Source organism: Exophiala oligosperma (genome assembly GCF_000835515.1).
Source record: "Exophiala oligosperma strain CBS 72588 unplaced genomic scaffold supercont1.1, whole genome shotgun sequence".
In the NCBI taxonomy this organism is placed as follows: Eukaryota; Fungi; Ascomycota; class Eurotiomycetes; order Chaetothyriales; family Herpotrichiellaceae; genus Exophiala; species Exophiala oligosperma.
The window spans coordinates 2917343-2978290 of record NW_015622818.1 but is presented as its reverse complement, the minus strand read 5'-3'; the positions used below and the strand labels follow the sequence as shown (position 1 = coordinate 2978290).

General features: G+C 50.3%; 20 protein-coding genes across 22 annotated transcripts; 9 read left to right on the top strand and 11 right to left on the bottom strand.

The window, feature by feature from the left end:
• Positions 1–1307: 1307 nt before the first annotated feature.
• Positions 1308–3674, bottom strand: PV06_01029 (uncharacterized protein; the record flags this gene model as incomplete). The annotated part of the gene is made up of 4 exons (XM_016401611.1): positions 1308–2101; positions 2165–3155; positions 3213–3488; positions 3540–3674. 4 exons carry the CDS (start codon positions 3672–3674, stop codon positions 1308–1310), a joined length of 2196 nt encoding a protein of 731 aa, XP_016268664.1.
• A 2850-nt stretch (positions 3675–6524) lies between these two features.
• Positions 6525–8563, bottom strand: PV06_01028 (uncharacterized protein; the record flags this gene model as incomplete). Its single annotated transcript, XM_016401610.1, has 3 exons — positions 8448–8563; positions 6735–8379; positions 6525–6672 (listed from the first exon to the last, which is right to left on the bottom strand). Exons 1-3 carry the CDS (start codon positions 8494–8496, stop codon positions 6525–6527), a joined length of 1842 nt encoding a protein of 613 aa, XP_016268663.1. The 5' UTR covers positions 8497–8563.
• Positions 8564–11031: 2468 nt separating this feature from the next.
• On the top strand, positions 11032–12546 carry PV06_01027 (uncharacterized protein; the record flags this gene model as incomplete). Its single annotated transcript, XM_016401609.1, has 1 exon — positions 11032–12546. The coding sequence occupies one exon, from the start codon at positions 11032–11034 to the stop codon at positions 12544–12546; it is 1515 nt and encodes a 504-aa protein (XP_016268662.1).
• Positions 12547–13121: 575 nt separating this feature from the next.
• Positions 13122–15075, top strand: PV06_01026 (the record flags this gene model as incomplete). 2 transcript variants are annotated; one of them, XM_016401608.1, is made up of 4 exons in its annotated part: positions 13122–13262; positions 13319–13655; positions 13760–13891; positions 13988–15075. In XM_016401608.1, exons 2-4 carry the CDS (start codon positions 13388–13390, stop codon positions 15073–15075), a joined length of 1488 nt encoding a protein of 495 aa, XP_016268661.1. In that variant the 5' UTR covers positions 13122–13262; positions 13319–13387. The 2 variants fall into 2 exon arrangements, with proteins under 2 accessions (XP_016268661.1, XP_016268660.1); XM_016401607.1 differs by having other exon boundaries at positions 13122–13655.
• Positions 15076–15178: 103 nt separating this feature from the next.
• PV06_01025 (uncharacterized protein) lies at positions 15179–16154 on the bottom strand. The gene has a single exon (XM_016401606.1). It carries the CDS (start codon positions 15981–15983, stop codon positions 15387–15389), a length of 597 nt encoding a protein of 198 aa, XP_016268659.1. The 5' UTR covers positions 15984–16154; the 3' UTR covers positions 15179–15386.
• A 708-nt stretch (positions 16155–16862) lies between these two features.
• On the bottom strand, positions 16863–18236 carry PV06_01024 (uncharacterized protein; the record flags this gene model as incomplete). Its single annotated transcript, XM_016401605.1, has 3 exons — positions 16863–17072; positions 17173–17791; positions 17842–18236. 3 exons carry the CDS (start codon positions 18234–18236, stop codon positions 16863–16865), a joined length of 1224 nt encoding a protein of 407 aa, XP_016268658.1.
• Positions 18237–18994: 758 nt separating this feature from the next.
• Positions 18995–20219, top strand: PV06_01023 (uncharacterized protein). Its single transcript, XM_016401604.1, has 4 exons — positions 18995–19209; positions 19413–19783; positions 19858–20016; positions 20086–20219. The coding sequence occupies exons 1-4, from the start codon at positions 19138–19140 to the stop codon at positions 20204–20206; spliced, it is 723 nt and encodes a 240-aa protein (XP_016268657.1). The 5' UTR covers positions 18995–19137; the 3' UTR covers positions 20207–20219.
• Positions 20220–20400: 181 nt separating this feature from the next.
• On the bottom strand, positions 20401–21542 carry PV06_01022 (uncharacterized protein; the record flags this gene model as incomplete). The annotated part of the gene is made up of 2 exons (XM_016401603.1): positions 21212–21542; positions 20401–21131 (listed from the first exon to the last, which is right to left on the bottom strand). Exons 1-2 carry the CDS (start codon positions 21246–21248, stop codon positions 20401–20403), a joined length of 768 nt encoding a protein of 255 aa, XP_016268656.1. The 5' UTR covers positions 21249–21542.
• Positions 21543–21890: 348 nt separating this feature from the next.
• PV06_01021 (uncharacterized protein) lies at positions 21891–25342 on the bottom strand. The gene is made up of 2 exons (XM_016401602.1): positions 22686–25342; positions 21891–22633 (listed from the first exon to the last, which is right to left on the bottom strand). The coding sequence occupies exons 1-2, from the start codon at positions 24842–24844 to the stop codon at positions 22387–22389; spliced, it is 2406 nt and encodes an 801-aa protein (XP_016268655.1). The 5' UTR covers positions 24845–25342; the 3' UTR covers positions 21891–22386.
• Positions 25343–26594: 1252 nt separating this feature from the next.
• On the top strand, positions 26595–29102 carry PV06_01020. 2 transcript variants are annotated; one of them, XM_016401600.1, is made up of 3 exons: positions 26595–27199; positions 27516–27574; positions 27632–29102. In XM_016401600.1, the coding sequence occupies exons 1-3, from the start codon at positions 27001–27003 to the stop codon at positions 28298–28300; spliced, it is 927 nt and encodes a 308-aa protein (XP_016268653.1). In that variant the 5' UTR covers positions 26595–27000; the 3' UTR covers positions 28301–29102. The 2 variants fall into 2 exon arrangements, with proteins under 2 accessions (XP_016268653.1, XP_016268654.1); XM_016401601.1 differs by having other exon boundaries at positions 26595–27574.
• Positions 29103–30961: 1859 nt separating this feature from the next.
• PV06_01019 (uncharacterized protein) lies at positions 30962–32775 on the top strand. The gene is made up of 5 exons (XM_016401599.1): positions 30962–31367; positions 31422–31600; positions 31662–31931; positions 31981–32041; positions 32092–32775. The coding sequence occupies exons 1-5, from the start codon at positions 31062–31064 to the stop codon at positions 32716–32718; spliced, it is 1443 nt and encodes a 480-aa protein (XP_016268652.1). The 5' UTR covers positions 30962–31061; the 3' UTR covers positions 32719–32775.
• Positions 32776–32928: 153 nt separating this feature from the next.
• Positions 32929–39154, top strand: PV06_01018 (uncharacterized protein). Its single transcript, XM_016401598.1, has one exon. The coding sequence runs from the start codon at positions 33014–33016 to the stop codon at positions 39098–39100; it is 6087 nt and encodes a 2028-aa protein (XP_016268651.1). The 5' UTR covers positions 32929–33013; the 3' UTR covers positions 39101–39154.
• A 399-nt stretch (positions 39155–39553) lies between these two features.
• Positions 39554–41242, top strand: PV06_01017 (uncharacterized protein; the record flags this gene model as incomplete). The annotated part of the gene is made up of 2 exons (XM_016401597.1): positions 39554–40780; positions 40844–41242. 2 exons carry the CDS (start codon positions 39554–39556, stop codon positions 41081–41083), a joined length of 1467 nt encoding a protein of 488 aa, XP_016268650.1. The 3' UTR covers positions 41084–41242.
• Positions 41243–42063: 821 nt separating this feature from the next.
• PV06_01016 (ATP-dependent Clp endopeptidase, proteolytic subunit ClpP) lies at positions 42064–43331 on the bottom strand. Its single transcript, XM_016401596.1, has 2 exons — positions 43189–43331; positions 42064–43120 (listed from the first exon to the last, which is right to left on the bottom strand). The coding sequence occupies exons 1-2, from the start codon at positions 43319–43321 to the stop codon at positions 42507–42509; spliced, it is 747 nt and encodes a 248-aa protein (XP_016268649.1). The 5' UTR covers positions 43322–43331; the 3' UTR covers positions 42064–42506.
• A 406-nt stretch (positions 43332–43737) lies between these two features.
• PV06_01015 (uncharacterized protein) lies at positions 43738–44511 on the bottom strand (the record flags this gene model as incomplete). The annotated part of the gene is made up of 1 exon (XM_016401595.1): positions 43738–44511. The coding sequence occupies one exon, from the start codon at positions 44509–44511 to the stop codon at positions 43738–43740; it is 774 nt and encodes a 257-aa protein (XP_016268648.1).
• Positions 44512–44818: 307 nt separating this feature from the next.
• On the bottom strand, positions 44819–47254 carry PV06_01014 (uncharacterized protein; the record flags this gene model as incomplete). The annotated part of the gene is made up of 9 exons (XM_016401594.1): positions 44819–45075; positions 45132–45291; positions 45338–45646; positions 45693–45795; positions 45845–46115; positions 46171–46282; positions 46330–47039; positions 47089–47154; positions 47206–47254. 9 exons carry the CDS (start codon positions 47252–47254, stop codon positions 44819–44821), a joined length of 2037 nt encoding a protein of 678 aa, XP_016268647.1.
• Positions 47255–47700: 446 nt separating this feature from the next.
• On the top strand, positions 47701–49855 carry PV06_01013 (uncharacterized protein; the record flags this gene model as incomplete). The annotated part of the gene is made up of 3 exons (XM_016401593.1): positions 47701–48484; positions 48532–49649; positions 49709–49855. The coding sequence occupies 3 exons, from the start codon at positions 47701–47703 to the stop codon at positions 49853–49855; spliced, it is 2049 nt and encodes a 682-aa protein (XP_016268646.1).
• Positions 49856–50562: 707 nt separating this feature from the next.
• Positions 50563–54746, bottom strand: PV06_01012 (uncharacterized protein). Its single transcript, XM_016401592.1, has one exon. It carries the CDS (start codon positions 54558–54560, stop codon positions 50967–50969), a length of 3594 nt encoding a protein of 1197 aa, XP_016268645.1. The 5' UTR covers positions 54561–54746; the 3' UTR covers positions 50563–50966.
• Positions 54747–54967: 221 nt separating this feature from the next.
• On the top strand, positions 54968–56504 carry PV06_01011 (uncharacterized protein). Its single transcript, XM_016401591.1, has 3 exons — positions 54968–55351; positions 55405–55496; positions 55551–56504. The coding sequence occupies exons 1-3, from the start codon at positions 55248–55250 to the stop codon at positions 55682–55684; spliced, it is 330 nt and encodes a 109-aa protein (XP_016268644.1). The 5' UTR covers positions 54968–55247; the 3' UTR covers positions 55685–56504.
• On the bottom strand, positions 55538–58205 carry PV06_01010 (uncharacterized protein). The gene is made up of 5 exons (XM_016401590.1): positions 57191–58205; positions 57057–57134; positions 56881–57003; positions 56776–56829; positions 55538–56719 (listed from the first exon to the last, which is right to left on the bottom strand). Exons 1-5 carry the CDS (start codon positions 57378–57380, stop codon positions 56100–56102), a joined length of 1065 nt encoding a protein of 354 aa, XP_016268643.1. The 5' UTR covers positions 57381–58205; the 3' UTR covers positions 55538–56099.
• Positions 58206–60948: the final 2743 nt, after the last annotated feature.

Here is a 60948-nt window from a genome sequence, read left to right as displayed (position 1 = left end):
GACGAGCGGCACCACCTGAGGGTCTGCCACCGAGACGTGAAACGGACCTGTCCGTACAACTGGACCGTACTTCTCATGGAGGGCGATATAGTTCTGCACTCCGTCTCCGCGACGAACCATTGAAACTCGGTACAAGGATGAGAGCCTCGCCCAAAATGGGCCAGGAATGTTCCTGAGGCCTTTTCTGAAGACGGTCTGGACACAACTGAGAAGGATGAGGGAGAGAGCTCCCACAACGAGCAAAATCAATGTCTGAGTCTCCATTCTGAAAGTTTTTGGTGTGCGTTGTGCCACGCAGAAGAGCCTCGAGGGGCCATACCACCAAGGTGACTGTCATTTAAGAGAAACTGCCTTGACCGATGCCTGTGGTCCATTCCCCGGGCATTGACATGGACGACCCGCTAGATTGGGCTCATGCGGGGGTCCCTTGCGGTAAGCTCGTGTTCGGTCCCAAAGGGGTTGAACGATCCATGATCCTGGGGTGCGTCGGCCCAAGCCCAGTGCTCGCGCCTGGTACAAGCGGGAAGCGGGACAGGAAGTAAATTGTGTGAAGTTCGTGAGAGCCGTTCACGTGTGCGAAACTCGGGTTCCGCTGAACAGAACAGAGTGGCCGCCAGCAAAGATGCGAGGCCGAACACCGCACCTTTTTCCTTGTGTGGCATATTGTAATTCCCGATGCCATTCTATCGAAGCATAGAAGGAACGGTGAAGCCAACCAGGTTCCTGACTTCATCTTTGGGCTCATCGAGATGCATTGCGTGTCCAGTGGCTAAAATTGCCCATCGCGGTGCGATTCGGACATCGACGTTGTAATCGTTGTCAGTTTCACTCACCTCTACTCAGTGGTGTTGTCAGCATTCTTGGTTTCAATCCAAGCTCTTTCTAGGTGAGAATAATTTTTATTGTTGCGACGTATGGAGAGAAGGAGTGCGTCAAGTAGTTCGAGCGTGAAGGAACGACACACGAGAGAAAAGAGACTCAACAGAGACATCTTAGGCAGTAAATCATTATTGGTGCTCTATTGTCATTTCTTCAATCGCTCGACTTTGATGCCTTCTAGAACAAATGATAGATGTACAGAAGTTCTTTGTACAGCCAAGTCTTGAAGTATTGTTACATTCTGTCAATGTTACCTTGTCGCCTGGGCGCCTAACACTCAATTTGATACGCCATGCTATTGTAATCGTAACATCCTCTCCAAGTATATCTATCCATATCCATGCAGCCTATGACTTACATAGGATCATTACTGCCGATGAAGCCCCGTCTCTTTATATAGCCATAAGCGGCAAGCAGTCCAAACTGGATCATGTCTCGGATACTTCTATCATCACATCGTGCACGCTGAGCTCCGCTTGTGACGTGGCTGGAGTCGGGATACTCGATACCAACCAGGTCTCATTGAGACTCGCTTGGAAGGCGGAGGCAGATGCCTCTAGGGCTGAAGAGCAGCTCGCAAATACATCGTCCATCATATGGGAATCCTGGGACACGGTAGAGGTCAGAGATGATGGTGTTTTTTCGTATTTCTTAATGGTTCCGTCCAACGTCAAAATATTCATGTTCGTCTGGATCTGTGCCTCCCTCAAAAACTCCCCGACGTACTGTGTGTCGCATCGAGAAAGGAGCTGAATGTCTTTCTGTCTGGCGACCAGCCCATCTGCGGAAGACTGGTTGTCCGTCTTAATCTTCAGCCCGTCGCTTGATGCGATATGCGTGAGGGAGGACAAGACAAATGAAGCGCTGACGGATATTGCGCACAAGACAGTCAACGCACTGAAAACGAAGGAGAGCATGATTTGTGCTGTATGGACTTCAATCTTCCCATCTCGATGGACTGTGAATATGGCATTGCCGGTCCTAGCAAGAACTTCGACCATGAGTTCTGGAGTTGGATCACACAGTAGTCGGCTAGCATAGGGTGAGTCTTCCTGGGAGTACCGATCGTAGTTCATTGGCAAAGTCAGTGCGTTAATGATTGCTTTGCAGGCATTCAGGCGTATTGTGTTAGGGTCCGATAAGGGTTCGGGAACGCTGCCCAGGGTGTCGAGCATGTCTGCCAGTATCAAGGAACCAAGATGGTAGTGGGTGATTAAGAGTACTGTGTAATGTGTCAGCACCTCGTGCACCACAACCATACAACTAGACGTGTGTACAAACTTACGATAGTGGATCTGGTTCTCTGAACTCATGGTCAGGTATTCTCGTGCGCACATGGCCAGTAGTCTGTCAAAGACATCATGAAACCTCCTCGATTCATCTGATACTCGTCGCGCTGCATCCTCCACCGGCTCGAGCTTGTGATAGAAGGCTGCATCACAGAACTGGTTCAAGACGCCGAGATACATTGTCTTGCATGCCGACGCATGTTGCAACACCACGACAATGACATCGGCCGGGAGAGGAAGTGGGGAATCGTGTAGTACTCGAAAAGATTGATCAAAGATGACAGTTCGTTGACGAATAAAATCCCAAACTCGTCTCTCCCCTGATCTGCCTGGCAGTAATACAGGAGGAGATTGTCGTATCAATGATCTGCTACTATCGCAAAGCACTCCAAGCCAATATATTGAGTCTTGTAGGTGTTGAGTTCTTGGGTTAATTTCGAGTTTCTGCTTTGGCGGCATGCTATATTCCACAGCTGTTTGTGCAAGGGGAATAGACGTCGTACTTTGAGCCAGTGGGCGGGCAGCCGACTGTTTAAATGGGGAGGTAAGTCGCACGAAGTGGTGGAACAAGGTTTGTGTGCAGAGATCACTGATCCCCGGGTCATCATTGTTTATCGGCATTTCCGTCAATGTGAAGAGCAAAAGGGCGAGGACAGAACGCCAGCTCGGTCGAGTGAGTGCAGCATGAACGCCTTCGCGTGCCTTGTACCAGAACTGTTCACGTATTTGTTGCTGCTTGGTTCTCGACCTAGCAGTATCTCCTGGATTTGCAACATCAAGAGCACTTCGAACCGGGAGCCAACGTGCTGCATAAGCATAGATGGAATGGCGCAGTGCATCATCTAAGATCGCATCACGGGTGCTCCTTCCAGTTGAGGATCTCGAGATGGGTGAGAGGAGATCTGAGGCGGTTGATGACACGTCTTGATCTGTTGAACGGCGTTCATCAAGTTCAATGGCTATTCTCGTTACGAACGACTTGGTCCCCTGTCGCACTCTGTGTTAATCTTGAAATCTAATCAGGCTTGCTCACCAATGACCTACCGTCGTCACATCTAGGTACGGACAACAACTGTCACCGAGCCAAAGTGAGAAGCGAGACTCAAAGAGTGAAATGAAAATGTCACAGAGCAAGTCATGCAACAGCGTCGCTTGCGTCCGTCGAGTGGCAATCTCTTCCAAATCAAAGCTGAAAGGCTCTACCACAGATGCTGAGCCTGTCGAGATCGGTGACCTTGGATTCTGCGTCAGTGCTTGCCGTGTTTCTGAGGCTGGTTTGACATTTTGACGAGGATGGCGTTGGCCCTCCGCCGTATCCTGCTAGAAGGGGATTGTCAATAGCCAGAACAGGAATAGCATGGAATCACATACATGGCCTTGAGGGCTGCATAATTTCTTCCTCCGTACACAATTTGTGCATGGATCTTCGCCTTGCTGAAGGATGAGATCGCATCCAATTCTAGCCTTACGGCATGCCTTGCAGCTGCTTCCCATGCGCCGACTCATCTTTCATTGACCATGAGAAATAGGAGAGGAAGTAGCCCTGTCTTCAGCCTGCCTATACGGTGGTTGTCCGTTGCGATGCGTCGACTTCCGCCCGAGGTGCGAGTTTGATACAGAAGGGAATGACTTGGAGAATCAGCAGGGATCGGTGGTGGATGTCGACTGACTAAAGAACCACAGAAGAACTGTGGGTTCCGGTCACGTGCGAGACCTTGATACTTCTCTCTCTCTCTCGACAACCAACCACTTACTACGTACATACCAAGTTCTACGTTCCCCTGATTATCCCTCCACATTTTACCCCGTATTGACATGGTGACTATCTGGAGAAGACCGCGTGGTGCAGTCGGGAAACACTCGTTCTCGCCCCTTGCAGACCAGGCCTTTGTAGCCGGCCAAAGCTATCACTACGTCTCAATACACCGAACCTCGTATTCAGACATTGACAGTGGCGGAAGTACCAATCAGTATGACTATAAAGGTAGGTCTTCGCCTTCCCTATGCGACTGTGTCTACGCGATCATTTCAGCGTCACGTACCCTTCCAAACACTTTAGGGAGGCAACTTTTGAATTCCAGTTTTGCCATCATGGAGATCAAAGCCAGAGACCAATGGAACTGGCGGCACTTTTTTATTTGTTTCGCCGTTGCCATGAGCATGCTGGGCTTCTCTTACCCTGCATCCATCATTGGCACGACACTGGCACAACCCTCCTTCTATGTATACATGAAGCTCTTGAACAGTGAGGGACTGGTCACGAGTAAGACCAACTCTCTTATCGGAGCCATGTCCGGAGTCTTCCAGGCCGGCGGGGTCTTTGGCATCTTCTCAACGACCTATGTCATGGAGAGATGGGGCCGTAAGGCTGGCATGATTTTCTGTGCCGTCACCGGGTTACTTGGAGGCATCTTTGTGTGTGCGGCACAGAACGTGGGAATGTTCATTGCCTTCAAGTTCCTCGCCGGATTTAGCTCCTGGAGCTACGTTGCGATAAGTATGTACTTTTCTCTCTCCACGTTGGCCAATGTCAAGCGCTGACCAACGAACGAAATATAGCACCTGTCTACACGGCCGAACTCGCACCTCCTGCTCTGCGTGGTCTCTTCGTGGGCATGGACGGTCTCGGTATTGCCCTGGGTTATGCTCTCGCCACGTACATGGGCCTGGCATTCTACCACTCGGACAGTTCATCTTCACAGTGGCGAGGTCCGTACGGATTGAGCCTCATATTCACTGCTCTACCATTTTTCACTATGCCATTTGTCCCCGAGAGTCCTCGTTGGCTCTTACTTGTCAACCGAGCCGACGATGCCAAAAAGGTTGTCACGAAACTCCACAAACTTGATCGTCACGAAGAACACCATTTCGCCATGGTCGAGTTCTACCAGATGCAGAGACAGATTGAGTATGATAGGACGTTGAACCCAAGCTACTGGCAAATGTTCAAGCGGCCCTCGTATCGAAAACGTGTCATTATGACTACTGCTTACTCCATCCTTGGCCAATCCACAGCAGTTCTCGGTGAGGAAACCTCCTGAGTTTCCTGGTCTCAGCTAATTTACATGACAGTGATCAACAATTACGGGCCCATGCTATATAGCTCGCTCGGATTTGATACCGAACGTCAACTAGTTTTACAATGTGGATGGATCACATGTGGCATCGCCGGCAATCTAACAGGTATGTATTGGCCAGGCAGGTTAAATTTTGACCCTATCAGAAAGCTGATTCGAGTTCGATAGGCGCTTTGATCATGGACAAGATCGGCCGCAAACCGCTCATGATATTCGGTATCGCAGGATGTCTAGTGTGCTTGATCTTGGAAGCTGCATTGGTAGCAACTTACGCAACTCCTGTCCCGGCTGTCCCCAACAAGGCTGCTCTCCGAGCTGCAGTCGCTGCATTGTAAGTGAAGCTAGACTACTACAATTCTTTTCTGATACCATCTTCCTCCTTCTCACTTGATGCAAAAAAGAAAAGCGTCTGACGATCTCTGTGTGCTAGTTACATTTTCATCTATATCTACGGCTGCGGTGTTGATGTCGCTGGGATTGTCTTCTTTGGTGAAATCTACCCGAATCACCTTCGAGCCAAAGGCCTTGCCATCACCATGTCTGGACTCTGCCTTAGCTCTTTGGTGTATCTTCAAGTTGCACCTACCGCGTTCTCTACCATTGGCTGGAAATACTACCTGGTATGTGAATGGCTGACGATCTGGCGTTTGATTGGATTCTCAAGAATACTGCTGACTATTGTCGTTTCAGGTCTTCATTTCTGTCTGCGCTGTTGGCTTGGTTTGGATCTCATGGGTCCTCCCAGAGACAAAAGGTGTCCCGTTGGAAGAAGTTGCCGCCATATTCGGAGACCAGGACGAAGTGATGGTGTTTAGTAATGACGTTCAGCTTGGTGAGAATGAGGAAGAGTTGGTCGTCAAAGAACACCATCACGGCAGCAGGGATGCTACGGCCACTGCTACTGGAGAAAAGGGGGAGGTTACGCCGGAACATCGTGAGACTGTTGTTTTGTCTGTCTAGAGACGTTCTTAGGGCTACTTGAGCACACGGTATTTCCCTATGGAGTAGTATACGTGTCATGATCAAAACCTTTGTGCAGGGCAAGGCAAGGTACGAATTTATACTGTGAAAACCAGGATTTATGTGTCCCATTACTGCAGAATTGCACTTCAAGACACGAAAGGAGTTCTCAACTCTCAAGTGATACTGTTTTGCTTTGACGGATTCATTGAATTTCTGAGGACTCGTACAGATATGAACAAATACGGCAGTAGGAGGAAACATGGCGTGAGCGTAATTGTAAGAATATGAGAGTGTAGCAGTATAGACTGATACAACACTATAGACGATGCTCTCTAGACAACCCACTACCACCACTGCTACTGCTACCAGAAGCATGACCACTCGGCGACTCCAGATTGTATTCATCACAAAGTTTTTTCCAACCCATATGACCTACCAGATACGCAGTTGCTTGAGTATGGTTGCTTTCAATACGTTAGTTTTTGAAATCACAAAAGGGGGGGCCATGGTAAGTATTGTTACTTACTTTGTGATGGTTGGACACACACTCAAATCAATGACTCTTAGCCCGTCTACGCCACGTACACGAAAGTCGGTATCACAAGGAGAGAAAGAAGAAGAAGAAGTGTCTTCGTGTTTGGGACCCATCATGACTGTCCCGACCCCATGAAGGATTGACATGAGTTCATCTTTGACAAATTTTGTGACATGCTCATCGCTGTCCGACTCCGGACCCAAAACTTTGTCGAGCAAGTAAGGAGAGAGTTGTTTTGATTTTGCAAAAGACATGGCCTCCTTGACTGCGTTATTTATGGTTTGTCGGTCATAGGGGTGAGCGAGGTAATTCGTCTCGATGATGGGTCTAGCAAGAGGATCTTTCGAGGCTAGAGCCACGTATCCTCGGGATTGAGGGTTCATCAACATGACGGCCATACCCAAACATTCTGGGCCGTGTTTCTCGACATCCCAATCGTCGGGGATGTATCCTTGCATATAAAACTCGTACTGAGGTACGTCGGGACGTTCGAGGAAGTTGCGGGTTTTCGAGTCGAGTTTGTACATTTCATCGAAATTGATTCGTCGAGAGTCAAACTTTAGGAAGCCAATAATGTTGATTGTGTTCAACGTCGCGTCTGGTCCGGTCTGATTTCGTAGCCACTGTTCACGGGCGGCCTTGACGTATTCTTTGTTTTGTTGGAAAGCGACCTTCGTCCCCAGTGTCGACTTTGCTCCGTAGGTCATGACAAGATAGACATGGTCGATGAGGTCCTTGCCGACTCGAGGGCTGTTGACGAGACACGAAATTCCATGTTTCTCCAGTTCCGTTCTGTCACCGATACCACTGAGCATGAGCAGTTTCGGAGTGTCGATGGTTCCCAGAGACAAGATGACTTCCTTTGTCGCTCTCACTTGACGACCGTCTGAGAGAATGACTCCTGAAGCTCTAGGTTGTTGTTTTGTACTTGTCGTATTGGTGTCGAACACGACTTGTGTGACGGCAGAGTTTGTCCATAGGACGAGATTTGAAGGAGGGTTGGTCAAGTACGCAGATGCACTCGTCACTCTCCAGCCAGCGTGTGTAGTTGTAGTGACTCCTGCCATGCCGATGATGTCTCCCGAGTTCTGGTCCGGGTTCAATGGGAGACCGTGGCTTTTGGCTGCTTGCATGAGAATATCGAGACCCTCGGGCCATTCCTTGCGAGATGGAAGTGTCAGGTCGACTGGTCCATCGAACCCATGCGCCCCCGGTTTCAGCTTGACGTACCCCTCAGGGTCGCTGTCAGCGTCGTCGTTGCCACCGGAGAAGTGAAGGTTTTCGAGTTCGTTGTACCTCTCCAGGACATTCTCCCACCTCCAAGAGTCGTCATCAACAAGATCAGCCCACCGATTGTAATCGGACGCCGTTCCTCGAATGTAAGCGAGAAAGTTGGCGATGCTGGAGCCTCCGAGTCCTGTCCCACGGAGATAGTCGAGTACTCGGCCATTGAGATGTTTCTGGGGGGTCGTCTTGTAGTCAAGGACGATGTTGGGATTCACATAAGGGTTGATGAATCGCTCAGACGGTATTCGTAAATGTGCCGCCGAATTGTCACCGCCGAGTTCGATCAACAAAACCCTTGGTTTGGCTTTTGAACGTGCCAAATTTCCAGCAACAACAGCTCCAGCATTTCCTGTAGAGCCAAATCAGCCTCAGGTAACATGATTGACCAGACAGAGAGAGATTGAGCCCAAGACTTACCTGCACCCACGACGATGAAGTCAAACTCTTCTTCTACTGGAGGCGGCATGACTACTGACTCAGGTAGGCCACTGACTGAATGTTGTTTTTCGACTTCCCTTTTACTTCAACCTGAAGGATGCCGTTGCTTGCTGAATGCCAGCATTCTTACTGTACCTTAAAACTATATACTAGTTTACGGCTTGAAGTGGTATTGTTACTGGTATCAAGGCGTATTTGCTAGAGTGGAAGAGAACGTACTACAAAGTGTAAACGAGGAGCGATCTTGTGACTGGAAGGTGAGAGAACCCACTTTACTGAAGTCTTGGGCACATGAGTGCGGGAGTCTGGATCACTGCCAAATAGCTTTCGGGCAATAGCTCTTGTCGTTCGGCTTATTCTTACAGTAAAAGTTCTCCATGCCACATAGTCTGTAGTCTGTGCCCTGAAGCCTACACTGGGTAGGGCGTTGTCCTCCGGAATGGTACTGTACCTGTGGAGCCCCGCGATATTGGGGGGTGGGGACAAGGCTAATTAACTACCTAGGTATGTACAGGTAACTGACTCTCCAATTGTCTCAGTTCCGTGATGCCTTTGGTCTGGCTTTTGCTCGGAACAGAGTATTGAGAATTACTTCTTGGACTTCATGGGCACGGTGGCGTGACCCAGGGTGTCGCCAAATTCAACTCAGTAACGCCGAGGTTCTCTTTCAAATGTGGATTTCAAGCCACGAGCCCCAAGTCGCGGCTCCGGCTGGCTTGGGGTAAGGCTACTCTCTAGACTTCCGACTGTTGTAAACTTCAGCCATCCGGTACACTCCTAAGTCTGTTATACGAAAAGCAACCCTTTGCGGTTTTGTCATGTTGTGGATGATATGTCTCTGCCCATCACCACACGATTCAGAAGGCTGTGTATCGTGTCAACAGCGACCGACAAGAGCTATGGTTTTTCCTACTTGATATCTTCGTGAACCGCAACCAACAGGGTGCCCTATAGCTTTCCAGCTGGAAATCCAGCCTGGTGAAGGTACAATACCTTCTTATGGTCTTTCTGAAGCTTTTCCACTTCTTCCGTCTTGAGTCGGGCCTGAAGTTGAGGAAATAACCCCAAAGTATTGTCCCGACCAATCTTCGCGACGTCTTTGTTCCCTATCGGTAACGAATCCAGCCATGTGGCCCCCTCGGTGATGTTTTCATATGGCGTGTCAACCGAGAACAAGATGCGATCCACACCGAATTCGGACATGGCATGCAACAATGCCGTAGTTGAGAAGTTTCCGGCAGTCGTAAAAAAGACGTTTGTCTCAAAGTACTCGCGCAGCGTCTTTTTACAAGGGAGAGTCCTTCCTCGATCTTTCTTGTCGAACCAGTGATCCATTCTTCCTAGATGAGCAGGAATCATTTCGCCTAGATCAACATTTTTTGTGTGTGTTAGCTTGGTAGTTCCTCATTTCTGTCCCTGGGTCGAGATGTTTGGTATGTATGCGGCTTGCTTACCCATATGACCAATGATCAATCTCAAACCAGGAAATCTGTCAAAGATACCACTCGTGCACAAGGCCAAAAAGTGAAACCCACAGTCTCTCGCAAAACTGTACGTCGGTCCGAACAGCCACGGCCTCTTTGCGTAAAGGCGAGCAGCGTCGTCTGGGAGTGGTGGTTTCGGGTGAAGATATACTGGAACGCCCAAAGACTCGACAACCTTCCAGAACTCATCGTATCGATGGTCGTCGTAATGATACTCGCTGACACGGCCTTCGGATGTCATATACTCCTGCGTGTCGTGCAGCATGACTCCAACCATGCCCAAGTCCTTCACACATCTCGTCAGTTCTTTGGCCGCGGTCGAGGGATCGTGCATGGACACGGCTGCAAAGGCTGCGAATCTCTCTGGTGCTCGATCGACAAGTTCTGCAAGCCAGTTGTTGATCTTGACGGCATACTCTTCTGCTGCCTTTGGATCTCGTAACCCTTGAGGCCCAGGGGGGGTGTAAGACATGATGGCGTATTCGACACCATTCTCGTTCATCTCTTGCAGTCGTACTCCGTGAAGATCAAACAATGCCTCGGCAAGACCGTTGGGATCTCGTGCAAAGAACTTGAGCTTTTCTGCTGGATTCTCTTCTGGTAAGCAGACATGCTCCTCTAGAATGATCTTGCCTTTCATGATTGGTGTTCTGATTGGAGGTGATCCCTGTAATGACCGTGGATGTCGCTTCACAGTAGCCAGATACCGACGAGAAGTCTTGTTTGGATATCACAATCTATCTCTCCAACAAGACAAAGGTCGTACGAGTAGTCTGTCCTTGTACTTTTTAACTCCGAACCCGACCAGGCATAGTCCAAGGCCGAGATGGATTGCGACTGGCTTCGTTCCACGATCGACGACTCCGGGCACGTGAGTTGAGTATGGCTCCACTCCTGACCAGGGGGGGCTCAACTTCAACGGCCAATCGCCAGTATCGAAGATCATGTCGCCGTATAAAGCCTCTTGTTTGCTGATTCCGACCTTATCAGTGCCTTGGAGTTTCCATCCGTGATCGCTATATACAGAGTGCCATCCTCAATCAACAAGTTATTGCCAGCCGACATACACCACTCTCATCATGGGGAGCATAAGTTTCCAGCCCAAGGTTTACGAGAAAATCTCACGATTTCCATGGTCTTCAAACGACCCGGCGCATCAATTTGACGTCCATAATCCTGCTACGGGAGAACTAATCACCAGAGTGCAAGGTGGAGGTGTCAACGAAGTGCAAAAAGCCGTTGCCACCGCTCAAAAGGCCTTTCAAAGCTGGAGATGGCTTCCCAGACGAGAACGAGCGATGTACTTGCACCGAGTGGGCGACCAGTTATCACAACACTTTGAAGAGCTGGCCGAATTGCTCTCGAGAGAGAACGGCAAACCCATCAGCCAAGCTCGCGAAGGCGACGTTCCTTTTGTGATTGGCATTTTCCACTATTTTGCGTCTCTGATTGACAAGTTGCCCGACGAGTTTTACGATCAGGGAAGCATCTACGCCTCCGTGTTTCGAGAACCATACGGCGTTGTGGCCGGCATCATCCCATTCAACTGGCCCCCAATCCATGTCGGGGGAAAATCCGCGCCGGCGTTGGCCATGGGCAACACAATAATCATCAAACCCGGAGAGCAAGCACCATTGACAGCAATGCGAATAATCGAGATTGCTCAGGAAGTCCTGCCAACGGGAGTGATACAAGCACTTCCAGCGGTCGGCACGGCTGTTCCGCAAGCTCTCGTCACACACCCGGATGTGCGGAAAGTGTCCTTTACCGGCTCGACAAGGGGAGGAGCGGCTGTCAGCAAGCTCGCGGCAGACTCAATTACTCCTCTTTCGCTTGAACTCGGTGGAAAGAACGCCATGATCATATTCGACGATGCGGATGTTGATCTGGCGGTGAGAAATGCGTTGGATGGCGGGTTCTTCAATCAGGGAGAAGCGTGCACAGCCTCCTCCAGGATTTTAATACAACACGGCGTTCACGATGAATTTGTCAGTAAACTCGGCGCTGCTGTCAAGCGGCTCAAGGTTGGCCACGGTGCCAACGCTGATACCCACGTAGGACCTTTGGTGACCCAGGTCCATCAACAGAAAGTCGAAGAATATATCCAGATTGGCATCAGCGAGGGCGCAAAGATAGAGGCACAAGCACCAAAGCCGACGGATTCGAAGCTGGCCAAGGGCTTCTATGTTCAGCCTACCTTGTTGACCGGTGTGACTCGGAATATGAGAGTGGCAAGGGAAGAGATATTCGGGCCTGTGGTCACAGTCAATGCATTCTCCACGTACGAGGAAGCCATTTCGATCGCAAACGAGGTTGAATACGGTCTTGTCTGTGCAGTTTTCTCCAAGGATGTGACGAAGGCGACCAAAGCCGGACGGGAGGTCGATGCTGGTATGGTTTTCATCAACAACTACAACCGTATGGCTTTAGGGACACCGTTCGGAGGAGCAAAACATTCCGGCTATGGCAGAGAGCACTGTATTGAGACTCTTCATGAGTACAGTCGCCCAAAGAATATGAGGGTACCTTCGGGCATTGGGCCGGTGGCCGGGTGGTCAAAAGTCACTGAGCTTCTCGAGAATTGTAAGCTTTGACCTCTGGTTGAATGTAGTATCAAGGGCCAGTTCTAGACCTAGCCATAGTTCACTTAGTTTGGTATTGAATTCCATGCATTTGTGTGTCGTGTCTGCCAAGCTGCTCGAACTCACAAGAAAAGGCGTTGTGCAAGCAGGACTACTAACACCTCGTGTTAGTGTATCGCGCACCGTGCCCCTCACAGAGCGGGGTGGCATGATTGATCACATCTTCAAAATGCCGATGCGGAATGGGGGTGATAGATCGTGCACGACTCCTGGGTCCAAAGTTGGACGTTGAAGGAAGAAGGAACAAACACCAATGGCGAAGGACGCGAAAGAAGGACGTCCGTAATGACCGATCACGTGACCGGAGTTGGGTGGACACCTTCGACGTCGACTCTCGACTTTGTGGAGATGGCGTACCCTCTAGACTCTTAGTCAAGTCTTGGTCCTTTGGGGTCGATTGGGGAGTATCCAATGCAATTCCAATGTTCTCTACTCGTGTGTGAGATCATTGTCACTTGAGTGTAAGGAGAAAGGAGAAGGGAAATTGATTAACCCCGACTTGACACAAGCTCCGAAGCCCGAAAGACCAGAGAAGAAGCACGTGTGGGTTGCAACGTCTCAAACATTCGAGGGACGACCGGACTTGAGAATTGTCGGATGTGATGTTATGAGATTCGGACATACAAGCAGCTGTTTTGTCGTAAATCATTTCATGGCAGGATATCAAGGTAGTACTTCAAGCCCAGATACCGTCAGACAGGCCGCAGCAACTGAGCGATTGAAGAAAGTGGCCGATAGTTTTCGACGTCCTCAATCTTCTTCTTCTGCGGTCTCATCAGAAACCACCACCACCATGTCACGCCCCTTGCTCCTCAAGGGAGGCACTGTGATTGTACACGATGCACAAGACAAAGCAAAAGGCATCAAGGCAGATTTGTTGGTCCGAGGCAATAAGATTGCAGAAATCTCGCCAAACATCAAAGCACCCAGCGAAGCAGAAGTCGTCGATTGTCAGGACAAAATCATCGCTCCAGGCTTCATCGATACTCACAGACACATGTGGAACACGGCACTTCGAGGTCGTCACGGAGACAATCTTTTACAAGACTATATCGTTCAAGGTGGGATTGAGACCTCTCCAAGAACCAAAAACCTTGATCCATTCCGCCACTCGACTGACGAGTCTGATGTGAATGGCCGCTTTCTAACATGTTACACAACTCAGGTATTCTTCAGAGTTCCAATTACGAACCCGACGACATCTTTTGGGGTCAATTGGCAAGTTGTCTGGAGTGTATGAATGCCGGCACGACGACGGTGGTGGATCATTCTCACTTGAACTATTCAGAGGAAGCACGTACGTTGTTTTAATCTTTCTCTCCCCCTCTTCATTTTATTCATACAAACATTATACATCTTATGCTGACACAGTCTCATTCTTTGCTACGTAAAGCCAAAGCAGCCATCGCAGCAACAGCCGCATCTGGTCTGAGGTCTGTGTACGGATACTGTTTCAACATCCGGGTCGATTCCTGGGCTCCATTCACCTTCAACCCGAGCTTCATTGCGCCATGGGCCCTCGACACACTGGAGAAACTATCACAACAAGCACCCTTTGGGGACGGCCGGGTGACTCTGGGCGTGGCGTTCGACGGGTGGTTCCTCCCCAAGGAACTTTTGGCTCCCATGTTTGAAAAGATCAAGGCCATGGGAATCAAGCATCTGACGACGCACATGACGCCGGGTCGTCCGGGGATGCCGTCAAACGTCGAGGTCATGGACTCATACGGAGTCCTGACACCACACACTGTTCTTTCTCACGCCAACATGCTCTCACCCAAGGACATTGACCTGATAGGGAAGCGAAACGCCCACATTTCGTCCACGCCGTCGCTCGAGCTCCAAATGGCCATGGGAACTCCGGCGTGCTTCGACTCCGACCGCCAAGCGCTACAGGCGTGTTGCTCTCTCGGAGTCGACTGTCACAACGTCACCTTACCCAGCATCCCCGCCGAGATGCGTTGCGCCCTCCAGGCGTCCCGCGGCGTGGAGAACGGCAAGTTCCTGGCTGCCGGTAAGGTGCCTTCCAAGATCTCCAGGACCGTGCAGGAGGCGTACGCTCTGGGTACGATTCAGGGAGCAAGGGCGGTCGGGTTCGAGGATCAAATCGGCAGTTTGGCAGTCGGGAAATTGGCCGACATCATCGTCTTTGACGCCCTGAGTCCCGGCATGGTCTGTGGGGCGCAGTACGACCCGGTCACGACCATCGTGATGCATTCGACCCCCGGGGATATAGTCATGACCATCGTGGACGGCGTCGTGAGAAAGAGGGACGGGAAGCTAGGGGCGGTGGAAGTGACCCCCGAGGCTCGTCCCTATACGACAAGAGGACAATTAGGTTGGGTAGATGTGGTGAAACCGTTGTTGAAATCTAGAGACAAGATTCTGGCAAAGATCGAAAAGACTGATTTGGACACGGCGAAACAGATTGCCATGAAGTTGTTTGGTTATGATGAGTCGAGGGTTGTCGATTCTTTATAGGTATGACAAGTATAAATGTATTGTTCGATACACATGTTTATGGGACTTAAGATTCTGGCCTTGTAGTCATGATCATGATTGAGAGTGCATGCTCAAATTCTATGCACTGAATCCTCTTTATGTGAGTTCTTTGACGCAGTCTTTGCGATTCTAAGTAGCATATACGTTAAAACGCACTCTCACTTCCCCTTTTCTCCCCTCTCACCATTGATACCACCCGTAGGAATCTCCCTCAGAGGAATGACTCGACATATCTCGACTCTCTCGTAATCAATCTCGAACTGTATCTCAATATCTAGGTCCTGTTCCTTTCACTGATTGCCACTGTCCGGGATGACACCCTTTGCATGACCCAAGTCTTCACCCAAGATTTTATCGCCGACCTTGACGGGGGTACTGTCCTGGAGGACAAAGATCATGCGGGCCCACTGGGTGGGACTCGAATTCTTCCAAGCGTGCATGGTACCTCTCTGGACCGCGACGTCACCCCTCTTGAGGGTCTTGACTTCTCCCGAGTCCAGGTGCAACTCGATTTCACCCTCCACGACGATACCGTAATCCAAACTCTTGGTACGGTGCATGAGTGCTTCACCCGCCGGGGCGAAATCGACGGTCCTACATACGGTCCCGTTGGGTCTCACCAGACCTAGCGTGTTGGAAGCCATGACCCGGTCGTGTTGTTCAATGTCCTTGTCGTCGTCCATACAAACAGGCATCTCGGAAGTGGTGAAACTGACGTTGAAGTGATTTGTTTCCTTGATGGGTTGCCATTCCGCGGGGCGTACCGATTCATAAATGGCGGTGTAATCTTTCTTGTTGTGGCCGGTGATGTAGGTGGTGGTGTCCCGGAGTGGGGTGGCGCCGTTGGTGGCCGTGTGTTTGGATATCGGATCTGATGAAGAGGCCATTGTAAACCTGACACACGGAGAGAGAATCCCAAAACTTATGAAGTTGGTTGGGATATGTTTGAAATATTCAGGTAGAGGCGAAGGGAGACGATGGTTAAGTGAGGATGACAGTGTCAAATATCAATCTCGATGATGGGAACAAGTGTTGTATCGTTCAAATGTGAGTCGATAGGTGACGAGTAAGATGAAGGAGGAAGTTCAATCATTCATATATGATCGGGTATTTATTCACCTTTGATTGAATACTACGTTCGGTGTATTCGGGTTATTGCTGGTCGGCCAGCACATGAACACCGGGAGTTTCTCCGCAATTACACTGGAGTCGATCAAGACAGAAGCAAGTCGACATATTGTTCTCCCGCACTCACTCTGTTCTCCCCCACTCACCACTTCACGCGAAAGAGAGAGGGGGGAGAAAAGGATCAGCTTACGTGATGTGATGTACGGAGTACGAGGAAGACTTCTCGATGATTCTCTAAATGCCTAACACACTTGCGGTCATGTTTAGTTATCGTTTACCCAAACGAGGGTACGGAGTTGGGGACCTTTCGCTTGTTGATTCAAGAGAGGGCTAAACTGTATACTTAATGCATACACTTTCGGACGCAAGGAGAAACAATGACCATGAATACGAAGATAGGACCCATGGTCTCTTACATTCATATGCTAGGTATGACGCCATGTATCAGGCCTGAAGACATGCGGTCCGTTATTAAGATAGATGACAATCATGACTTATGATTATAGCAATCTAATGCCTACCAAGACTTTCTTCCATCTGTGATTTTTGTAATGCACCTTCCATCCGAGAATGTCGTTGGAGTTCTGTTGATAAAGGCCACGCTACCTATCCCTCAAGTACTCCGGGTATCCTGGCTATCACAACCCATTCTTATCAAAAAAGTCGAATTGAGCCTGGTAACCCTTCCTGGCATTCGTATGCAAGGTCAATCCATGCCCTGCACCTTCCTGGATGGTGATGTTAAAGTCGGACACCGAGGGGTAATATACTTGTCGCAACAAGGTCTCGTTGTAATTGTTGACACAGTTACCTCCACACAACAAAAAGTCGTACTCGGCAAGGAGGAACTAAATGATCACCGAAGTGTTAGCCACCTATAACTCTGTCTTTCTGTTTGCTCTTCGCGTGACGGCAGACACACAAAAACACAGACGATTGGCTACTTACCTGAATTGGAGCCTTGTAGTCAGTAGCCTTGAGCCCTTGAATGGCAAATCCGGTTCGAAAGTCTGCAATGGGCGAAGGTTGCGCAATGTCATACCCAAAAGCCGACGCACCTGCATCAAACACCCCTCCGCTGCTACTGATAAAGGCCTCTTGAAACTGTGTGAGCGTCGCCAGACTGAGGTATCCGCTTCCTCGATCGGCCCATTTGACCGGGTCGGCTTCACGTGCGAGCACCCAACCCCACGATCCTGTCGGGTGGTTCGCGTGCGTGGCGATGATGTAGCCGGTCAAACTGATGCCGTCGGTGAGGTCGGGATATTTGGCGACCAGGGCACTCGTCAGGATCGAACCGAACGAATGACCCACGTGCACGAATTTGGTGAAGCTGGGAATGCTGTCCAGTTGCGAACTTGCCATTTTCGATATCTCGCCCGACCGTGCCATCTCGGTCATTACCTTGAGAATCTGCAGTTGGACTTGTGCCTGGACAACATCGTAGGCGTCGGGTTTGTCGGAGAGACCAGTGCCGAGACGGTCGTAGGTCAGGATCGAGTATCCGGCCTCTAGAGTCGCCATGATGTACGAGTACACTTCTGGCTTATAATCGGGGTCCCAGTATCTGCAGTCGGACGATCGAGGTCAGTCCCTCTAGACGAAGTCAAATCTCACAGCAATTCATGAACTTGCCTCATGTCAAACCCAACGCCATGGGTGACAACTTGGAGAATGTTTTCCTTGCCAGCATTCTTTGCGGGAACGCAAAGCTGCGCATTGATTGAAAAGGTCTCGTTCAGCTGTCCGACGCTGGTGACACGTTCAGTGACGTTGGGAGAAGTCCACGTGTCTGCATCGACCACATAATCTCCGCATTCGATGTTGTTGTCGACTCTCGGGGACGTGTCCATGTAGTAGATTTCACTCGAAACGGCCACAGGAACAGTGAACTGGGCACATGAAGATCCTGGAGGATACTTCGAACTGGGAGCGTTTGGTCGAGCGTGGACTGCATTACTGAAGAGAAGGCATGCTGAAGCCGCGAGGCCCAACGAACTGAAGCGAGCCATTTTTCGTTGGCGGGCGAAATTAAAAGAACGACAACGGAAGCGGTCGATTTTGTCCCAAGGACTTACTTTGAGAGAGAGCTTCAAAGACCAAGTACACCGGGTGACGGTGCAACCTCGTCTTATAGCACATCACCACGACACGCGCGACCATTACTAGCTACTACCAAGCTATCATCAGCCTTGGGTCCTTCTGCCCTGTTCCGAGCGTAAGAGTCCGATCGGATTTTTGAGGTGATCTGCATGAAGAAGAGCGCCCAGCCTCATCGTCTCCATAGCTCAACGAATACGCATATACCTCCACTGCTGTTATTTGAATTTCTCTGTGTCCAGAGCCTGGTGCGGTCTGGTGATTGTATGTAGACAGCTTCGTGAACTTTGCGGAGAGAGACATTCTCGCACCAACCTTGGAGACATTGACAAAAGGATGTGAATCGCGAGATCACGACATTATGAATGTGTAGATTGCTTCAATCAGACGGCATCTCATATGCTAGCAATAGTTAGTCTGGGTACGGTATTTGCTAAGCTTGTGAGAAGGTGGTTTTTTGTCAGAAGCTGGCGTATTTCTCATGGTCGATGCTACGGAGTAGTTACTCCGTGGTTTTTATTTAGCGAATACGACCAAGTTCTTCCTTGGTCCTCGGTAAATACTGTACGGAGTCGGAGCGGGTATTGTACGGTTGATTGGCGGCGGGGGTGGGTGACCTCCAAACCGGGGGCCTGACCGAGGCAAATGATGGCCCTGTAGAGTAATCAAGGTCAATCAATCATACGGAGGACTCGTTAACAAAGACATCAATCTTGTTTCTTCAATCTTGTTACTCGTACCGTCGATTCGAGGATCTCAGCCGTTCGTTGCCTTGAAGCCGACGCCGTTGGTCATTCACACGAGTTTTCGAAAATGGGGGTAGAAGCACACAAAGCTGCGTCATTGACGCTATTGCACCCGAATTCGACACAGACGAAAGAAAAGGTAAGCTTAGTCAAGATTTTTTTGACGAAGTTGCTGTACATACGCAGGAGGCGTACCCGGCCAAAAGTGACGCTGGAGGCGTTGATGGTGGTCTTGTTGACCGGAGTGGAGATGAGACACCTTACCAGAGTCATTGCAGAGGGCACTTGTTGATATGAGTTTCTTCTTCGTCGCTAACGATTACCTGTTTCTGTCTCTCACAGTTACTACACACACTCTTGTCCAAAGCGTCCTTCTTTCGCGTCGCCGAGGCCGAATGTCTGAGTTGCACGTACTTCACCCCGGCGACTCGCAAGGGGGCCATGTTGGGCATGGTTCCGGCTTCCGAAAAGGACACCACGGTCGGCGTGATCCAGACGTTTCCCAGTAGACAAGCAGCGTCCGAGGCGGATCAGTATTTCAAGTTGTCCGACGTGGCTGTCAACCCGGGGGATCATACCACGTGGTACCCCAGCGCCGGTTTCATGGCGAGGGACAAGCAACGAGAATCACCCAAGGCCAAGATAGTGATGCTGGCCAAGTTCGTCTGCAAGGACGGCCAAGGCATGAGGGAGAAGTTGGTGGATGTTCTAGGGTGAGTCCTAGTCTTTTCTCCGGGAACGCCAGTACTCGTCCCGTGCTTTGTACCGACTGACGTGCCCCTGCCAGAAAATTCTGTGACTGGGTGGAAGAGAATGAGCTGGGGACCTTGACGTACTGCGTCATGACGCGACCGGATGCTCCCAACGAGGTTCTCATGGTCGAACGGTACAAGGATCTACCTTCCATCGGCGTCCATGGCAAGACCAAAGAGTTCAAGGCAATGTTGTAAGTTGAAACCCCTCGCGCCGTCACCTCCCCGGGTGCAATGAGTACTGAAACTCGCGCGATTCACAGTAAAGCCACCGGACCATTCATACAGGGCAAAAAGACGGTATTGAGTGAATGGGAAGAACAGGAAGGTAGTTTCGTGTCCAACACTCCAGGAGGTGCTGGTGTACAGAAAGCTAAGCTATGAGGGGGGAAAATGCAAACTTGTTCTTTGTGTTCCTCCATTCATGGTCCCTCTTTTTTCATCATTGATGCAGTTTCTTTTCTATCTATATGGTAAACGGCGAATCCTCCTACTTACACGAGGCGAAGTACCTCGGGTCCTCAGTCATCTTGGGCCCCCTTAGGCCGTTCCTAGGTAGGGAATGAAAGTCACCCAATTCACCAAGGAAAGGTGATACCCTCACGTCCGACAAACTTCCCAACTTCACCATCTCTCACACCTTCCACAATCTCCCTCAACCCTTTGGCACTGGTCTCGGAACTCTGGGCACCCATACTGACCCGTCGATCCCTGTTCTCCGCCCCGGACAGATTTGTCACCACGAACCCGGGATCGAAACTCCACACTTTACACCCCCAATCCTTGTAACTCGCGTACATGCACGCGGTGGCCATGTTCATCGCCGCCTTGGACATGCGATATGGCTCTCCCGGGATGGCGTAGTACTGGTCGGCGGGGTTGGACCTGTCCGTCACGCTGCCCAGCCCGCTCGACACGTTGACGACTCTGGGGTCCTCGCTCTTCTTGAGCAGAGGCAGCATTTGCTCCGTGAGGATCAATGGACTCGCGGCGTTGGTGTTGTACGTGCTCAGCAGGTCCGCTCGACGGTCGGTGGGCTTGAGGTTCATCATGCCCGCGTTGTTGATCAGAACGTCCAGCCTGCCAAACTCCGAAGTGAGCTGCGCCACTGCGGCCGAGATGCTCTCGTCGTTTGTGATGTCGAGCTGCAGAAGGCTGAGTGTCCCGAGGAGCGAGGGGGATGAGGACTGCAGGGATTCAAAGGCGGTTTGACCCTTGGATTCGTCTCGGCAAGCCATGATGACGTGATTGTTTGCCGATGCGGACGCGAGGGCCTTGGCTGTATCGAAGCCGATACCTGAGTTGGCTCCTACAAGACAAGGATAGATCGATGAGTCAGGGGAGAGAGAACACAAGAAAATGTTCGATGGCTGCCTCCGGGACACATACCTGTGATGAGGATGATCTTCTTCTTGTTGTCCGCCATGTTCTCGTTGTATGGATCGTTTCAAGGCGCCTCCTAAGGAGTTACGATGTCAACGGCTTTGCGAGTGGTGATCACTCTCCGCAATAATTCAGGTTGTATACTCTGGGATAGCCCTGAGTATCAGTCGATACTTCGTCTTTTATATGTTCCTACCTGGGGTACTCTCGACGGAGATAACACATCTCTGTCCCCGTACGGAGTGCTTAACGCCATGATCATCAAGCATGTACCACACGGAGGACAATGAACTCAAGGGTATTGGACCTCAAGAGGCTTTGAAGATATCTAGGTACGTAAGGCATGGTTGAAAAGATATCAAAGTATTGAACTCATGTCGGCCGTCTTCCGAGGAAAGAGACGCTAGTCCTTTTACAGAGAAACTCGCGATTTTGGAGTCCACTTCAACATCCCCGGTGCAGGAAACTATGCCGAGGCCATTCTCAGGCTTCATGGAGATTTGATAAACTCCGTTCTGTGCAACTAAACAGATCACCACATGCTGCAGGTATACGGACTATGGCGATATCCCTATACTCTGTTGAGTCTGTATTTCCCAGCTGTACGGAGTACACGTACTCGCACTGGTTCTCGTACTAAGCAGGAGCCGTAGTCTAATCACATATCGACAAAAAGATCACAACATAAAGAAGAGGACAACTCTTGAACTGTTGTCTACCAGTGTTTATGTATATTTTCTTCTCTCCTTGGAACTCATTTCCCATTATGCCTTGCACACATATTCCTACCGGACACCACCAAAAGTCTCAAGACTCAAACGTAGTATTGAGTATAACCCAACCCGCACCCCTGATGCAGACCAAAAAAGTGCTTGTCCAAAATCACTTCGGCCATACCTCCTGATTCGCCCTTCGTTTACTGTACTCAAGATAATCCCAAACAATATCCATGCTTGTGGAAGCCGATCCCACGTTTTATAGTATTATAAATCAACCAGTAACCATTCTTTTCTCTCAAATCATGTGTTCTGTACAAGGCTGTGCTTTCTTTCGGTCCAGAATCTAAGTTGGTGCGCCTTAATAGGTAGTCCGGGAATGAGGCTTTTCCCCATATGTGCAGTAAGATTAAACAAAAATATCCGTAAGCCATGATCATGTCGTCGTGGTCGATGCGATGTTGTTCAGTAAAAGAATGTGGCCGCGAAGACGACGGCGGTAAAGACTGTAGTGAAGGTGTACTCGAATTCGAACCACATCGTCTGGCCGCGGAAGGCAATCGTCTTACTCTCCTTGGTGGGATGGGCGACGCCCGTCTTGGGATCCCGAATAAGCAGAGATTCGCGGTCAGGCATCGATGGTGGGTCGACAGCATATGTGAACGGGATCCAAAACGAAGACACAACCAGTACCCAAGCCAAGGGCACCCACCTGTGACTTAGTTAGCAAACTCTTACCAAAGTACTTCAGAATTTGTACATACCATGCATGAGTTAGATTCTCGATCAGTTTGGCTCTAACTCCATGAGCGAGGAATGCTCGGTAGCTGGATAGCGTCACAGCAACCAAGACCCAGTAAACATATGCAACGTGGAATCCAGCAAGGTAGTTGACCAAGATTGTCCATATACGTCGCCACATCGGGGCTCTCAACTTGGGGTATCGTTCGTTCAAAGCCGATTGAAGACTGCCGGTAGGCTTGAAGGCTTGTGTTTGACCACCGAGCCATGTCGGGAGAATGAAGGAGCGGATGATGGTAAGCGCAATGTAGGGGCTCATCCACAGCTGTGATCGACTGCCACGTTGTCCAGTGTGGTATCCGGCGGGGATATAGAGGACGAATTCGCACAGACGGTTACACATGGTAAGTGCAAAGCATGTCCTGATCAGCAATCTGAGCTCGTCGTTGTTCGAATAAGCCACGAGAGGCTTGTTGAGGCTCAAAACAATAGGCATGGCGAAGATCGAAAGCGTCAAAAAGATGTTGAACAAACTCAGGAATGCGTAGATGAAGCTTGACATTCTCTGTGCGAAAGTCATGTGTTTGACATCATCGCCGAACAGACAGAACTTTAGCTTGAATGAGGTGTCGACTGTCCCGATAGCCCATCTAGTTCGTTGTTTCAAATGGCTGCCGTAGTCTTCGGGCACAGTGCCAAACTGTAGTGGTTCGTGAACATAGGCGGTCTTCCAACCCCGGCCTAGGAGACGAGTCGAGGTAGCAACATCCTCAGCCAGGGAACCCAGTGGAAATCCACCTATTTGGTCGAGAGCCACTCTTCGTACCACATAGCCAGATCCGGTACACCAGGCCACGCCCAGAGCATCCTTGACTGGCTCTGACACGTGAACGAAGAAGTCGAGACTTTGACAGAGAGGATCGCCTTTTGGAACGTTATAGAAAAGCTGGGGAGGGCATGCGAGAGCCATCTTCTCATCCAAAAGCATGTGTGGCATGACAGCCCGCAACCAGTGTTGTTCCGGAATCATATCAGCATCCAAAGCAGCCATGTATTCAGAGGCACCTCCGGGCAGGTTGTGAACCGACTCCAGACCGTAATTGAGATTTCCGGCCTTGAAGTGATGAGGGACACCAGGGAATTTGGGACGCCGCACATAGTAGAGATTCGGAAACAGCTCGCGCATGTCGTTCAACACTTGTTGAAGGTGGTCTGACTTTCCATCGTCCAACAACAACACCCGGAATCGATCCATCGGGTAGTCCAAGTCGCAGGCTGCTCGTACCGTGTCGAGAATTAAGTCGTCGTCCTCGCCGCAGCAAGTAATAAAAACATCCACAGAGGGAACATTGTTGCCGACCAACCGAAGCTGGGGACGCTGTCTCTTCTTCATGATGAAGAGCGACCAGAAGGTCTGCATAAAGATGGGAACAGCAATGCTGATTTCGATGGCAATAAAAACCCAAGCCAAAGGAAATGGTGCATGGAATTTTGTTTGGGCTTCCACGACAAAGGTGATTCGCATGCCGAAATAAACCCAGTACAATGCCAGCGTGAGCATTCCCAGGACGGGGGCCACCCACTTGAACAACCACTTCTTCCAGCCGTAAATGAACTCTTTGTCATCTCGCGACTTTAATTGAGCAATTGAGCCGTCTTTAACCCAATCCCTCTTCATATATGTCTGAGGAGCATCAGGCACAAGCGGCCTAAGCGTCTCCTGACTCCTCCATGGTGTGCCTGCGGGAAAGGGTGAACCTCCCGGGTAGGGCGAGCTGCCCGGGTATGGTGAGTTGCCTTGGTAGGGCGAGCCGGAATTGTAGGGTGAGTTGTTCATGGTGCCGGCGTCTGAGAAGGCCGACGTTGTTCGAGGGCCAAAGGGAGGATAGTTGGCATGATGTGGTGAGTCGATAGGGCTGTCCTGAATGCTCTCTGGCACGAGATCAGAGAGTGTTCGATTATGGTATTCAGACATCGGAGGTCTTCGAGGTGTCAGGCTCTGCTGCTCTTGTAGGGGCACATCCTCTGTGTAATTCCCATAGACTGGATGTGCCGACGGGGGCTCGAGATACCGATCCATGCCTTCGTGCAATGTTGTACTCGAGGCTGCCGCCGACGACTTGGATTCCGTCATGAGGTGCTGTTGAGACCTCCTCGGATCTCCTTTTCGAAGGAGAGGCATGTCACGAAGGTAGGAGAGTTCTGGGGGAGCTTGAGGCTGGAAGGAATGTTGTGAGGTCACGCTAGAGGGTTGGTGGCTCTGATCAAATTGTGGTCCGGGGTCGTGAGATTAGATGGACTCGTGCTGCATGTTTCAACTGCTGAGCAGCTGTGCAGTATGGTATGTGCCGTTTATTAATGTTGCTTCGTTGTAAGGAGTGCAGGAAGCGACTGTGTTGTGTGGTTCGAGCACGTAAACTCGGTAGCGAGAGTAAGGTATATAGGAAACCCGGCTCTGTTTGAGCTGTCTCTCACGCGATGGTGAGGTGTTTGGTATAACGAGAGGCTTTGTTCGGAGGATGAAAGGAAAGAGGGCAGGTAAATTACACCATGCGAGGTGACAAGCAGAGAGAGTGACTGAAGATGGAGCAGAGCAGCCCGGCCATCGTTTGGTTTCAAATTTTGGATTGACAGTTCCGGGATTGGATGCAGCTGAGCGAGGTGGATAAGGAGAGCGGCGATGGTCAGTGCTAGTTTTTTGCTCTCCCCTACCAGGAACAGGAGGGAGAGATGATCCGACCAACCCTTCCGTCATGGATCGGGCTGTGCCTTTTTTTGATCTGAGAGCTTCTACAGTACTTTACGGGAGGGTATTACGAGCTAATGCCCAGTTTTCACAGCGGGCATGTCGGTTCGAGCGAGAATCTTGCTGTATACGGATTCTTGAACGGAGTATGCACACAAAACTATAGACTGCACGGTGCGCGGGAATTGGGGCTTGAGGAGCAGGTATGAGAAGGCGGACAATGCATCGCTGCACGCGCTGCACGCGCTGCACAGCTTGCCATTATTCCAGGCAACCTTGACCATCCCCAGCTTTGTTCGGATTGTTGGCTGCATAATCTCGCAAGTCCGTTGATAAAAAGTTTGGTCAACCTCGTCCAGTGCTTTGTGGCGGGTTTATCAACGCGCGTACTCCGTCCACAACGGCTATTGGTATGCCTTGAATGGGCTGGGCTGTAACAGACGCCGTGTAACCGTGGCAGGCAACTGTCCGCATTACTCCGGAGAGTACAGTACTCCAGCATTAAGCTGCCTGGGTGCAAGTGGTTGAGCTCACCCGATATGTAATGTACGGGGTCGCTATCCGTATTCATGATACGAGTACAAACAAACATGCCCCTAACACACCCACAAAGTTTTCACGGTTCGCCCGAAAAGTCTAAGCGAAAAAGATGAATGTGCAACGGCGATAGGCGAGAAAAGGGCTCACCACCTCTGTGCAGTGTGAGTGGCGGATTTCGACTCCAGACACACCCACTGCGACGTAAATTTGGCATCAAGGCAGCGAGGCTATCGGTGGTGATAGGCAAGGCTCAGCCAACAATTTAGATGCCCCTGGGCCCCTTGGCCAGGGTTGCATGGCCCTAGGCACCCAAGGGGTTTAGCCGCCTGCACTGACTCAAACTGCCGCCTCCCGGGATTTTCGCTGGCAAGGACGCCACCCATGCAAGCTTCGCCCTTGTTTCTGCGCCCCTCAACACACGCCAAAAACAAGTCGTAACCTTGTTGCCAGCACGGACAATCTCATTTCTGCCGGCCTCTTGATTCCCAGTTTCTCGCATGCAGTGAGTGAATTCAGCTGGACACCCACGGAGAATAGACTGTACTCGGAGTAGGCACTCTACTACGGAGTAATCTACCAATCTATTAACGGAGTGTACGTACAGTAGAACCATGCACAACAGGACGGGTTACCTACACAACCCTGTCTCATCCAATCTTCCTTTCATCACACCCACCAAAACATCTTCTCACCCCTTGCCCTACTAGTCTTTGCTTGTTTGTCCTGTCAAAAAATCATCCCACAAGCCAAACGTCGCCTTCTTTACCTTCAATCGGCGGTCGCTATTGCCGACAGAGCCCCCTTCCTAGTCCACGACACCCCATCCTGCCTTCCTGACTCGATAATACTGTACCAGCAAACTCCTTTTGTGCTTCGATCACTCCTACTCCATATCATTTTACCTACCTCACAAACTCCAGTCTCTCGTTTCCATTCATCTAGGCACCTAAGTACGCTCCAGTGCGTCCTCATCTTCTCTCCTGCCTCTTCTCATCTTTCATCTACCTGTCGCACACCGAAGACTGTTTCAAGTTCAACAACAGTCGACCACCATGGGCGCCAAATCACTCATCAGCTACGGTTTCCTTATCCTGCCGGTGGCCGTCACGTTGGGAGTGCTGCTCGGCCTTCAATCCTATCGAGTATCGCGTGGATTCGCACCGCCGTTTGTGAGCAACAAAGTCACTCACAAGCAGTACTGCCAATTGTCCTTCGGTATCTCGCCCGAAACCAGTGGTCAACAGTACACACGTGAGTCCTGCCCTCTTGTTATTGCCTTTGGCTAGCTCAGCCGACGATGAAAACTTTGTCGGTCTTCCCACCTGCCAACAATTTGGTGCCTTGCATCAGTGAACGCTCTTGGGTGGCCAGGTTTCCCGCCTGTTCCTGGACTTTCACCTGTTTGGACTGGTCGATGACCCACCCGCAAGAGTGTCCTGCATTGTTGGCTGCAAGTCGGCATTTGGAGATCCCTGAACCTCCGTGGTCTAGCCGCCTTGGGGAAGATGTCACCTCCTCTCTCTACCCGTCATGTTCTGTACTTCAAAGCTGACTAAATAACGTTCAGTGAATCCCAATCAATGGGGTGTCACCGATGCTACCACTAGTGGTGGCCTTTGTATGAACGTGAGTCTACCCTCACATCGAGTGCATGCTTGTGGTGTCGGACTGACAGAGGAACAGGTTACCTCGTTCGACAACGGCTCCTACCCGACCAGAACTTCTGCCCCGGAGTGGTCGATTACCTGGCAATTCCCCCAGGGTCCTCCAACTCAACCTGTGCATGCCTTCCCCAACATCCAGATCGATCCATCGAACAACGTTCTCCCCGTCGAGATTTCTACTGTGGCTGCAATCAACATCTCAACGGAATGGCATTACGGTGTTGGCAGTGTTGTCCCGACAAGCACAGATGGTACCGAGCTTACCAGTATTGAACTTAATGCCAACGTAGCTATCGACATGTTCATTGACTCCAACCAGCATGCTGCCACAAGCACAAAGGATGCCAAGTACGAAGTCATGATTTGGCTAGCTGATTTTGGCGCCAGTACGCAACCCATCGGTCTCGAGCAGGGCTCGCGAAAGACCGTAGTCATCGGTGGCACTACTTTTGACCTCTACTTTGGTGTGAACGGTCTGCAGCAGACAGTCTTGACCTGGGTCGCCTCGGGGATGGTGCAGAGCATCTCTGCCGACTTCAAGCCATTGCTAGAAGACCTAACCAGTGTGGGAGGCCCCAGTACTACCGATTACCTAGGCTACTTGGCCTTTGGTTCAGAAGCTCTGTGGTCGTCACAGAATGTCACCTTCTCGAACCCCACGTTGAACATGGATATTGTCACTCGGTGAACAAACTTGAGATATATCTAGCACAACAAATCTATCGACATCACAGCACCATATACACGAGTATTTGGATGTCAGATGTTTACATATCAGTCGAGCCACATACGGCCCTCGATGAGCCTCAAAATGACATGCTGCCGGCGTAGGCTCCGTGGGCTTACAAGAGCTTGGTGCTTTCACGCTACATGTCGGCGGCACAGAATATTACACCGCCCATCGGAAATGAGGCATGCAACTCCTTCAGTGGCACGTTTGACTGACGCTTGACCATGCCATGTGTGCCTCCTCGGCGTGCCACGATTAGAAAAAGTCATTGGGGATGGCTGCCGCACTCCGCTACAATACTCTCGGTGCCGTTGCTTAATTTGCAGCTATTGGAAATCCCGGGCAAGGTCTACTAGACAACCCTGAATCATTGCACAACACTGGTATTGTGCATTTCATGGCGTCTGGGGGCGGGCGCGATAAGGAGGGAGATGCCCCAGCCACACCCTACCTCAAGGCACGCAAGACCTTTCACCAGTGGCATATCATTTGTCTGATATTACTGCACGGAAATGCGTCACCTTGCTTGTTGTTCCCGAAGAAGAAGGGGGCGGATTATGACCCCGAAGAGCCGAAGTGACAAGCTGGTCAACCAAGTTTTGCGGAGTGCCGGTCAAATTACTTGTTTCACCTAAATTAATCAACAAGTTGCTGCGCCCTCTTTGGACGCACATCAACGTGTGAGACATACTGTACATAAACGGAGGTCGGCGTACGGAATTCGGAATACTCGTCATAATACAATTTACTTAACGCTTGATTTCCCATTCTATCATTCATGCAAGACTTGGCCTCATCCATGATCTTCCTCGTGTCTTACCACTGAATGCGGGCAGGGACCGCCCCGTGCCTCATAGGACTGATCTGACTGCAAGACACAGGTTACAGCGCGGGCCAAACCCCGCGAGCTTATTGCGTACGAGGACGAGTACTTCTATGCTATACGGAGGCTAGCTTAATCATCTTCTCGCCACTTGAGCCATGAATCAGCTGCCCAGGAAGATGGATAACCAGGTTCACATCGGTACGAATACGAGTATATGCAGGTTTGTTTATTTGCAGTCATCATTGATGCAAGACTTCTCCGTAGCCTCATGTCAGGTGGAATGTCCGTAGCAGGACCCCGTGAAATACGAGCTTCAATGAAATTCAAGGCTAAAAATACTTTCGATTGGTTTTTCTTATTCTTGAAATTGAGATGGCTGATGGACCACTGCATATCGCGACAGATGACCAAGATGGCTTCGAGCGCGGGAGAGCCTTTCCACATGATCCTCCCTTCCTGTCAACCATTTCCCCATTACTAGAATATTACTGTATCGTCCTCGCTCGGACTCGTGGAGGTTAGACGGTTGGTGGTGATGACGGGGTGGAATTCACATCTACTGGTGGCTGACATTCTGAATTTCCCCAAATTTATTCTCACTGGTACCAGGCTTTCGTACCTCACCACTTCACCATTGTAGCGGTGTCTGGCTTCATCCTAAAGACCACCGATTCTTGCAAAGCCGATAATCCCTTATGTAAATTTTCATGCGGACGTGGAGAAGATGAAGATCAGATTTCGTGCAAGGTGAGAAATCATCGCATTATTGGTTACAGTACTCCGTAGTTTAACCTCGGATGATATTCACAATATATATTCAAGAGATCCCCCAGACAAGAGGCCCTTTTCCGCCTGTCCATCTAATTCGGATCCGACTAGAAACGTCAATTAGGTGACACGGAAAGCATCATGTCCTACTTGTACAACGTCGACCCGGACTTGTGGGTATTTTACCGTGCCACCCTGTTTACTACAAGCGACGGGTGTTTTCAGAGAGACAAATTACCACTCGCGACAATCCACTCCAATCGGGGTTTTCATATCGAGGGCATGGACTCTAGGCAATAGACTGCGAATGGATGCGCGTCTCAGAATGACTATCGGGGACGTTGATAGTAAACCATAGCGGAGGGAAGCTGACACGTCGTTGATGTAGTCATGTACAAGTAACGATTGCAACGGCCCGCGGACAGAGTGATTCCTCTAAGCCTGAGAGCAACAGGATGTCGCCATTGAGCAATGCTACTGTTTTCATTAATTGTGTTGATTAATCAAGTACCATCTACGAATTACGAGAAACGCGCTTAGTACTTGCTTCGCTTTTGGTCAGCATGGCTTACAAACCTTTTCACCTTGATATCGTGAACACGCAGCCTTGGCTTCCCCTCCTTCTACCGCGGGCCGCCGGCCGCCAGCCAAGAAGAACGAGAGAACTGCCGAGGGAGAAATTCACAGACTGACCACCTACTGTAGGCGCAATGATCTCGGGCTCTAAGTCAGAACTGCCACCCGAGAGCTGCTGCCGTCAGCGCTGCCAATGACAACTCGACTAAGTCGATGATGTCTATTCCTCCCGCTCAGTCGTACTGGCAATGAGGGGACTACGACATCATCAAGCTTCTCTACATTACACCAAAACCCCAATACCAATGTAGTGCCCGGACCGCAAGACAGCCGCCCCTCCACAATGCACAGGACCAGGACCCCTCGAAGGAAGCCGCTAACAAAGTCAACTCGCCCAGGCGAGTCAGACAGTCGGACTCCTCGAGTCGTCGAGTCGTCACGATTATAAAATCCCCTCCCTCCGCGCCACGTTGAGAGAACTAGCTTGTTTGGACCTTCGACAAACTCTCGTCAGCTTATCTCCCAGACAGCACTTGTACCAGAGCAAAGATGGGTTCTATCGACACCAGCTTCGACGTCTTCAATGGCTTCTACAACACCATCAACGGCCAATTGAGTAAGACAGAGAAGACCAGACATGGCATCAACCCCGCAACGGGAAAGCCAAATCCAGAAGTCCCGGTCTCGACGCAGCAAGATGTCGACAACGCAGTGGCAGCGGGCAAGGCAGCCTTCCAGACCTGGTCGAAAACACCATGGGCAGAACGAAAGAAGGCTGTTCTTGCTTTCGCCGACGCTCTCGAAGAGCATGCTCAGGACTTTGGCAAGCTGCTCACACAGGAGCAAGGCAAACCTGTAAGTACTTGAGCCTGAGAAGACAGGGAATTCTGAGCTGATGGACTGTTACAGGTCCAATTTGCCGTTCAAGAGGCTCAAACGGGAGTCCACTGGCTCAGAGAGTTGTCGAAGATCGAATTGAAGGAGGAGATCGTTGAGGAAGATGCCCAAAAACAAGTCATTGTTCGATACACTCCTCTCGGAGTCACCGTCGGCATTGTCCCGTGGAACTTCCCCATCCATCTGGCATGGTATGTCTCTCATGCAACTTTTGGCAATAATTCTGCCGTCTCTAGTTCTAACATGCTGAAGTGGCAAGATCGGCCCTTCTCTCCTTACTGGCAACCCCATCATCATCAAACCATCTCCATTCACTCCCTACTGCAATTTGAAGATGGGTGAGCTGGCCCAGAAGTTCTTCCCGCCAGGCGTGCTGCAAGTTCTGAGCGGAGACGATAACCTCGGACCATGGCTTACAGCCCACCCTGGCCCTGACAAGATCAGCTTCACTGGCTCGACTTTCACTGGAAAGAAAGTCATGGAAAGTGCCGCGAAGACGCTGAAGCGAGTCACTCTCGAGCTGTAAGAATATGCGTATTTTTGCGACAGTTCTATGACTAATCTTGGACAGGGGAGGTAAAGATCCGGCCATTGTCACCAAGAATGTTGACATTAATAGCGTCGCGGCCAAGGTACGAGACTTGCCTATATATATGCTAATCGCAAATTGACCGTTGTACAGATTGCCACGCTTGCTTTCCTGAACTCTGGCCAGATTTGCCTTGCCATTAAGCGAATCTATGTCCACGAGTCCATCCATGACCAATTCCGAGACGCCATGGTCGCATTTACCAAGACACTCAAAGTCGGCGATGGTAGTGAAGAGGGCGTGTTCCTTGGACCCGTTCAGAACTCCATGCAGTACGAAAAGGTCAAAACTTTCTTCTCAGATATTGAGAAGGAGAAGTGGACCGTTGCCGTAGGTGGTAAGAACGAGGACAAGCCTGGATATTTCATCACACCCACCATCATTGATAAGCCGTCCGACACTTCAAGAATCGCGACCGAGGAGCCTTTCGGCCCTATCGTTCCTCTCATGACGTGGACCGACGAGGACGATGTCATTGCTCGTGCAAACAATACTAAGATGGGCCTCGGCGCTTCGGTCTGGTCCGATGACCTGAAAGAAGCCAGCAGAATTGCTCGACAGCTGGATGCTGGAAGTGTTTGGGTCAACACTCATCTTGAGCTTGATCCCAACGCGCCGTTTGGAGGTCACAAAGAGTCTGGCGTCGGTTACGAATGGGGCATTGGCGGACTACGCGCATTCTGCAATGCACAGACCTTGTATCTGAAGAAGAGCACTTGATGGCCATGTAAGCTAGTTCAACTGTAGCCAGAGAGAAAACAATTGAGGAATTTGCTTGCTATTTGCGCGACAGTAGTGCTTACTACATAGGGTAAAGTTGCTCATACGGTGGAGTAATGCTTGATCGAGACGTCAATCTAACCGTTTATGAACTTTCTGAAGGACAGATGTAAAGAGAGGGCATGTGAGTCGTCGTCGGGCACTGTCTCTGTCACCTGTCACGCTTATATGGTATTTGATAAATACGAGTGCGTCCGTCCGTCCAGGACGTTCGCTTGTCTTCATATAAACCCCCATGGCCAGCCCAGCGCCGGCCCCTGAACCAGTGCCTGCAACTAATGGCACCTCCGATGCCGAACTCGACATCGCCAAACTACATGCTCTTCCAACCGAACAGCAAGACCTGTTCTTGCTGACCTTCGTCTCCGATCTGCAACATCACGTCGAACAACTCTCCGCCGAAGCCTTGCCTGCGCATCAGGCATCGATCAAGAAGGAGGTCATCAAGATTGTCGGGCTCGGAGCACCAACTCCATCGCGCGTTGTCCGCAACACCCTGGGTAGAATCCTAGGAGATGCCTTCGGGCGAGGCAGTCGAAGCCTGCTTTATGAAACTATAAACGACCTCGTGTCTATATTGAATGCAGGGAAAAATGACAAAGAGGTGGGCGCAAGACATGCGGCTGCGGTATGCTTGGGTGCTCTCTACCGCTCGGCTGGTGACAGTGCTATAAGTTTGTCTGGACTCGTTGTTGCGAGTCTGCTTAAGCTTCTGAAGTCATCCCACACGGGAACTCGTGGCTGTGTCTTCAGAGCACTTGGCGCTTTGGTGATCGGGATTCAAACCAGCCTGGACGAAAATGTGGCTCGAGACATCTGGAAACAGGCCCGAAGTGCTGCGGCGAATGACAAGTCTGCATTTGTGCAAAGGTGTGCATGCTCCTGTATGCGCAGTCTGGTCACCGAGACAACCTACTTCAACAACTCGGCAGACTTTGACAGCCTCAAGAACAGTCTTTGGAAGGCCATCGACAGCTCAATCTCGTCTGTCAGGCATTCTGCGGCCGCAGCTGTGGCCGCAGCTCTGAAACAGGCATTTTCAGAAAGCGGGCCCACCGAGGTCCCGGTCATACGAAAGCCAAAGAAGTCAAAGAAGGCTGGCGCGGCCCTGGACGAGGATGGAGAACAAGACCGCGTAGCCTCTCCAGCTCCCAGCCAGGGCAAGGCATCTGTCCAGTTATCCATGTCCCTGAACGACATCCTACGAGTACTATCGCAACAATACTGTAGAACCTCAACCAGCAACCGAGCACGTGCCGGCATTGCCATGGGCTATAGATACCTACTCCGCCTACTACCACGCAAAACATTAGAGGAAAAATACGCAACCATCGCAGTACATACGTATGGCGATCTGCTGAATAATCCTACTGTGTCCGCCAACCGCTACCGACTGCTACTCACTCGGAAGCTTGTCCAGTGGATCCTGAACGACGTTACGGGCCTCCTTACAGAAAATGCTCAAATCAACGCGGCCCGACATTTAATCAACGATGTCCTCAAGAACTACCCTCAGGTGATGCCGGAGAGAAAGGAGCCTTCCAAACGGATATTAACAGGGGCTATTTCAACGTTGACCGACTTGCTTACCAGACTGGGTCCTGCGTCCAACGTCCTTCAAGACTCGTGTCGGGAAGCGCTCTTCCAAGTCGTCCAGCACCCGAGCCACACAGTTCAGAGCCATGCTGTGCAATGCTTCAAGGCGTTCGTCCTCGCATGCCCGAGTCAGCTGGTCCGCAGCATAGAGCATGCCATGTCACAATTGCACAAAGAGTTCCAACCATCAAGCGAGGTCAAATACCCTCATCGAAAATCTCTAGGGTATGCTTCAACTATTGCTGTGATGATCAGTTGTGTGCCCCAGAGACCGCTCTACGGCTCGACTCAGATCTATTCCAACGTTTTCACCTTTGCGACGGACCTCCTCAAGTCAAGTGCTGCTGCGGAATTGCGCGTGTCGGCCATGCAGGTACAGGTAGCTTGGACACTGATTAGTGGTATCACCTCGCTTGGACCAAGTTTTGTCAAGGTGCATTTGAACCAATTGATGCTTTTATGGAGAAATGCTCTGCCTCCTCCGTTGACGCACGAGAATGCTGCTAAAAGGGGACATCTAGAATTAAGTTTCTTGTCGCATGTTCGAGAGTGTGCATTGAGTGCCCTGTTGATGTTCCTCTCATCTTGCAGCACGCTGGTAACGACAGATGGTTCCAAGCGCATTTCGACAATGCTGCACAACACCATTCTGTTTTTGGAAAGCCTCCCGTCTACCAGGGAAGCCGACGATATCTCTCAACGTCTAGTTCCGGCGCTGCAGCTACAAGATCTTACGATCCTCCTGCGCCGACGAGTCCTCCAATGTTTCACGGCAGTGGCCGGTCTAAAACATCTGGATCAAAGCGAGGTGGTATCGCACTCCGACCTTATCGGTCTCACTACAAGAACTTTCACGGATCCTGAGCGTCCCATCATGAAAAATCTGGAAACATCATTGACAAACGCTGCCAGCAACTTTGAAGGCCTTTGGACCACGAGTGACAACTGGGGCTTTGGTGTCTGCAGTTTGACTGACAGCTTCGACACGTACCTGCCATTCGAGAATCACCTACAGCTGAGTCATCGAACCTCACCGGAGCAGGAATTCTCACTTCCTGATCTTTCAATCCAGTCTCCCTCGCTGGCGGCTATAGAGCACGATCCAGTGTTGATCATTAGACAGGGTTCGGGTCCCGAGGAAGCAGAGCTGAGCTCCCCTGCAACATCATGCGTCAATCTTGCTATCAAACTATTCGCGATATCTCTACCCTTGCAGTCTCCCCGGGTCCAGGAGAGCACAGTAGAACAGCTCATTACAGCGATATCTCAGCCTCTCCAGCGTGAGCCTGGCAAGAAGGCTGCAATGCAGATCAACTCGGCACTGGCCTTCCTCTGTGCTCTGGCGGTGGCTAACAAAGAAACACCATACCTTGCTGGTAAATTGAACGTGGACGCGATCGGACCAGTCATTGTTGAACTTCTGGGCAGATACGTCTGCAACGCAGATCAGAACCTGCGCCACCTGTCGGCCCGAGCAATAGGTCGACTGTGCAACCTGGCCGGTACACAATTCACCAACAAAGAAGTCAAGGATCTTATTGATATGATAGTGGCTAATCGTGACCCTAGCGCACGTGCTGGGTGTGCGCTTGCCCTAGGTTATATCCATGCCGAAGTTGGTGCAATGGCTGCTGGTCTACACATGAAATCTATCGTCGGAGTGTTACTATCCTTGTGCAGCGATACCCACACCACAGTACATTACTGGGCTCTCAGAGGCTTGGTTCAGGTTGCAGATTCAGCCGGATTGGCATTTTCGACCTACGCGACAAGCACCCTTGGCTTGCTGGCTCAGCTTTATTCCAACGATACCCATAACGAGGAGTCTGCATCTCAAGCAACTTCAAATCTTGAGTTAGAACTTTTCACACCCTGGGCTCTGGCTCAGTGTGTTGACAGCATCATCAATGTGATGGGCCCTGATCTGCAGGATGTATCGAAAGCGCGGAATCTGATCTTGATCCTCATCGGTTATCTGCAAAATGAAGCTTCACGCCGGCTGAGATTTGAAAGTTACCAGTGCTTACGCCACCTTATGATGTACGCACCGGCTCACATTCAATTCTCAAAATACGTCCTTGACTTGCAGGAGAATCTTTCTTCGGATGAAGAACTGCTCCAGTCTTCCGCCATCAAAGGCCTCAGCGAATTGATGAAAAGAAATGCTTCCGAGGTCGCCCGAGTCGCGACGTCGAAATTGGGCGATGACTTGTGGAGTCGTCTGGATGATAGTCCTCAAGACCAATCTATCCAAGCCATGTTGCAGAACTGGATGCAGCAGACCATACTCCTTGATACCGCCGAGTGGATTGACAAGTGCCAAAGCATCCTTTCCAAGACACGGGCAAAAAATCCCCCTACTCACACAGCTACAGCTGCGGCCAAGACAGCTATGCCAGATCTGGCTGACGAGGAAGTCGCTGGCTTTGCTGCCGCCGCTCAGGGGGAAGCTGCAGAAGTAGTTCCAGAAGGTCAAGAATTCCTTCGCTGGCAAACTCGGGATTTTGCGATGCGGTTGCTCAGCGAATCCATGGACATTGTTCAAGCAGCAATGTCGGCGGAACGGGTGATTCACGCGGAAGAAGTTCTACAAGCAAAGGTCGCGGAGGTGGTTCGGGTCGCATTTTCAGCATCAACTGCCAATGTTGTCGAGCTTCGCATTTGGGGGTTAAGAATTATTGACCAGATCCTCAAGTTGTTCGGAAAGACGCCGGATCCCGATTTCCTGGAAGCTTCTCTGCTAGAGCAATATCAAGCACAAATCAGCTCAGCTCTGACTCCTGCCTTCGCAGCTGATTCATCTCCTGAACTGGCCGCCGAGGCTATAGGCGTTTGCGCCACTTTTGTTGCGACTGGTATCGTCACCAATGCCGACCGCATGGGACGCATCTTCAAGGTGCTTTCAATGGGCATAGATAACCTCACCCAGCAGACCCCAGAAGCTTCAATCGGCGATTTGAAGGACCTCAGTCCCAATGCCCAAGCTATGCTTAAGATGGGAATCTTGTCTGGCTGGGCTCAATTGCAGCTGGCAAGTCACGAGCAAGCCTATCTAGAAGATATTCTTCAGCCATTCATACCCAAACTTGCGCCTCTTTGGTTGACTTCATTGCAAGAGTTTGCAGGCCTTCGCTTCGAACCTGAAATTTCCGATACCCTCGGAGGTGAAATGGTTGGAGGCAATCTGGATGAGCGATATGCATCGTTCAATCGCGAAGTCCGCCTGACGTTCTATCAGAAGACCTGGCTCAGTATCGTCGATGCAATTGCGGTTCTTGTCGAGAAGGATAGTGAGTCGGTCTTTGATGCACTGGACAACAAACGCGTATCTGCTGCCGACGAAGGTTCTACCAATGGTACCGTTGTCCAAGGCAGAGATATGAGTTTCCGAGAAGAGCCTGTGGCATTCTTTTTCATTCTTTTCGGATTGGCTTTCGAAGCTTTGGTCACCCAAGCACGAGAGGATCCGTCTCAAGCTTTGTCAATATTACAAGCCCTGAGGAAGATCCTGACACCTCAAGTATCTGGAAATGCTATTTATGAGGACGCCGTCTTCACCGAAACCACTGACACTCTGGATCGACTTGCTCTCACCAGCACGAGAGACACACAGAGCGTTTTGGTGGAAATCGCCAGAAATCTCTCAATGGACCACCTCGTCGCCAAAAGCCAGGATCGTGACGAGAAGCTCTCGGACGACATCGAGCAACTCTTTGAACTGACAAGGATCATTATTTTGGTCTTGACGGGCCTAGTCCCGACACTTGAAGATCCACCTGGATCCGCCGTCCGCCGACTGGGAGAGGATAGCGTCGGTCTCGTGCAGCTTTCTTTCCAAGCTCTCGTCGATGTGGCTTCTGTGTTCCCATCCATCATTCGCGCGGACCTACACGCCTGCATCTTTTACAGCTATTGCACGATCCTCGCTACAGGTGTATGTCAAGATGAGGTGATTCCTCGCATCATGCCCGTCTTCAAAACATTCTTGCAAGATGTCATCCGGTCCTCAAACAACGAAACAGCGTCGAGATTGGTACGTGGCTGCCTGCATCGGATGTTGTCGGTGTTGACAGTTGCCCAACGACGAGAAAATGAACACGCCATCGTCTGCGCAAAGAATACATTGCTGTCCATTGCTGTCTTGATTACGACTGCAAGCTCTGCCATTGCAGCCAAAGATGGACTGATCGACAGTGCACTGTCGGAAATGTTAGACTGTCTTCAGGATGTCGGACTCGCCAAGATCACTGCCGGATGTCTGAGATCGTTGCTCATGACCCACCCCAAAACAGCTTGCGACGAGTATATCGGCAGATTACTCTGGGGGCGACTTGTTCCATTTGTGACGGATCCCGAAGCCGAAGATCCAGAAACTGTCAAAGGTCCGTTGACCCAGGCTCTTGTGGCGTCTGTTGTCACGCTCGCGGGGCCTGGACGATTCGCTGCCATGTCGATTTTGATACCTGTACTGCTGGTTCGTGCTAAACAGGTACCGCGTGGTACGAACTCGGAAGAGGTGCGCAAGGAATGTGCCGCGAGATTACTTGAGCTGGTTGCAACTGACCAGTCAGCTTTCAAGGTCGCTGTGGGATTATTGGATGAGGATCAACGGTCGGATCTGGAGAGCTTGCTGAGAGCTGCTGGAGTCGGGAAGAAGCAAGATACGACGTCGACGGATAATGTTGAGTCAAGACCTGCCATTGAGCTGAGGATGGATTTTGGATAAGTTGGTGATGTAGATAGATTGAGAGGATGTTATAAACATAGAACAAAACAAAAGGAACAAAATCGAATTCCTGTTTTTTTGTTTCCTTTTGAACGGTGTCCTTGTACGTCTAGTCTCAATCTAATGATGCGCAGCCTCGTCGAGGAAAAATGGCCAATAGATTGAGAGTCGGGAAGATGCTTTGGAACTAGTTCCGTACACAGTATTGAGGCCGACAATTCTGTTCTCGGCAAGGCTGAACGATATGTTGTCGACTTCCAAATCTCAACCAACCTTTGACTTTCCGTTTCTGACTTGGATTTACTCATAGACATTGAGCACTCGCAGTACGGTTATTCATACGTTCGAGGGGAACGAAATTCAAGGGGCCAAAGAAAAGTCGACTTGGGGATTTCCAACATAGATCGGTAGAGAAAAGACAGAGGTCAAAACGGTGCTCTTTTTCTCTCCAGCATGGATCTCGACCCACCAATCCCAAAATACCAAACTTCGGACCCGACGAGTTTCGCGTACAAATCGGCACGGGAGAGATGGCCCGCCATCATCACGGGCGCCATTGACGACGTCACGAGGAGCGTATCTGCTCTGCCCGGCGACGCCGAGGACGCCGTCGCAGAGGGCAAGCGGATTATCTCGAGCTTGGGCAGTCTCAAGTACGAGTTGCAGCACGACCGGGCTCTCGTCGAGATCGGCGACGACGGCCAAGCCGACGTGGGACTCTACAATGACGAATTGGCCGCGAGGGGCCGCGAGTCGGGCGGAGGGGTGGTCAAGTGGCACGGCGTCGAATGGCTGTACGGCGAGTGTTACCTGTACCGGCGCATCGGGGTGCTGTTCAGCACGGCCAGGACGGCGGCGTGGAAGGGTTACGACCCGTTTGCCAGGCAAAAGATGGACACCTTCCGGTCCAGTCGGAACGCCGTGCTCGAGTTGGCCACGAGGTACCGTGAAATCATCGCCCAGATAAAAGGAAGCGAGGACCATCGTCACCTACTGGCCGCGGGGGACGAGAGCGACGAGGCCGAGGCGGAAAAGACGCTGTTCGTCGAGATGGCCGAGATTTGTCTGTGGGGGAACGCCACCGACCTGAGTTTGCTCACCACGTTGACCTACGAGGACATTCAAAAGTTGCAGGGGAGCCAGGCTCGCAGGGAGAGTGAGAAGAATGTCATCGTCAACGATCTGGGAAAGGCTTTCGACGTTCTCAAGCGCGCCGAGAGGGAAGGCCACCAAAACAGACGAGTGGATATCGTGCTGGACAACGCCGGGTTCGAATTGTTCGTCGATCTCGTCCTGGCGGGGTATCTGGTCGCGGTGGGTTTGGCGACCGAGGTGGTTTTGCACCCCAAAAGTATGCCTTGGTTCGTGAGTGACGTTGTCCCCGGGGACTTTGCTGCTTTGTTGGACGCCATGAGGGATCCGGCGACATTTTACGCTTCGTCCGAAACCGAGAGTAAAGGGTTGACGGAACAACAAGAGAGTGACATCAAATTCTTGTTTGAAGATTGGAAGAATCTACACGAAGATGGGAAGTTGATTTTACGCCCCAATCGATTCTGGACTCACGCGGGTAGTTTTTGGCGGATGCCAAAAATCGCCCCCGAGGTCCTTGAGGATTTGAGGGAAAGTGAGTTGGTCGTGTTCAAAGGGGATTTGAATTATCGAAAATTGACCGGTGACGTATGTTGTTTCCCTTGTTGATATGCGAATGTGACGGGCTGATGACTGATTTTCTTTCTTCAGGCAACATGGCAACCGACGACACCATTCACCGACGCCATCGGTCCACTCGGTCCTGGTTCAGGATTGAGGGTTCTCGCATTACGTACGTGCAAGGCAGATGTGGTGGTCGGATTACCAAATGGTAAAGACGAAGAAATCCGTGCCATGGAAGGTGGTGGTGGTGATTCGGGAGCGAGAAAATGGGCTTGGAGTGGTAAATGGGCAGTTGTACAATTCAGTGATGGTAAAGGCACGACTTAGCCTTGGAGTACGAGAAGTACTAGGTCTCAGCCTGAGGATACAAAGTCCAACGAAATGGAAAGAAGACGAAAAAGAATAGAAATAGACACTTTGTTTAGGAAGTGATGATGATGAGTCCGATGCCGTGGATACGTATGATATACTCATGTTCATCAAAGCAGAATCAACGATTTCTATCCATGTCGTTTGGACCAAAACTCATGGGTAACAGTTCCCCGATGGTCATCATCACGACACCTTTGCCGTCGCCGCCCTGGTCAATCCCATCCTTACCGTACATATAAATCGGTAGATCTTTGGTCGTCGCAAACTCGTTGATGAATTGTCTACACATTCCACAAGGACTCGCGGGAGGTGATATGTCGGTGGCTACCGCTATGGCCCTGAGGGTCGGCATGGCTGGTCTTTTCAGGGATGCCACTATGGGAGCGATGGCGCAACGTTCAGCGCAAATTCCAACTGGAGTACTGGCCACTTCGACGTTGGCTCCGGTGTGGTAAGTCCCGTCAGACAAAAGGACGCACGCCCCGACTCGGAAGTTGGAATATGGACCTTTGTTTTTTTAACCCGGCGTTAGTATTGACACGAAGAGTCTGGATATACAGTTCTGGGGGGTTCGAGTTGAGACTACGAAACACATTCCATCCCTACAAAAAGGCAGTCGTTCATAAAGGGAACTCACAATATGCATATTCTTTTGCGTCGATGGCTTTGGTGGCGAGAGTCTTGAGTTCTTCCTTTGATAGTGGTTGGAGAGAGGATCGTGTAGACATTTTGGTGGCTTTACTTCAACAGGGGTTCAAACATTGTACAAGTACAAAAGGAAACATGTCAATTGTCAATGGTTGCATTGATTGATATCAGCCTCGTGGGAAGAGGGAGCCTTGCCAAGAACTTGAGATGTCGGACGAGGCTGTGGTGTACAAGGGACAAGAGAAGTGACAAAAGTGAGACAAAATACTACACTACAGACAACAATGGTGTATACGTGGTGTCATGGATCTTGATTGACGAGTCTGGAGGATTTTCAAAAACCGGGATTGAGAAGTGTTTTATCTGTTTTAAAATCACAGATTGAATGGAGTGATATCCTCCTTATGAACCCCCGACTGGGTTCGGTTCTTCCATTCCCTAAACCTCGGAAGCCGTCGCATCGCTGATGCACCATGTCCTCCCCAGCTCGATTCAATGGACGAGTGATGTTTCCAATCGAGTCCCCCGAAGCACGCTCGGTGCCGGAAGTGGGGGGCGTATTTGTTGTACATGAAGGTGTAGGGTCGTAAACAACCTATTTTTGGCATAATCTTACACAGCATTTGCCCTGCCCGTTTATACCACTCATGGTGCCGTGTTGTGTCCTGCTTCTGGGAGATATTCTCGGAGTATCTTGGTTTGGGTTTCTTATATCGTCGTGTTTGTCTTTTCATTTGTCTTCCTTTTCTTCTGCCTTTTTCTTTCGGCTGCCCAAAATCTCATCGACAACACCCAACTCGAGAGCTTCTTCGGCACTCACAAAATGATCACGTTCCATCATCTTCTCGATATCATCTATCGTCATCTTCGTCTTGCCGGTCAAATGTTTCTCATAGATCTTGTTCAGCTGAGTTCGTATCCGGAGGATTTCCTTCGCGTGGATGGCTATGTCTGCAGCAGTGCCATAGTGACCGCCACTGGGTTGATGAAGCATTATACTCGAGTGAGGGAGGGCGTAACGGCGTCCGGCTTGCCCTCCGGCCAGAAGCAAACTCCCCATGGACGCTGCCTGTCCCAAGACCAAGGTCGAGACTTCCGGCACAATGTATTGCATGCAGTCATAAATCGCCAGTCCGGCGGTCACCGACCCGCCTGGGGAGTTGATGTACATCGAGATGGGTCGGTCGCTTTCGGCTTCGAGGTAGAGGAGAGATGCGGTGACGGTGGCTGCCATTCGGTCGTCAACTTCGCCGTAGACGGCCACTATCCGCTCTTTCAAAAGTCGTGAAAACAGGTCCGTGGTGTGGCTCATTCCGGCCAGGGTCTCAGTCACGAATGGAATGGCTGGTTTGTTCGTTTTGTCAGACAACCACCCCCGTACTTGAACTCATTGAACAGAGACATTAACTTACGCAGCCAACTGTTGGTTGGTTGTTGCGGCCTCGAGTATTGCCGCCGTTGTTGGCCATTTTGAAGACTCGCGCAGCATGTTTGGGCAGGAAGACGCGATGAGAGCCTTGGGGCTGCTCGGAGTAGCTGACGCATCTTGTTGCTGCACGGCGAAGAAGGGCAACATGTACAACGTTGAGGCTGGTTTGTATGTTGAAGGAGATGATATGCCGCATGCTCCACTGTATAATGTTCGGTGGGGCACAGTGACAACAGAGCGCCGAGAGTTGTAGAGATGCATCAGGCACGAGTGATGTCCAAGTTCTCCTATTTACTTTTTTAACAATCATATACACGGATGCCCCATACGAAATCATTGCATGTCTTAGTAAGAATGAATCCAGACAAATAGAGTGAAGGCAGAAGTGCGAGTAGTGCCATTTACGGCCCTTGAGCTTGTGTATTGTACAAAACGAAGTAAGCAGGGCGCAAGTTATATGTGGCTAGCATCTCTTCAGCAACCCTAGGTACCGTATGTCATAGGTCGCATAGATAATGACAGCATTCAACCATCACGTAGCCCGCGCATGAGCAGCAGCAACTCGAGATAGGACATTTGCCAACCCGGCACGCATTGCGGGATCTTCCACAGCATGTGAATTGGGCTGCAGTGGTTTTCTGAAAAGAGCAGTCAATCCTGCCTTCATATCCAGCACGATCAAATCGGCTTCTTCAGTGGTTGGTTTCCTCGGAGGTGTTGATGAGCCATGCTCCACTTCAGCACCATTAGGTAGTAAACTTTGTAACTCTATACCCTCCTCTTCACCGTCTGCTTGCGATTCCCGGACACTCGACGTAAGCCGCCCTTCTTCCTCGGCTTCAATGTCCTGTCGTGGGCTTGCATCGGGTTGTGGTTGCGCGTGGCCTAAAGCGAGTTGTTTTTGATAACCCACGACCAGCATGAGGAGTTGCATAACCAAAACCACGACGTCTAACAATAGCAGCCTCAATTTTGAGGGCGGAAGTTCTCCAACGAAGTCAATGATCAATCCCCCATGTGTGTGTTTTACGCCACTTCGGGTCCAGAACAGATGTGAGACGAAGCACACGGCACTGACGAAGAGCGCAGGTGCAAGCTGCAGTCCTGTCGGTCGATATTGGACATGGACAACTTGTGAGATGGCACGGAGGATCAAAAGGAGGGTGAGATTGTCGGATAGGTAGGTGATGCCTATCTGGATGAAGATGATGGCGTCGAGGGTTCTGAGTAGAGACCGCAGATAGTCATTCTTCGAGTCGGCCACGCGCAGACTGCGCTCGGAGTTCAGAGCGCTGTCATTGTTCATCACAGTGCATCTGGGGATTTGGAATGAGAATCTATCATTGTATGGAGAAGAGAGGCTCCTGATTGTCGGCTGTGCCAAACGACGGCTTCGCTGTAGTCTTGACAAAATGAACGCGGCTCGTCCACCAAGCACGTGATTGTAGCATAAACTTGCTGCGCATCAACTCCACTGCTCCAAGTTCCAATTCCAACCTCATGCAATAATATCTATCCCTCTGGATCTTTCTTCGCACCTTTTCACTCTGAATCATTCTACCTCCATTTCCGTTTCTCACCATCTCCCGAATCGCCTGCTGCTTGTTGTTGTTCTATGCCGCGCTCGATACCAACGTGCCGTCAAATGCTGGGTCCGGGTCGAATTCGATCTGTGCTTTTCCAAACTTTTTCCGGCCTTTCTTCGCGGTGACGGTAAGGACGCCTTTGTCAGATCCGAGAGTCATCTCCAGAGTGAGATCGATATCCATACGACGAGGAACCTTTTCGCCTTCATCAATGAGCCGGTTTCGTTCCTCCTTCACATACTTGGTCAAGTCAATTTTGATATTGCCCACCTTGTATATAGGTCCTGCCCGAAGTTAGCCAGACCTGTCTGCGAGACATCAAAACCGTGGCATCCCATACCTGACTCTGGAAGAGGATTGTCTATGCGACTCGGTGCGCTGTCTTCCTGACTGCCATACAAGTCTTGGTATACCACATATTCAGATTTGGCCAAGTTGGTACCGTGCACGACAACATAGCAGTCGATGCCACACTTAAAGTTGGGCGAGATTTTGTCGTTCTGAAATGTGTGAGCCGCTGATGTAGTTGCATCGATGGCGACTTACTTTTTGGACATGCCATCGCATTTGATTTTTTGCTCGGGATCCCAGGATGGGACATTGATACCGGTCACTCTCGAAATGTTTGCTTGCATCCCATTTTTGATGAACCGAGAATCCGAGATGCTCTCGACAACTTCGGAAAGCCACGATATGCTTTTCTAACGCACTGATGACGGCGCCTCTGCATATAGCGGACCACGGGCGTGTGGGAACCACCAGCTCTATGTCCTCTTCCAGCTCCTCATTGATGAATTCGCGTACTTTTCTCTGAACATACGGGCTTGAACCCATTCCTCCACAGAGGATTAGTTTCTAGCTCGTATTAGTTCTGGCTTGGGCAAGCTTTTGCAGTACTCACCTGGACAGCAGGCTCGTTCGAATTTTTGGTCTTTTGCAGCTGGTTGCGGATAAGGTCGAACGTGCTCTCCAGCATCGTTTCAAAGAACTCCTCCATCTCCTCGCTTGAAGCTATCAGTGAATATCACAGGCCTTCTACTTGGATGCACATACCCGGTCAACATGACAGTATCTTCGTCGAAGTCATAATGATTTGTCACCCTACCATCGGTCTTGTCCAACTTGCACATCTTGAGTGGAAGCTCATAACGTGTATCTTCGTCGAAGTCACCTGTGAACTGGCGTTTGAGGATTTCGAATGCCTCCATGAACTTGCTTCCTGCGCCTACCTTCTCCACAGGCAAGCTCTCGAATGCTATGCCGAAGCAATGGTGCATGAATTCATGTAACGACCTGTCAACACTGGTTCCCCCGGCCTTGGCACCTAAATGAACATAATTAGTGCCTTGCTCGGGCATTGAGTGCAAATGGGAGCGGACCTTCACCAACAGCAGCTTCTTCCAGTCGAAGTGGCTGTGTTCTCACAATACGGTACGTGCAGCCGTCGATTGTGCCGCCTCCAATATCCACAATCATGGTACAGGTGTTTTGCTCCTACACGTCAGCTTGGCTTGATAAAGACGGTGTGGCTCACTCACCTCACTCACCTGGAAGGGTTCTGTGTGGAATTTGGAGTTGGTCTCGGTGATGGCGCATATTGCAGCTGCCTCTGGTTCTGCAATCATCACAATGTCATCTCCCATTCTGGAACCAAAGCCAGCGCCTTCAGAAGCTTGGCGGGTGGCTTGACGAGCGGCGTTTGACCATGTTGCCGGATGGGTGATCACAAAGCGGAAGATGGTTTGTTCGACCAAAGTCGGGCCCAGCTCCAGCTCGATGGCCTGCAACAGATGTCGATACAGATATCTCAAGAAGTCACTCGACACTCTCTGCGCGCTCTTGTTTTCCGGTATACGCATGATCCGGCTACCCAGAGCCATGCTGAGACGAGCATCATCAAAGTCCGTTCTTTTGAATTTCGCGTCCAGAAGAAGCTTGAACCATTGACAGATCTTGGATCCTGCTTTAGGTGCGTAGCCCCATTTGTCCTCGTGAAAGTCATTCTCTGAAGAGTATGCGATCCGGGTTGGCACCTTTTCCGTGTTGTCGCAAGGACCACCATTCCAGCGATTGATCACCACAATATCATTCCAGGTCTTCCTGGTACTGCACCAGGCTATCCCGGAATAGGTGGTCCCGAAATCGATAGCCACCATGATCAAGTTTCTTGCCTCGGCCGCTTTGCGCTCCTTTCGTTCCTCTCTCCGTCGACGTTTGGACTCTTTCTCCTCAACAGTGAGCTCCGCGGCTGCTCCAGCATTAGGCTCGCGAAAATACATTCCCGAAGGATGGCCTACCTTTGTACTTCCGTTTCTTGACAGATGATTGTTGCTGTTGATTTCTTCTGTCCTTTGCGGCTTTGTCTGACAACGTCAATGCTTCTCGACTTCTCTGGCCGGTAACCATCAGCTTACCTCGAGGCTCAGCATCCCGCACACCGAGTACGTTCAAATTTGAAGGCATGGCGTCATTTGACCAGGTTTTTCTTTACGAATGGACTTGGTAGATTCGAGGAAACCCCTCAATTGGTGGATGGTGGTAAGATTTAGGTTACAGAGATGGAGACGAGGGATTCTATATATGTCTAGAAATTGGATCACATGCCTTTGCAAAATTCCAGTAAGTGCAAGTGACCTCACTTCTGCTCTCAGTACTCCTCTCACTTCAGTTTCACTACATATGGGGCATGTATTTGTCTCACTTCAATATCCGTTCACCTTTGCTTCTCTTACTGGCTCGCCGACCAAGAGAACCACCATCCGGAATTCGGCATATAAGTCTGAGCATTGTCTTCTACCTATTTACTCATATCCCATATCCCGAATAAGTCAAGCAAATAAGTCTTTTCTCAATCCATCCAATCAGTCAAGAGGTTCCGGACGCTACAACTTAGGATCTTCAACAACAAGATGCCACCAGAAACTTCACCAGACGCGAACAAGTCAGTTCATGATCGTTCGTCTTCGCAAGCTAACCGAGTGAGTGCTGTGGAAGTCCATAATTCACCCCATCCAGGAACCACAAAGACGCGTGGAAAAGCAAAGCAGACACCAGCAAGGCAACTTGCTCAGGATGCTGAATCCTCGCAATTGAAGAAGACGAAGCTGCCGGCAACGTTACCGGATTGTCATGACAAAATCCTCACACAGACAAACCAGCTCGTGTCGAAAGATGAAGAAATCAAAAAGCTGAAGGAAGCGAAGAAAAGATTGCAAGCATCGAAGTCTGAACTGTCCAACAAATTGAAATCAAAGAAGCAGAAATTGCAGGAACTCGAGAACAAACTCCAGAAGTTGCAGGATGAAAGACTCGAAAATGCAGTATCTCATGAACTGCCCCCAATACCTGACGAGGAGGTCAACAAGCGGCTCGGAAAGATCTTCCTGGACACCAAAGGTCTCTCAAATCGATGGGTGATTGGAACATGGAGACAGATCGATGAGAAGAGTCACTCTGAGATGATGGTAAAGCTAGAAACTATGTCTCCCCAGCCGCTTTGGTCTCGACGTATGAATCATGCTATCAAAGAAAAGAAGATTGCCCCCAAAATCATTGTCAATACAATCATCAATGCTTCTTTGTGTAATGAGACATTTTTCCGTCCATTCGCATATCTTCGCAAACCGGATAGCAAGCTTGCGAACGGTGTTATCGAGGACTCTTTGAAGTGGCTGATTGAAACCGCTACAGCTGGTAGGTATTCCAAAAAGAATCCCTTTCAGAGCTCTAACCACATTCAGACTCTCACGCGTGGAACCAAATTGTACAAGCAAAGATTCTTCGCGCGATTGACATGCCATTTGCGGTGGAACACTGGCAGTCGAATGGTACGCGATGCAGCCCGGCCGTTATGCGCTTGAGAAACGAACATATTAGGTTGACATGCTTCACCATTATCCGACGATGTCGTCCATTCCTGAAGAAATTGGAGCATGAGGCCGAGTTGAAGCGCACCAATGAACTTGAGGGTATCGTGAGAGAATGCCAGGCAATGTCTTCCGCCCTGACGGTTCAATTCTCGTGCATCAAGATCTTCTTCTGGAGTGAGTTGGACGATCAGTACTTTGCTACGGGCCACAGAGATCACGAGCCGCATCGTGGCATGAAGCTAAAAGATGGTGATGATGACGAAGAAGGCCGAGATCCCAAAGAATGTGGTATCGAGGGAAGTTTGATAGACATGGTGGTCGAACCTCTAGTCTTGAGACTCGGTGACACAAGCGGGGTCAATCAAGATATTTTGCAGAACATCAGAAAGGCCGTGGTCTGGGTGCTTGCTCCAGATAATGGGGACGGTACAGCAAAAGTCTCTGGGCGCAAACGAAGACCATATACGAACCAGGATGTCGATGAGGCATCTACTCAGCGCCCATTGCAGTCTGAGAAAGAGACTCTACATGCAGCTCAAACACGCAACAGCAAGCGGAACCAGAAAGAGTTTCTTGATGGCCGGGAACCAGTCCCAACACGGGGAACTAAAGCCGAGTATCAGTCCATCGAGCCATCCATGATGTTACGCGCTTCAAACGGCAAATCGTCCAGCCAAACACCTCTTCAGCAGAACGACACGGTCACTGTACAACCTCAGCACGACGACGATCTTCCGGCAATAAAAACGGAGGAAATGCATGATGATGTTATTTCGGTGTCTTCGGAAGATGAAAATGGAGGGTCTTCCTCAGAGTCCAGCAGACGAACTGGGAACGGACGAGTTCATCAAGAGACTGCGAGAGATTCTCAGCAGAAGCACGGGCGGAGCCAGCCACGTGTTGAAAAGAGGCCAGCATCACCGGCGGCAGCGGAAGGCGAGCATTTCACAGACGATGTGCGGGTGATGGAACCAGTGGCAAAGAGGACGGTAAGCATTGGAGCTTCATCCAGACCTGCCTTGAATCGTGACACTGACAGAAAGCACAGAGAAATGGACTTCAGCAGTATTCCAACACCGCAGAACCTTCTACTCAAGCCCTCAGCAGATGCGAATCCATGAGCACCACCAACGGGCCGGCGAAGAAACAGAAGCCAACGTGTTCGCCTCGAATAAAGCTACGCACTTTGAGATGAAGACAGACGTACCGAGCAGGGGGGCGTCGTCATGCCGTGACGCAAGACATGAAATCGGAGCGGAAGGGTACCTGAGTGAGGTGTGGCGTTTGCCAGTGCGCTGCGAAGCAGGAGAAGAACAGGAGAGAGAGCAAGTTCACATTTGATCCTTGACCTTGAACCTTTTTTGGGGGGGAAAGGTCAATGGACAAGACAAAAAACACATTCAGAATCGGTGGACTCGAGTGTATTATTATTTCCATTGACCTTTTCCAATTACAAGAATTGGGTATGAAAGGCTCGCTCGTTATTGAGATTCCAAAAATCCCCCGAAGCGCAAAAGTTCCCGAGTCGGTCAAGAAACCAAGGGCCGGTCCAGGACGGTACATGTGGCACTCAAGAACTTGGGCGAGGCGGAGAGGATGGCAGAGTTCGTATGAAGAGTTCACAACAACCGAGAATGAAAAAAAAGGTCTTTCCGTAGCAAAGATACTCAAGAATCCACAAACAAACAAATGTTCCTATTTCAACATACTCCGTACTTTTTGAACCAACACCATCTCATTCCTCTCGCATCGCTGTAGCTGTTCTCTCTGTTCCCCAGGCTAGAACGTGAGGTTTCCCAAGTTCTGATTACGAAGAACAATGCCAGGAAACAAAATCGGAACGAACAACGTGCTCAGGGTCGAGGTACAGAGATACCTCATCCTTTCGGGAAGACCAACGGAGGAAGACGACATCCTCAAGTGCCAGTCAAGTTTGTTGTTCGAGAAAAACCGCCTTCAGAAGGTGAATCCTCTTGACTGGGTGCAACGATCATTCGTCTATGGTCTAACTAATGTCTGTGTGGATGTCTGTGTGTAAGTAAGATACAACTTGTTGTGATCCCATGTCTCTCGTTGTTGCACCACACCGCGAGACTTGCATTTGATTTTGTCTTTCTCTTGACTTTTCCAACTGGGGTAAGCAGGTGATGCAGACAAACACCGTCGATGGTCTACGAACGTGGATTCGTTCGAGTTTCACAGAATGCCCTCCCCTCTTGAGCGACCTACGATCATTTATCCAACAAAGTCCTTCTTTCCCTTCGGATCTGGCATCTGAGATCTGGCATTTTCTTTCTCCCTCAAGTCTATTCTTCACTCTTTACTTCTGCTTCGATTGATTTCGTACGGTCCGGCAAGTCGACATCTTTTCCTTCCTGCTCTTGTTTGATTTTTCTCTCGGATTCTTCGGACGCTTCATCGCTTTGCGCCGTGGGACCAACATCCTTGATCTGTCTTTTCTTGACTGGACTGGTGACATCGGCCTTGAGCTGTTCGAGAGACTCCTGGTCCAATTTGTTGAAGAACATCTCTTCAACCATCATGCGACCTTCCACCTCCTTTGCGCTTTCTTCGCCCTCTTTCCGCGGTGGTTGCTCTTCGGCGCCGTCTCCCGCGACCTGTTCGTCCAGTTTGAGTTTGGTGAGACCCATGCTATGGATCTGCTCCTCAACCGTGCCTTTCGAAACCAGCCGGATAACCTCGACCTCCTTGACCTGTCCAATACGATGCGCGCGATTTTCCGCTTGAATATCATCTTGAGGATTGAAGCCACTGTCGAACACGATGACCTTGTTGGCTTTGGCGAGATTGATACCAGCTCCACCGGCCTTGGTACTCAGCATGAACACGGGTGTTTCATCATCGTCGGCGGAGAAATCGTCGATCAAATCTTGCCTTTCAGACACCTTGGTGTTGCCATCGAGTCTAAAATAGTCGATAGCTTCCCGTTGGAGAATCAGCTCGAGAATATCCAGGATCATGACGAATTGGCTGAAGATCAACGTCTTGTGGCCTTGCGACATGAATTTGCGAAGCAACTCGAGCATCTTCTGCACCTTTCCGCTCGCGAGCCATTCTCCGTGCTGAAGCGCGAACCGCCGAAGTGGTGCATGCTGGTCACACAGCGTATGTATCTCCATGTCCGAGTATGCCTCTAATTCCGTCACGATAAGATCGGGGTTGGACTCGCTGAACATGTCAACCTTTAAACATTGTCTCGCAATCGCTGGCAGTATCTTGTCTGGATAGAGTCGACGAAATAGGAGCGGGTGAATGGCAGCCTGTCTCAGCTTCATCAAGATATTGGATGATTCGTTGGTGACATTCTCCCCTCTTTCTTTCCGTTCACGAATGCTGTAAGCCTTGTCAAGGTACGACTGATAAATTTCAGATTGTTCAGGAGTGATATCACACAACTCCACTCGTCGCTCCTTTCTGGGCAGATCTCTCAGAACTTGATATTTCTTCCGCCGAAGGATGAATGGCGTCAGCATGCTCCTTGCACGTTTGATTCTCTGTTCAGATAGCAATGCTTCATGATTTTGTTCCATGGCCTTGACGGTATGCGAGAAGATGCTGCTGAGTTCTTGCGCTTTCTCCTTGAACAAAGACGGCATGAGAAATCCGAGCAGACTGATCAATTCCTTCAGATTATTTTGAAGTGGCGTTCCAGTAAGTAGTAAGCGGAAGTTTGACTGTATCCGAACCAGCTTGCTGGCGACTTGGGATTCGGCATTTTTGAGCATATGACCTTCGTCATACACTGTACAGTCAAACCCGAAATTCTTGAGCCATGGGAAGTCCTCTTTCCCTTTGGCCAAGGTATAGGTCGTAACAATGACGTTAACGTCATCCCGACTGTCTTCAAGTCTCTCTCTGAGCTCAACTCGCTCCGTTGGGTTTGTTGTGTAGTAAGGCTCGACGTTCAAAGTTGGGCAGAATCGCCTGAACTCTTTCAGCCAATTTTCAAGAGTAGCGGCAGGCACGACAACAAGATGAGGGCCCATTCGTCCTTGTTGATACAGGTGTGCTAGAAAAGCAATGACCTGACACGTCTTTCCCAAGCCCATATCGTCTGCGAGAATGCAGCTTAGGCCTCTCTGGTAAAGTAATTTCAACCAGTTGATCCCCACAACCTGATAATCCTTCATTTGAATGTCGTCCGACATGATCGATGGCTGAGATAGGAAGTTTTTCGGCGTTCGCTTCTTGACAATGTCCCGATCTTCATCACTGATAGGTGTGCCAATACCACTGTCATGACTTGAGCGCTGGGTATCACGCAACGAAACCATGTCCAATTCTCCGCCTTGGTTGCCGTACAGATTCACCCCCCAGCTCTTCATCTCCTCAGCCAAGGGTTTGGCTAGGCTCTGACACTTCTTGACCAAATAGTCGACAGCTTCATAACTTTCCAACATTGTTTCAACTTTATCAACAATCTTGTCTCCAACAGGGATCGTCTTTCGTCGACCCTTGCTGGGCTTTAGCTTGGGATCTTGGATTCTACGGATGTCATCGAGACTCTTGAAAGGCCTTTCCGAAAGAACATGTTCAGCCAACTCGCGAGAAATAGACGCAGTGTCGGTCAAATCTGCAGCCGTGCAATTGTTGAAGAGGTCAAGGAGCCGGGAGTTGAATGTGGTGTCGGTTTCTTTATCAGATAGCACGGCCGAATCAGCTTCGTCGGATTCATCTGACAAGACGGTGATCGGTTTGGCTTTGGGCTTGGATGTGTCTCTGGCAGTTTCTACATTTTGTACAGGAGACGGAGTGCGTTTTCGGCCTCGAACAAGGGTTCTCTTCTTTTGAGGAGGCGGAGTATCAAACACCTCGATCGTTTTGGAAGGCTTCCGAACATTCTGTGTTGAGCTCCATTTCTCTGTGATCGATTTTGAAGAAACTTTGGCTTTTTGTGCAGCGGGCGCTTTACGACCTGCAGGGGTAGGCATGAGTTCATCCTCACTGCCAGTCAAATCGATAGCGTTCTTCTTGCCTCGATCATGTCTTCTTTCACTAAGTAGAAGAATCTCTTCCACAGCATCATCGTAATGCCCTTTCTTTGACACCAACACCTCGTAGCATTCTCGAACACTGACCATGCTGACCATGTTCATCATACGCCTGACTTTGGCTCTCGTGTTGTAGTCGCTGATGTCGTCTAACTCCAGCTCCGGTTGTCGCTTCTGAGGAGCTGGAACAGGCAATGCACGAGCGGGGGCCGTCTGCCGGGGTCGTTTGGAGGCGTTACCATATGCATTAGCCATCACGTCTGCTGATCGCTTAATACCGTTGGACGTAGACGAGTTTGAGCTGGGCGATTCTCGAAATATTGCATTTGCAGTTATTTCCCTGAACCGACTCAAACCATTGGTTTGTGCCTGCGGTGACTCCGGGATTTTGTCTGTTGAAGTGTTCGTCTTTCGCACAAAAGTCGACGGCTTGATATCGTTCGCCCGGGGTTCATCGCTGTCTGATGAGCCTCCACGATACACTGGTCCTTCATCGTCACTATCAATGGTGATGGTAGGCGGCCGTGGCTGAGAAGCAACGTAAGGTCTTCGAAAGGCGGTCCCGGCTGGTGCCATGGCGCTGGCAAGATAACCACCTGGTTTCCGACTTTGGGCAGCCAAGGGTGAAGAGGCTGTCACTTGAACCACCCCTTCCTTTACTGGGGACGATGTCATGTCCGGTGAACGATCAATAATTTGTGTAGGCTGTGTCATCTTCTGCGTAGGACGCTGGAGTGGCAAGGTTGCCATTGTCTTGATATCGCTGTCGTCATCCATGGGATCGACACGTCGCAAAGGCAGGGTCTCGACCGTTTCGTGGGCAGTCTTAGGGCCAGGGTTGAAGAGTTCATCGTCGGACCGCGAAGGAGAAGTAGGAAAGGAAGACATGACTGACGGCAAGGTGAGGTAGTTGTAACAGGTCGCGGCAGAAAATCACCGCCCGTTAAAGGAATACACCATTACACTCCCATTGTGAAGAGCGTCGCACGGCGGTGAAACAGGGAAATTTAATCTATGCCACCGAGTACTCGACCTGCGAGACTCTATGAAAAGTGAAATGGTCCCCTCCGAAAGTGGATAATGTACTCTGTACCGGCTACGAAATACTTCCGCCATTATTTTATGGACGAGAACGCGTTCGCGTCACGGGGAAGATTAAAGCAGCGTTGGTATTTTTAACCAAATCCGTCTCATCAGTATCCTATCCACCGCCGCTTTGCGTAGTTCGATAAAAGCCACTCTTACGACTCTGTCCAGTTGGAGCGGGTCCTCGTTCTCTACTACAATACAACAATATTCTAGACGACATCAGAGAAGGAGTCGTGTTGTATTTGTCTCTGTTCTCCACGTCTACGTACAAAAGAACCCGCAGCACTGAACGGCCAATCCTCCACTGCAGCTCACGTGTGGCCTCCGTCATAGTATCAGTCGTCAAGGCCAGTTTTAGATCCCATCTTCATATTCCATCCTCCTCTAGGCAGACAATAACCGACACACCTCTCCTTTGTTTTCCTCCGCTTGACGAAAAGATCGGTACTGCAATACGTGGAGAAAGTCTCTTATCAAATATTCACCATGGCCACACGACGCAATGTCACGTCTGAGAAGACGATTTCCGAGACACAGAGTGGCCCGTCTACAGCCGATCAGGTTTCGGACACGACACCTGCAGTCCCAACGTAGGTCGCACTCAATCCATTCGACCAGCGGATTCCAGCTAAAGGGCAATCAGCCACGTTATCTACAAGCTCCTCTTCTTCACTGCGGCCATGGTATGTGTACCCATTGGTTCGTACTTTTTGACACTTCACACCATTTTTGGAGGTATGCGACCGCTTCTCCCCTTCTACCAACACTTCACGCTGAACGTAATGTTAGGCAAAGCCGTATGGGCTGGCGCTTTGGCCGCCATCATGGCGAATGTCGTCTTGATAGCCTATATCATCATGGCTATGAGAGAAGATCAGTCTGAAAAGGCCGAGGCTGGGAACAAACGAAAGAAGGCTCAGTAACCACCGAGGCAGCATGATCTACGCATACGGCATCTTCGCTGTAGAGTTCAGCTTCGCGAAATGAGTGCGGTGCAATTCCATCCTTGGTCAAGTACAGTCTATGAACGCATCTGAGACCAAGTCTGCATCTTGAGCTTTACGAGCCAATATGAGCCCGTGCTACTCTCATCCTGCCAAGATTATCTCCTCCAGCTCTCCCTGACAACCAACTCTAGGGAGTCTTGTCGTTATCCATCATCAAGTCGCCATGGAGATTACATCAGACATTATTCATAATATTTGGCCGCCTTCCGCCACGCATGTTTGTGATATGCAAATGCGAGATAACGTGTTCCCAAGGCCATCGTATGTCAATTCCAATACGCCAAAAATGTTCATCGAAAGCGAGCGTCCATAAAATAAAATTTTCCTCCGATCAATGGTCACGTCGACTGAATCTTCGCTTGATCCAGCTCTGTTTCTTTTGGGGTGACTCCGGGGGAGAATCCATACCATCTCCAGAACCTCCGAGTTTGATAGGCTGGCGAGGGTTGTTGGGAGCCATGTTGACAGGGACACTGTTCTGAGCATACATGCCGTCATTCATGTTGTATGGTGCAAAAGGCTTGTTCGTGACGGCGGGCTGGCTGAACTTGAGTTCATTTGCATATGGATTCTCCGGACTATAGTTTCTGTCATTGCCATCCGGCTTGGGGCGTGAAAGTTGATGCAACTGGTCGAAAGAACTATTTTGCGAACTGGGGTTGGTCGACTTTCCATACTCCTCTGAACCCGAAGTCATGGTCTCATAAGAATGTTGGTAGGAATGTGCAGAAACCGGACTTTCTCCATTGTAGCCATTTTGATAGCCATTGAGATATCCGTTCTGAGGCCCGTTGGGGGCTCCGTAGTAAGAATTCTGTCGCCTGCCGTACATCTGAGAAGCGCCAGGGCTTTCCTCGACTGAGCTTTGAGGGCCAAAACCGTAGGATGAGTTACGATAGTATCCGCCGCTGGGTGAAGGTCGAGGTCTGGCTTGTGGAGAGAAACCGTTGGCTGCTCGGAGGTTAGCACACTCTTATTCTGCAAGTTTCGTGACATTTCTTTCGTACCGGAATAATAGCTTGCTCTGCGACTCGTATCACCTGGATGTCCCATTTGAGAAACTATTCAAATACGTCAGTGCCGTTTTACCACCTGATGAGACCGGAACTTACATGGTCTGCTGTTGAACGAAGAACGACGCGAGCTTGTACCTTCTGCTGCAGCGTTGAACGAGCGAATCGTATCAAGGGGTCGCTCCAGGCGATATCGAGTTGGGTTTGAACGATCAGGGTCGGCTGCGTACAATTGATCAGTACTTCAAGTTCTGCAACAGTACAGAGCAACTTACTGATGACGTTGCCGTCCATATCCTTGTGTGTCATTCCGCGTAGATCCTCAACTGTAGCCGCTTCTAACGCTTGTTCCGCTACAACACAGTAAGTATGTTTCCAACCGCACCTTGTATATTTCGGGGTTACTGACCAGGTGTCGCCTCACTTAGAGCCCTCGAAGGATCGGCCTTGGTGTGCAGTCTCTTCTTGTCTTTTTCACTTTCTGTCAATTCGAGTTTGTGTCCAGAGGCACTACTTTTGTGAGTTCGTTGGGAGGAAAAGCTCATAGACGTATGGGCGCGAGGCCGGGTCTCTGGACTGGCCTGCGACATGGTTGTCATGGAGGCAGGTACGGGCGGTATCGATTGCGTTGGTGGAGATTGCTGATAGCGAAGCAGCTAAGTGGAACTGATCAACTCAGTGCTGGGAATAGTTGGCAGAGAGCGGGTCTTTCAAGTAAGGAAGATGTCCTCCGATTAATTAGATGGCGAAATGAGATTGAGAGAAAGCGAGCGCGTGTAGAGAGATATTCGTAGAGTAATTTGAAAAGTGAGCGTGGTAGCGAAGGAGGTGATGGAAGAACTATGCAAACGCCGTGCGAGGTATCTGGCAAGTCCGACGCGCAATCCGCTGGTATGGTCGCTCGAAGTGAGTGGCGGGGAGCGGCAGGCGATCTTTGTTGCTGACGAGAATTTGTTTCAGGGCCGACAGGGGTGTGTAGTGAGTGGTATGAGGCGCAGGGAGCAACGACCTGGAGAAGATTTTCGAGTCGCAGAGGCTTGCTCGATGCTTTTGCGGGAGTAATATGGACCGGATTGACACGGCGTGCGTACGACTACTCGGCGAGAGAGTTGTGCCACGCGAGTCCGAGGGCCAGCAGAGACTGAATGCAAGATTGCACAGGGATGGTGAAATCCAGCGAGGCCTAGTCTACCTAGTCGAGCGGGATTTCCGTGTGGGCTACCTAGAGACACAGGGAAAAACGGTCTCGGCAGAAGGAGGATGGAAAAATTGAGAAGAGGATGGCGATGATGTACTCCGTATTTCGACGCTCCACGAGAACGAATGTACTGGTTTGGAGAAGATGTCCGACGAGAGGAGTATTGTATGTAGATGTCACATCTGAAGCCAGAAAATAGCTATGGAAAGTGGATTGAATATTGATGGTGGTGGTGGTGAATACGCAGCACGCAGTATGCATAAAATCAATCATTCGATATATCCGTATCGACATCGATGGTACCGGGCCCAACGCATGTGTAAATGCCGACACGCCTTGCCCCTATAGGCATCGCTAGGCATCGCTAGGTACCTTAAATTGGGCGAACCCTGGCGGCCCTTGTGCCGCTAATGGGCGGTATTTCCAAGCTTCCAAGCTTCCGATCACCTTTATTCGTCGCTTAACCAACTTTTTCCTCTGCACGTTTGGATTTTCCCGCCATGCAACCCCAGCACTCGCCATCCTTGCGACTAGTTGCGAGTAGTGCTTGTCAGCCCACAGACCCATCCGCATGAGGTCGCCTGCAGCTTCATGATTGGCACCCGGGGAACTCTGGCAACGGTCCCTGGCTAGGGACCTTCCAAACACACCTTGGGCGTGGGTGAACCCATGCTCACCCGGCTCAACTAGGCGGCGGTACGCTCGAACGGCCATCGTCAATCTTGTCCACCCATTCCTCAGTGCGAGTACTGCAGCTCTAACCAGTATCGACTGGGGGGATCTCCAGCAGGCCCCAGCTAGGGCTCATCGTGCTCCCCAACGCACTGTCGAACCTGCCGCAAACCTTTCCCAGACACGATCCGCACATGTGTCACACCAGCCAGGTTCGCAAAAACAGTTCTGAAACTGATTTTCCAAGACATGATCGCTGATGATGCTACAGCTGTCATACGGTGTATTCGGAGCCGCTGTCGATGCCCTGTCACCGCAGAGATCTCCTGTCATGCCAATGCTCTAGAAAAGCTCAGACGACGCGCGGCACACCGAGGCCCCCTCTCTCAAGTGCAGCTCATCAGCACCATTGCAGGTCGCAGGAGAACGGATCTTTCACTCTCCAGACAAGCCGGAGCCCACTCAACCATCAAACAGGTCCTTTTTCATCCTTCGTTGAGCGCATCCATCCATGTTGGACCACTCAGCCCGGACAAGATGCTTATCGTGCACCAAGACCCGCAATATCAATGCATCTTTGCATCATGATATCTGAGACATCTGCACAGGCCATGGGCTTATCCGCAGGACCCTAGCCTACCTGGAACTTTAGCTCCTCGCAGGCCAATTCCTACCCTCGGAGTCGATCAATAATACTGTGCTACCTACTTGTACGGAGCAACGATCCTTGCTCTCACACACCATACGGAAAATAAGTGGATGTTTGGGGATACTGATGCTTCGACCATGGGTTCCATCTATACGTCAATCCAGCAATAGAAGCATCATAGTACGAGCACTCGCCTCAATACTCCATATGTGGCGCAGACTTTGTCTGAAATACTCTTACGGAAGAGTCGAAAACTTCAAGACCTTCCCAACATAGATGGCCCTTGTCTCACAGGCGAGGGAGCTATGCCAAAGCTTAAAAACCTCTGCCGTTCTCTTCAACGAGAAGCGAAATGCGCAAAGTAGCAAGGATTTTCAGCCGTCGTTGCCACTAACTCACATGCTTTGTCCGTGCCCCGGGACGCCGCAACGAAGGACCCTATTCCGTTACTGGTACGGAGCACTTGTACCTGATCTTAGAGCGAGCCTCAGCTGTCCTGCAACGATGCCATACAGATGATTGAAGTACAATAAATCGAGAAAGCCCCGAATATCCATATTTGTGTATCCGGAGTCCGACAGGCAATGTGCAATTCATGGATGCTAGTTTTATACAAATTGGCATTCGAGATTGTGACCATGCTCTCATAAGCTGTTCAGACACATGGATACTTGATTTGCCTAATTTTACTGTGGGATATTCAGTACAATTTTATACAAAGGTAATCTGCAAGTCAGGTAAAGTACTGACATCGTGATGTTGATTTGACTAGTAATGAAACGCCAATACTTGGTATACGATGCTGTTTGTGTCGCGGGAAATAAATCCCCTCGGCAATGCCCGCATCCAAATCACGAGCAAGATACAGAGCACTGTCTGTATATTTTCCTGAAGCCACGCCTCAATCTATGCCCGAACTGTGGACACAATCAGGTACAACTCATGATACTATAACACCCTGTATATGGTTATCATGTCACCCACAGTACGAAATAGGTACCTAGCCAGCCTTTTCCTCGGGAACGACTCCATACGAGAAAAAAAAATCTCCGTCTCTCTCTATCAAAGGTACCTAGGTGGTTCCGATCTCAGTTTCGAAGCACTTGTACGTCAAAAATGTACGGGACTATAGGAAATATATCGAACTCCACCATCGTGGCTGTACCTGATCTTCATCCAGCTCGAAAAAGAGAGGCCAAAACAAAATCCCGCACCACCATCATCACCACCGAACACATGGATTCGGAATGCTCGTAAAAGATTGTTTGACAGGTATTTCAACTCGTACCTTGTTAGAAGCTCAGAGGGCTTTTCATCAGCATAACGGCACACTTTCGCGCCGCAAATGTCACAAAGATGGATCTCTCGAGTTCACACGTGCACATTGTACAGGACGGGGCTACAGTATTGTACACTGCCGTCCACACCACCGGAACATGGCCATCTTGCCTGTCTACCTTGGGTAGGTAAGTAGGTAGGTACAGTACAAACGAATCTCGTCGATTGTGGAGAAACAGAACTAGAACCAGACTACGGAGTAAGACTACCTAACGTACTGTACTACTTATTACAGTACAGAATATAAACAATAGTTCCGGAGGGTATGTACGTACATATACCCAAGGTATGTTTTTCTTCGTTGCAAGGC

What these genes read in the sequence shown, in the direction of transcription:
- PV06_01025 (XM_016401606.1), bottom strand. Translation starts at nt 15,983, where the DNA reads ATGGCCTCTTCATCAGATCCGATATCCAAACACACGGCCACCAACGGC.
- PV06_01023 (XM_016401604.1), top strand. Translation starts at nt 19,138, where the DNA reads ATGGGGGTAGAAGCACACAAAGCTGCGTCATTGACGCTATTGCACCCG. An exon ending in CGACACAGACGAAAGAAAAG is followed by an intron (nt 19,210 to 19,412) that starts GTAAGCTTAGTC and finishes TGTCTCTCACAG; the next exon opens with TTACTACACACACTCTTGTC. An exon ending in AAGTTGGTGGATGTTCTAGG is followed by an intron (nt 19,784 to 19,857) that starts GTGAGTCCTAGT and finishes TGCCCCTGCCAG; the next exon opens with AAAATTCTGTGACTGGGTGG.
- PV06_01021 (XM_016401602.1), bottom strand. Translation starts at nt 24,844, where the DNA reads ATGCCTCTCCTTCGAAAAGGAGATCCGAGGAGGTCTCAACAGCACCTC. An exon ending in GAGAATCTAACTCATGCATG is followed by an intron (nt 22,634 to 22,685) that starts GTATGTACAAAT and finishes ACTAAGTCACAG; the next exon opens with GTGGGTGCCCTTGGCTTGGG.
- PV06_01020 (XM_016401600.1), top strand. Translation starts at nt 27,001, where the DNA reads ATGGGCGCCAAATCACTCATCAGCTACGGTTTCCTTATCCTGCCGGTG. An exon ending in CAGTGGTCAACAGTACACAC is followed by an intron (nt 27,200 to 27,515) that starts GTGAGTCCTGCC and finishes AATAACGTTCAG; the next exon opens with TGAATCCCAATCAATGGGGT. An exon ending in GTGGTGGCCTTTGTATGAAC is followed by an intron (nt 27,575 to 27,631) that starts GTGAGTCTACCC and finishes ACAGAGGAACAG; the next exon opens with GTTACCTCGTTCGACAACGG.
- PV06_01019 (XM_016401599.1), top strand. Translation starts at nt 31,062, where the DNA reads ATGGGTTCTATCGACACCAGCTTCGACGTCTTCAATGGCTTCTACAAC. An exon ending in CACAGGAGCAAGGCAAACCT is followed by an intron (nt 31,368 to 31,421) that starts GTAAGTACTTGA and finishes GGACTGTTACAG; the next exon opens with GTCCAATTTGCCGTTCAAGA. An exon ending in AAGCGAGTCACTCTCGAGCT is followed by an intron (nt 31,932 to 31,980) that starts GTAAGAATATGC and finishes AATCTTGGACAG; the next exon opens with GGGAGGTAAAGATCCGGCCA.
- PV06_01018 (XM_016401598.1), top strand. Translation starts at nt 33,014, where the DNA reads ATGGCCAGCCCAGCGCCGGCCCCTGAACCAGTGCCTGCAACTAATGGC.
- PV06_01016 (XM_016401596.1), bottom strand. Translation starts at nt 43,321, where the DNA reads ATGCGTCAGCTACTCCGAGCAGCCCCAAGGCTCTCATCGCGTCTTCCT. An exon ending in ACCAACCAACAGTTGGCTGC is followed by an intron (nt 43,121 to 43,188) that starts GTAAGTTAATGT and finishes CGAACAAACCAG; the next exon opens with CCATTCCATTCGTGACTGAG.
- PV06_01012 (XM_016401592.1), bottom strand. Translation starts at nt 54,560, where the DNA reads ATGTCTTCCTTTCCTACTTCTCCTTCGCGGTCCGACGATGAACTCTTC.
- PV06_01011 (XM_016401591.1), top strand. Translation starts at nt 55,248, where the DNA reads ATGGCCACACGACGCAATGTCACGTCTGAGAAGACGATTTCCGAGACA. An exon ending in ACGACACCTGCAGTCCCAAC is followed by an intron (nt 55,352 to 55,404) that starts GTAGGTCGCACT and finishes AAGGGCAATCAG; the next exon opens with CCACGTTATCTACAAGCTCC. An exon ending in ACTTCACACCATTTTTGGAG is followed by an intron (nt 55,497 to 55,550) that starts GTATGCGACCGC and finishes ACGTAATGTTAG; the next exon opens with GCAAAGCCGTATGGGCTGGC.
- PV06_01010 (XM_016401590.1), bottom strand. Translation starts at nt 57,380, where the DNA reads ATGACAACCATGTCGCAGGCCAGTCCAGAGACCCGGCCTCGCGCCCAT. An exon ending in TCTAAGTGAGGCGACACCTG is followed by an intron (nt 57,135 to 57,190) that starts GTCAGTAACCCC and finishes ACTGTGTTGTAG; the next exon opens with CGGAACAAGCGTTAGAAGCG. An exon ending in CAGAGCAAGCTATTATTCCG is followed by an intron (nt 56,720 to 56,775) that starts GTACGAAAGAAA and finishes ACCTCCGAGCAG; the next exon opens with CCAACGGTTTCTCTCCACAA.